The following is a 72,089-nucleotide window of genomic DNA, read 5'->3' as shown; positions in this document are numbered from 1 at the left end:
ACAAATTTAGCAGCCATAATGACATTATCAATCAACTTTGCAAGGTTGGTGCCGCAGAGATTGGGGTTCTTGGTCAGGTTTAGGGTCCAGCAGTAAGGGGGTTCGTTCAGGTATATAGGGCCCAATTTTCCCCAAAGCATTTATTTGGCGTACTTGAAGAGTTACGCCCGATTTTTGGGGGCCCAAGTACGCCAAAAAAAAAGTGTTGTAAGTTTCCCCGTTGGGTCTCTTAATTTTGGCGTGGCCTAACCTGAGGGGGGTGGAGCCTCGATCTGTGCCTAAAAGATCGGGCTGCCATGGTAACCAGGGACACAATGCGAGCTGAGGCTGCAAAGTGAAGCATATAGCCAGCTCCCAACATATTAAAAGAATTAAAAAACACATAGCACCAACTTACCTCCAACCCCGCCCAAAGGCTGTCCCCCCCCCCTCTCTCTCTCTTTCTCTCCCCTCTCCCCTAGTCTCTCTTCCCCCTAGTCTCTCTTACCCCAGTCCTCGCTCCCCCAGTCTCGCTCCCCTGCAGGCTCTCTTTCTTCTCCCCCTCTGCTCCAAAAAAACCAGTGCAAATACTGGAGAAAATTGAGCCCATAGCATTATGGCGTTATACTGGCCATCGCGTGTAGCGGCCAAATCATGTTCACAGCAGTGGGCCCGCTATAAGCAGTGGGGTCTATTGCAACTGTGCCATCGAGTATTAAATAAGCATTGCATATACTGTCTGAATTATTAGTTTACCAGCTGGGCATGGTCTGAATAACAGTTCTCCCTTGATAAGGGATGGAGTATTTAGTTATTAGTGGGAAGAATAGAAAAACAGAATCTTTTTTAAATGGTGAGAGACTTTTAAATGTTGGTGTCCAGAGAGATTTGGGTGTCCGCATGCAAGAAACACAGAAAACTAGCATGTAGGTACAGCTAACAATAAAGGCAAATGGCATGTTGTCCTTTATTGCAAGGAAGTCTTGCTACAATTGTACAGGGCCTTGGTGAGACCACACCTGGAGTACTGTGCACAGTTTTGGTCGTCTTATGTAAGGAAGAATATATTTGCCTTGGAGGCAGTGCAATGAAGGTTCACTGGACTGATTCCTGGGATGAGAGGGCTGTCTTATGATGCGAGATTGTGCAGAATGGGCCTATACTCTCTGGAGTTCAGAAGAATGAGAGGTGATCACATTGAAACATACAAGATTCTGAAGGGATTCACAGGGTTGATGCTGAGAGGTTGTTTCCCCCTGGCTGGAGTGTCTAGAACTAGGGGGCACAGTCTCAGGATAAGAGGTCGGCCATTTAAGACAGAGATGAGGAAGAATTTCTTCACTGAGAGGATTGTGAATTTTTGGAATTCTCTGCCCCAGAGGGCTGTGGATGCTAAATCTCTGAGTATATTCAAGGCTGAGATCGATAGATTTTTGGATTCTAAGGGATGTGGAGTTGAAGTCAATGATCAGCCATGATCTCATTGAATGGCGGAGCAGGCTCGAGGAGCTGAATGGCCAGCTCCTGCTCCTAATTCTTATGTTCTTAACTGCTAAATAAACAGAATTAAATGTTGGCTTTTTTTGAGTTACTTGCTCCTTTATAAACAAGCCTGCCAAAAATCTCAACCAATATTTGAAATGCTGACGTTTTTTCCTGAGTTGCAGGTTAAGTGTGGTTGGCAAGGAATGTGTGGGAAGCTTTGTTCAGTCAGTCAATAGTGTAGGTGGGTGGATGTGTCTGAACAGTCCACTGCTATTCAATCAGTACTTGATGGAGTGGATGGTTGGTTTGATGTGTACGGGGGTTGATTGCTTGGATTACAGTGGATCACACACACATTTATCTTTCCAGACTGAACCTTTTTTTGGATCTAGAGTTTTTCAGCTGCCTTGAGATACTGCTAGTTGCTATGTCTGCAGGTCCAATTTACTGACAGTCTAATGGAGCTAACTCTTGTATTTACAGTGCCAATGCCCACCCAGTTGATAGCAAAATTGACAAATCCATGCATCGAAGGGGCTGCTCGGAATTGGTTTATCTTTAGGTATTTATTTTCCCAATTAAATGATCTAAAATATTACCTGGTGTCGTGTGATTGAGAGGGAGGGAAGCATGTGTGACATAGCAGAAATAAAAACAGAAAATGCTGTAAACCCTCAGCAGGTCAGGCAACAGGGATGGAGAAAGAGTTAATGTTTCAGGTCGATTACCTTTTAATTTGACATTTTTCATTTAAGCAATAAAATCTATTGTGTGAGGCAAAAGAAATAAAATCTGACAACATCCAGTTGAGAAGCCTTTATTCCATAGTTGTGGCATTTTATTGCGTATGAAGGCAGAATATTATCTGAATGGCGGCAGATTAGGAAAAGAGGAGGTGCAACGCGACCTGGGTGTCATGGTACATCAGTCATTGAAAGTTGGCATGCAGGTATAGCAGGCGGTGAAGAAGGAAAATGGAATGTTGGCCTTCATAGCTAGGAGCAGGGAGGTCTTACTGCAGTTGTACAGGGCCTTGGTGAGGCCTCACCTGGAATATTGTGTTCAGTTTTGGTCTCCTAATCTGAGGAAGGAGGTTCTTGCTATTGAGGGAATGCAGTGAAGGTTCACCAGACTGATTCCCGGGATGGCGGGACTGACATATGAGGAGAGACTGGATCGACTGGGCCTGTATTCACTGGAGTTTAGAAGAATGAGAGGGGATCTCATAGAAACATATAAAATTCTGACGGGACTGGACAGGTTAGAGGCAGGAAGAATGTTCCCGATGTTGGGGAAGTCCAGAACCAGGGATCACAGTGTAAGGATAAAGGGTAAGCCATTTAGGACCGAGATGAGAAGAAACTTCTTCACTCAGAAAGTTGTTAATCTCTGGAATTCTCTGCCGCAGAGAGTTGTTGATGCCAGTTCGTTGGATTTATTGAAGAGGGAGTTAGATATGGCCCTGATGGCTAAAGGGATCAAGGGGTATGGAGAGAAAGCAGGAAAGGGGTACTGAGGTGAATGATCAACCATGATCTTTTGAATGGTGGTGCAGGCTCGAAGGGCCGAATGGCCTACTCCACCTATTTTCTATGTTTCTATATTTGTTTTCCCTGCTACTTTTCTGTCCTTTCCCTCCCTCCTCTTGAAGGTGTTGACTCTTACTGGGGTACAAGCCACTGGGGAGAACTCTGCTGTTCGATATAGTACTGTGGAATCTTTTACGTCCAGCTCGGAGAGGGACAGGGCCTCAGTTTAATGTCTCATCTGAAACATGCCACCTCTAACATGTGCAGCACTCCCTCAGTACTGCATTGGGAGTGTCAGCCTAGATTTTTGTGCTCAAGTCTCTGGAGTGGGACTTGAACCCATGGCCTTCTGACTCAAGGGCGAGGGTGCTTCCAACTGAGCCATGGCTGATGCAGGCACGATGGGCCGAATGGCCTCCTTCTGTGTTGTATGATTCTAAGAACATAAGAAATAGGAGCAGGAGTAGGTCTTTTGGCCCCTGGAGCCTGCTCCGCCATTCAATAACATCATGACTGATCTGATCTTGGCCTCAGCTCCACTTTCCTGCCTGCTCCCCATAACCCTTGACTCCCCTATCGTTCAAAAATCTGTCTATCTCCACCTTGAATATATTCAATGACCCAGCCTCCACAGCTCTCTGGGGTAGAGAATTTCAACGATTCACGACCTTCAGAGAAGAAATTCTCCCTCATCTCCATTTTAAATGGGCGACCCCTTATTCTGAAACTCTGGCCCCTAATTCTAGCTTCCCCCAAGAGGGGAAACAGCCTCTCCGCATCTACCCTGTCAAGCCCCCTCAGAATCTTTTATGTTTCAATAAGACATTTTTCTAAACTCCAATGATTATAGGCCCAACCTGCTCAACCTTTCTTCATAAGACAACCCCTTCATCTCAGGAATCAACCTAGTGAACCTTCTCTAAACTGCCTCCAGTGCAAGTATATCCTTCCTTAAATAAGAAGACTAAAACTGTACTCAGTACCCAGGTGTGGTCTCACCAACATCCTGTACAGTTGTAGCAGGATTTCCCTGCTTTTATATTCCATCCCCCTTACAATAATGGGCAACATTCACGGGAGCATATCTCACACAAGTGGCTATTCTTCATGTGTGAGCCTCGGCAGCGAGAGGCTGTTCAACCACGGATAGTAATCAGGAACAGGAACTCTATAGACTGCGAAGTCAGCGGGACCAGCTCTTGGCTTGAGATCATCTAACTCAAACCAGACCAGTAATTGAGCCTGGGACCTTCCTGCTCTCTCTGGCCAATATTTATCCCTCAACCAACATCACTAAAACGCATTATCCTGGTCATTTATCTCATTGCTGTGGGACTTTGCTGTGTTTGAATTGGCTGCTACGTTTCCCTACATTACCACAGTGTTTTCAGTTCAGAAGTACTTCATTGGTTGTAAAGCTCTTTGGGACATCCTGAGGGCGTGAAAGGTGCTGTATAAATGTCGGTCTTTTTCCCTCGTCGAATCTTCCTCTCACATACGCCCATATCTTTCAACAGTAACTGCATTTTTTTTTAAAATAGTGCTTTGTATAAGATAGTCACCAAGAAATCCAATCGGGAATTCAGAAGAAACTTCTTCACCCAGAGAGTGGTGAGAATGTGGAACTCGCTGCCACAGGGAGTGGTTGAGGCGAATAGTATCAATGCATTTATGGGGAGGCTGGACAAGCATATGAGGGAGAAGGGAATAGAGGGTTATGCTGATAGAGTTAGATGAGGAAAGACAGGAGGAGGCTCGAGTGGAGCATAAACACCGGCATGGACTGGTTGGACCGAATGACCTGTTCTGTGCTGTATATCCGATGTAATTCCTGAGGCTGTGAAAGAGGCTATATAAATGCAAATCTTTCTTGTGGCTTATTGCTTCGTTGGCAGTGCTTTTAACTCCGAGGCCATCAGGGAGCTCATATATAATTATCAATTATTTTTCTACAATCCTGTATCTTCAAACTGAAGGGAACAATAACAGATTATAATTCCAATTATGCCACAAATTTGTTATAAATCCCAACAACTGAATAGTGCTCTCTTATTGTAATTGTATTTTAGACTGCACATGGAAGGCACTTTAATACTTCCCACATCTTTAGGTGAAGAGCCTTTCAGAATTTTCAGAAGATTGTGTCCATCATCTCACAACTCCCCTCAGCAAGGATTAAAGCTCAACTGATGAGTTGATACAGTCCTGTTGGTCGTATATATTTTAATAGCTTGTCATGCAGCTGCCTTAGATTTTTGGCTCTCTTGACTTTTTGGCTTCCTAAATATTAACATGAATATAAATAACTGTTATCAGTGCCAGCATGCAACCTGACTGCTAACCACCAGTGACAGAGGCTCCTGCTTCAGCTCTTTCCTGACCTGCCAATTAAAAAATATATTTACAATGTCAGTGAGTCGCAAAGATAGGCATTTACACCAGCACTGTGACAGATTATTAAAATATACTCTCTCCGAAGTATTAACTGATGCAGTTCTGAGGATAAGAGTGGAGCAGAATAAAGTAGCCCTTAATCCAGCACCTTGATACATACGCAAATTATTCAGCATTGAACAAGAAGTACTTGTATCAGGGGTTGCACTGTCCATCTCGCGGTCGAGGATTTCCATTGCTCATCCTTGTACATGCATCAACGGGAGACGCTAGATACTTCAAGCTTCAGCAATTCTATCCCCTTCACTCAAGGGGTTCAGAACATGCGCACTAAACATTAGATGTTGCCTAGCAACCACAGTCCCACCAATCAGCAAAGGAAATAAACTCACCACGTGAAGTAGTCCTCATAGTCACAGCATGGCAGAACCACACAACTAATCACCCTTCTTGCTCATTTAAGTTGAGAGTGCGTTATCTTTGTTGCGATGACATCAGTTATGTTTTCAAGCTGCTACCGGATATTGCTTTCATGCTCAGCCTCAGAGACCACTGTTATAAGCGATCCCTCGCTCCCTTCTCTAACTTTATATGTGCAACATCTGTTGCCCAGGGGTTGAAGAGAAACCCGTGTTGCAGTAATAGCTCACTGAATTTATACAAGCCCTCCTCGTCTTTGGATATTGGAAGAATAAACACTCCCATGTGACCGAGACTTTACGTAATGAATCGGGTTTATTAAATGTGACAGTCAAACAGTCGACGTACAGTAGCTTTCATTTGGGTTGCAGAATTTCGAACTTGTACCTCCTCGAATACAAAAGTAACATAAGACGCAATACCTTGCTAACTCTCTTAATAATAAAAACAAGCAACATAAAATGCATGCATCTTAAAACTTATACATATGGTTTTGCCTAACTGCTAAGGAGTCTTGAGGTATTCACCATCAAGTTAATGAACCCTGGAGAACTCATGAACTGGAGAAAATATGTCCTATTTTGTACTCAGTGGGCTCGGGCTATCAAGTTCTCCATCAATTGGATTTGAAAGCACAAGGGCTCCCTCCCCAGAAACATGTCTGCAGCCAACCAAGAGGCCAAGCTGCCAATTAACCAAATTCACCAGACTGATAATTATATAGTTAGCAAAAAGTCAGATCAACGCAAAATGGCTTTGTATTTAGCGAAGTATCAATGTATCAAGGCTCAGTAGTGTTATCACAGCTCTATCCTTACATAGAAACATAGAAAATAGGTGCAGGAGCAGGCCATTCAGCCCTTCTAGCCTGCACCGCCATTCAATGAGTTCATGGCTGAACATGAAACTTCAGTACCCCCTTCCTGCTTTCTCGCCATAACCCTTGATCCCCCGAGTAGTAAGGACTTCATCTAACTCCCTTTTGAATATATTTAGTGAATTGGCCTCAACTACTTTCTGTGGTAGAGAATTCCACAGGTTCACCACTCTCTGGGTGAAGAAGTTTCTCCTCATCTCGGTCCTAAATGGCTTACCCCTTATCCTCAGACTGTGACCCCTAGTTCTGGACTTCCCCAACATTGGGAACATTCTTTCTGCATCTAACCTGTCTAAACCCGTCAGAATTTTAAACGTTTCTATGAGGTCCCCTCTCATTCTTCTGAACTCCAGTGAATACAAGCCCAGTTGATCCAATCTTTCTTGATAGGTCAGTCCCGCCATCCCGGGAATCAGTCTGGTGAACCTTCGCTGCACTCCCTCAATAGCAAGAATGTCCTTCCTCAAGTTAGGAGACCAAAACTGTACACAATACTCCAGGTGTGGCCTCACCAAGGCCCTGTACAACTGTAGCAACACCTCCCTGCCCCTGTATTCAAATCCCCTCGCTATGAAGGCCAACATGCCATTTGCTTTCTTAACCGCCTGCTGTACCTACATGCTAACCTTCAATGACTGATGTACCATGACACCCAGGTCTCGTTGCACCTTCCCTTTTCCTAATCTGTCACCATTCAGCTAATAGTCTGTCTCTCTGTTTTTACCACCAAAGTGGATAACCTCACATTTATCCACATTATACTTCATCTGCCATGCATTTGCCCACTCACCTAACCTATCCAAGTCACTCTGCAGCCTAATAGCATCCTCCTCGCAGCTCACACTGCCACCCAACTTAGTATCATCCGCAAATTTGGAGATACTGCATTTAATCCCCTCGTCTAAATCATTAATGTACAATGTAAACAGCTGGGGCCCCAGCACAGAACCTTGCGGCACTCCACTAGTCACTGCCTGCCATTCTGAAAAGTACCCGTTTACTCCTACTCTTTGCTATCTGTCTGACAACCAGTTCTCAATCCACGTCAGCACACTACCCCCAATCCCATGTGCTTTAACTTTGCACATTAATCTCTTGTGTGGGACCTTGTCGAAAGCCTTCTGAAAGTCCAAATATACCACATCAACTGGTTCTCCTTTGTCCACTTTACTGGAAACATCCTCAAAAAATTCCAGAAGATTTGTCAAGCATGATTTCCCTTTCACAAATCCATGCTGACTTGGACCTATCATGTCACCATTTTCCAGATGCACTGCTATGACATCCTTAATAATTGATTCCATCATTTTACCCACGACTGAGGTCAGGCTGACCGGTCTATAATTCCCTGTTTTCTCTCTCCCTCCTTTTTTAAAAAGTGGGGTTACATTGGCTACCCTCCACTCCATAGGAACTGATCCAGAGTCAATGGAATGTTGGAAAATGACTGTCAATGCATCCGCTATTTCCAAGGCCACCTCCTTAAGTACTCTAGGATGCAGTCCATCAGGCCCTGGGGATTTATCGGCCTTCAATCCCATCAATTTCCCCAACACAATTTCCCGACTAATAAAGATTTCCCTCAGTTCCCCCTCCTTACTAGACCCTCTGACCCCTTTTATATCCGGAAGGTTGTTTGTATCCTCCTTAGTGAATACCGAACCAAAGTACTTGTTCAATTGGTCTGCCATTTCTTTGTTCCCCGTTATGACTTCCCCTGATTCTGACTGCAGGGGACCTACGTTTGTCTTCACCAACCTTTTTCTCTTTACATACCTATAGAAACTTTTGCAATCCGCCTTAATGTTCCCTGCAAGCTTCTTCTCGTACTCCATTTTCCCTGCCCTAATCAAACCCTTTGTCCTCCTCTGCTGAGTTCTAAATTTCTCCCAGTCCCCAGGTTCGCTGCTATTTCTGGCCAATTTGTATGCCACTTCCTTGGCTTTAATACTATCCCTGATTTCCCTAGATAGCCACGGTTGAGCCACCTTCCCTTTTTTATTTTTACGCCAGACAGGAATGTACAATTGTTGTAATTCATCCATGCGGTCTCTAAATGTCTGCCATTGCCCATCCACAGTCAACCCCCTAAGTATCATTCGCCAATCTATCCTAGCCAATTCACGCCTCATACCTTCAAAGTTACCCTTCTTTAAGTTCTGGACCATGGTCTCTGAAATTACTGTTTCATTCTCCATTCTAATGCAGAATTCCACCATATTATGGTCACTCTTCCCCAAGGGGCCTCGCACAATGAGATTGCTAATTAATCCTCTCTCATTACACAACACCCAGTCTAAGATGGCCTCCCCCCTAGTTGGTTCCTCAACATATTGGTCTAGAAAACCATCCCTTATGCACTCCAGGAAATCCTCCTCCACCGTATTGCTTCCAGTTTGGCTAGCCCAATCTATGTGCATATTAAAGTCACCCATTATAACTGCTACACCTTTATTGCATGCACCCCTAATTTCCTGTTTGATGCCCTCCCCAACATCCCTATTACTGTTTGGAGGTCTGTACACAACTCCTACTAACGTTTTTTGCCCTTTGGTGTTCTGCAGCTCTACCCATATAGATTCCACATCATCCAAGCTAATGTCTTTCCTAACTATTGCATTAATCTCCTCTTTAACCAGCAATGCTACCCCACCTCCTTTTCCTTTTATTCTATCCTTCCTGAATGTTGAATACCCCTGAATGTTGAGTTCCCAGCCCTGATCATCCTGGAGCCACGTCTCCGTAATCCCAATCACATCATATTTGTTAACATCTATTTGCACAATTAATTCATCCACCTTATTGCGGATACTCCTTGCATTAAGACACAAAGCCTTCAGACTTGTTTTATTAACACCCTTTGTCCTTTTAGAATTTTGCTGTACAGTGGCCCTTTTTGTTCTTTGCCTTGGGTTTCTCTGCCCTCCACTTTTCCTCATCTCCTTTCTGTCTTTTGTTTTTGTCTCCTTTTTGTTCCTTGTGTCCAAATCCACAATTACTTCGCCCCTCCCTATCTCTGTAACCTCCGAGTGCTCTGCATTCCTCCAATTCTGGCCTCTTGCGTACACCCATTTCTATCGCCTCTCCATTGGCGGCTGTGCCTTCAGCCGTCTAGCCCCTAAGGTCTAGAACTCCCTCCCTAAACCTCTCCGCCTCTCTCCTGCTCTCTTTCCTCCTTTAAGATGCTCCTTAAAACCTACCTCCTTGACCAAGCTTTCCTGTCGTAATTTCTCCTCGTGGCTCGGTGTCCAATTTTGTCTGATAACACTCCTGTGAAGCGCCTTGGGACGTGTTACTATGTTAAAGGTGCTGTATAAATGCAAATTGTTGTATTCATCTGCACCATCCCTGGGACTAGAGGATGTGGTGTCTGCCTCACCAGAAACACTCATTTAAACTAACGACTCCGAAATCGCAAATAAACTTGCATATTGAATTAGGAAAGAACTTTCCTCAGTCACAAACGCTATATGCCGTTTTACTATTCTCTACCACAGAAAGTTGTTGAGGCCAGTTCGTTAGATATATTCAAAAGGGAGTTAGATGTGGCCCTTATGGCTAAAGGGATCAAGGGGTATTGAGAGAAAGCAGGAATGGGGTACTGAAGTGAATGATCAGCCATGATCTTATTGAATGGTGATGCAGGCTCGAAGGGCCGAATGGCCTACTCCTGAACCTATTTTCTATGTTTCTATAATCCATAATAAGTCTGGTACAATTATTTGGTGGTGGGGGGAAGTGTCCAGTCACAATGCTCTGGCCATCATGGTATGGGGCAGCTTGATGGACCAGCCGTTTTTTTTCCTGCCCATCAATTTCTTAAGTTCGAATTCAGAGGCAGAACTTTTACTTTTGCTCCTTTCCATAGCATAAACAGAGAGGTGGCAGTGACTTGCTCTATGAAGCATTTTATCCAGTGAGTGTATTAATATAATAAACGCGTTCAGTATTCAGTTAGATGCATCTAAGATAATTATGGCATCTAACCAACCTCCAACACGTATCCTTCATTCAGTATTCCCATCCACATGAGTAGTTTAAACCTAGTCTGGTCGATTCCAGACTTTTTCCTTGCATTATTATATGCCTGGAGAACTTATCATGATTTAACCTGTTTCATTTTAATGCTGTATTTCACACTTGGATAAAATAGTCGTAATGAATTTTACAAACTGGGTTGCAGGTTATATAATTGTCAGATGGTAATTGTTGAGGGAAAAAAAAGATATGTTTGTACGCGATACTGTGATGCAGCAAATTGCTGGCACATCTGCTCTTCCACAGTCTTTAATGTGCGAGGAAGAGTGTCCCTTTAAGGGGCGCTCTGATGCCTTTGTGGTGTGGATACTGAAGTTCATCATCATCATCATAGGCAGTCCCCCGAAATCGAGGAAGACTTGCTTCCACTCTAAAAGTGAGTTCTCACGTGACTGAACAGTCCAATACGGGAATTACAGTCTCTGTCACAGGTGGGACAGACAGTCGTTGAAGGAAAGGGTGGGTGGGACTGGTTTGCCGCACGCTCTTTCCGCTGCTTGCGCTTGATTTCTGCATGCTCTCGGCGACGAGACTCTACGTGCTCAGCACCCTCCCAGATGCACTTTCTCCACTGAAGTTATTGATTGTCTGAGGCACTAATTGATGAGTTGGTAAAGGAGGCACAGCTATGGGTGGGAAGCTGAAGGCAGGATGAACTGGGAGGGAAGAATAATAGCTGCGAAGTGTGGCCCTTCCTCTGTGATTAAGTCATTGAGAAGATAAATTACGGCGATAATGAGAGTTTTACCAGAGAATGACCACCTTTCTTGTAAACTGATTTCAGCGTAATTAGATGTATATTGGTTTCTCCATTGTATCGGCTCTGTCTCGTGTTCCACTGAGATGGGATAAAAGAAAGAGAAGGCATTTGTATTTATATAGCACCTTTCACAACCCCAGGACACCCAAAGTGCTTCACAGCCAATTAAGTACTTTTGAGGTGTAGTCACTGTAAGGTAGGAAACACAGCAGCTAAATTGCGCACAGCAATGTCCCACAAACAATAATGAGATAATGATCAGCGATCTGTTTTAGTGATGTTGGTTGAGGGATAAATATTGTCCAGGAAACTGGAGAGAACTCCCCTGCTCTTCTTCGAAACAGTGTCATGGGCACTTTGCGTCCACCTGAGAGGGCAGACGGGACCTCGGTTTAACGTTTCATCCAAAAGACAGCACGTCCAACAGTGCAGCATTCCCTGAGGACTGGTACTGGGAGTGTTGGCCTAGATTTCTGTCCTCAAATCTCCAGAGTGGGACTTGAATCCACGACCTTCTGAGTCAGAGGTGACAGTGCTACCCACTGAGCCACAGCTAGCACATCTGAAGGTTCAGGGTAGCGGGTGACATTCTGTGCGGAACAAGCTTTAACTATGTACACGTAATTAATATGAATGTTAGGAAGGCAAAGAGCTGATAAATGTGCACCTGTTGCAGTAACCTCTCCCATGCAGAAACAGTCGGACAGGGTTAATACTTCAAATGTGAATCTTGCTCCATTTTATGTAAAGAGCAGAAGTCTTTATGAGTCATAGCAATTGAACTTAGAGTGAGTTCCCTAGCTCTGCCAGGTCCGTGGGGCTGAATGCAGGAGGGAGACGAAAGCAAGGTGGCTTACATATGGAAGGGAGTGACTATGGGAGGCTAAGTCAACCTAGGCCACTCATGCACTCTTGTGGCTGTGTTGTGTGACCGGTTACAGAGTTGCACTGGCAGAGGCCGAAAGGGGTCCTTTGGAACATGGAATGACGTGTGGCATAGCAGGGATTGAAAGAAGGGGGACGAAAAACTAAGCAAAGTGTTTTCTCGATGGTGAAGCCAGTGGTTACCTTTGTATTCCAGGATGGTGCTTTTGGCAGAAGAGATTGAGGCCTGATGTGCAGCCAGATCTGGTGTTGCATGGCTAAACCGTTGATGTGCCGATTATGCGCAGGTCTGCTCCCTCACTCTGGATATCTATGTTCATATGAAAATAAATAATATGAAAGTCATCCAAAAAAGTTACAGCAGCTTTGTTTTAATACAGGGTATCTCATTCTAAGAGCAACACTCTCTCTGTACAGCACTGAAGTGTCAGCTTGAGTTATAAGCTCAAACTTGAATGCGGCTTGAACCCATGACCTGCTCGTGCAGAGACAAGACTGCTACAAACTAAGCCAAGTTAATGCAATGTAAGATTTATGGATGGCTAGCTCTGTTGGATCGCTTTCTGCAGTTTTGTTGGTTTGAGAGGATTACAAACATGCACACTGACCTCTTCAGTAAAGTCCAGTTTATTTTGTTATGTATGCCTGTTTCATCAGCTGCCACTTCTCCTTTGGACAAGCGATGTGTCAGACATTGCAGTTACAAAAGGCAAATAAACCACCCCTGGGGGATATTAGTCAGGCATTGATTCCCAGAGCACCGAGTTCCCAATCTCGGCCGTCATTGGGAGATGGCCGAGGCCCTTGCTCACGGGGACCACGAGTTGCCCATGTGGTGAATCATGTACGCCATGTAATGCACAGAGAATAAAAGAAAGACTTGCGTTTATGTAGCACCTTTCACAACCTCAGGACATCCCAAAGCGCTTTACAGCCAATGAAGTACTTTTGACGTTCAGTCACTGTCGTCATCGAGATTGGCTCTGGCATAACCCTGAGTGGCACCAACATTCCTCTCAGTCAAAGAAATGCCTGGGCAGAACTAACAAGATACTCAAACAAGCACGAGGAGAAAACTATACACAATTTCTTTTTTCACGGGCAGGTTTTATAAAATTATTGGCTGACTTGAAAGTATTAATGTTGAATAATATTTGATTTTCAAATAAAATTTGACATTTGACCTGCACAGGCCAATAAACTGGATTCTTTCTCTATATCTGTATAGAGAGCATAATTACGATTTAAATCTGTTATTGCTGGCCAAAGCTGACATTGCTCTTCAGTTTTTGACAGTTTAACATGATTGGCTGCCCCTGCAGACTGGATGTCTAGGTTCAAAGATCCTGTAATGAAGACGGTACATTACAGGGAAAACACAGTGCTGTGCTGACTTATTACTGTCCATTCATCACAGTATAGTTGTCAGGTCATCAGCTACTGCGTTGTTATCAGAATGATAAAACCAGAACTCTTATTTACTGAGTGACACTTTTTTTGCCTGTAGGCCCCGTGAGTCCGATAAGTTAATACAACAAATCTGCTCTTTCAACTATGCAGACCGGGCCAAGTGACAGACATATGTTTTGACTTACTGAGGATAAGAAGAGAGAAGATTTGGGAAAGAATGGGAAAATGACTAATTTTGATATTTTGTCAGTCTTAAAAATAATTACCACTCCATTCGCAAGGTTGTGTCACTGTTGGTCATGATAAATGCCACTCCTAATGTTGACAGCTCTGAGTGTGCTGTCTTATGAATTAGAGCATGTCATCACAATATCAGAATGACCACTGCTGTTTCCTCCAACACTGGAAGTCTCAGGGTTCCGGACCTCAGATAAATAAGCTCACAACAACAAATTGTCATTCATAACTTTCAACACCACCTCCAGTGTGCCAGCGTAGCCTTCGGAAAAGTGTGTTCGAAGATCAGGCCCTCAAATCTGCCACCAAGCTCATGGTCGACAGGGCTGTAGTGATACCCGCCCTCCTGTATGGCTCAGAGACGTGGACCATATACAGTAGACACCTCAAATCGCTACCAATGATGTCTCCGCAAGATCCTGCAAATCCTCTGGGAGGACAGATGCACCAACGTTAGCGTCCTCGAGCAGGCCAACATCCCCAACATCGAGCACTGACCATCCTCGACCAGCTCCGCTGGGCAGGCCACATTGTTCACATACCTGACGCAAGACTCCCAAAGCAAGCGCTCTACTCGGAACTGCTACACGGCAAGCGAGCCCCAGGTAGGCAGAGGAAATGTTTCAAGGACACCCTCAAAGCCTCCCTGATAAAATGCAACATCCCCACCGACACCTGGGAGTCCCTGGCCAAAGACTGTCCTAAGTGGAGGAAGTGCATCCAGGAGGGCGCTGAGCACCTCGAGTCTCATCGCTGAGAGCATGCAAAAACCAAGTGCAGGCAGCGGAAGGAGCATGTGGCAAACTAGTCCCACCCACCCTTTCCTTCAATGACTTCTGTCCCACCTGTGACAGTCCCATATTGGACTGTTCAGTCACCTAAGAACTCATTTTTAGAGTGGAAGCAAGTCTTCCTCGATTTCGAGGGACTGCCTATGATGATGATACCAGCACTATAATACAGAGCAGCACTTTAAAATACTGAATCAAACCTAGGATATAGTTACCACTCTGGGAACAGAGAGATGGGCTTCATCATCATCATCATAGGCAGTCCCTTGGAATCGAGGAAGACTTGCTTCCACTCTTTAAAAAAATAGTTCTTAGGTGGCTGAACAGTCCAATACGAGAACCACAGACTCTGTCACAAGTGGGGCAGATAGTCATTGAGGGAAAGGGTGGGTGGGACAGGTTTGCCGCACGCTCTTTCCTGCCTGCGCTTGGTTTCTGCATGCTCTCGGTGATGCGACTCGAGGTGCTCAGCGCCCTCCTGGATGCACTTCCTCCACTTAGGACGGTCTTTGGCCAGGGACTCCCAGGTGTCAGTGGGGATGTTGCACTTTCTCAGGGAGGCTTTGAGGATGTCCTTGTAATGTTTCCTCTGCCCACCTTTGGCTCGTTTGCCGTGAAGGAGTTCCGAGTAGGGCGCTTGCTTTGGGAGTCTTGTGTCAGGCATGCGAACGATATGGCCTGCCCACTGTGCAGTCGTCTCAATTCTGTTCTAACAAACTGGTGCCAATGTGCACCCTATATAGGCAAATTGTTTACAAGAATCCAGCACACAGTAGTGGTCATGAGATGACTTGGTCATTGACCTCCTAACTCTCATGTCAAATATAATTATCAATTACCTTTTTCTTTACCAAGGTCACCGGGACCCCATAGTTACATGTCCTCTCTTCCATACAATAGAGTTCAAGAGATGCGAGAATACTTGGGAAAAAGATGGCACCTCTGACAGTGCAGCACTCCCTCAGTACAGTACTGCACTAGAGTAACATCCTTGATTTTGTGCTAAATTCTCTGGAGTGGGACTTGAACCCACAATCTTCTGACTCAGAAGCGAGAGTTGTACTACTGAGCCACTGCACTGCCAGACAATACTCAAGATGTTTGTTCATTGAGACATTACACAGTGACTAATTATATCTTCCAATAATATCTCATCTGTCCAGGTTGACCCTGAGGCCTGATGACCATCAGATGTTTGCTAACTCAGCACGAATATCTGCTAATTCTCCTTCGTAAGCAAAAATCATAATGGCATCAAGCTTATTAGCAACCTCAGCAGAGTCTAGTAGACCTACGACCTACAACTGCCTATATATAGAATTGTACTCGGGCTGGAGCATGATCCAGGGCAATAATTGACAGAGTTTGAGATCTCATCACCAACCATAAGAGCAAAGATTGACGATTTTATTCTTTTAAGTGTCAGTTTTAACTTGGCTCGGTGATTGCAATCTCGTCTGAGTCGGAAGAGCATTGTTCAAGTCCACGTAATCGAGGCTGATGCTTCAGTGCAGTACTGAGGAAGTGCTGCATTGTCAGAGGTGCTGTCTTTCAGATGAGACATTAAATGGAGACCCTGATTCCCTGTTCAGGTGGCTGCAAAAAAAAATGGCACTATTGGAAGGGGGAGTCCTCCTCCTGTCCTGGCTAACGTGTGTTTCACAACCAACAACAACAAAACAGATGAAGTAGTCATGTTTCATTGCCTTTGTTGGGACCTTGCTGAGTGAAAATTGGCTCTTGGGTGTGCCTACATAATAACAGTGACTACAATTCAAAATGCAATAGATTGGCTGTGAAGCATTTTGGAACATGTTGATCTGTGACAAGCACTTGATAAGTCACTATATAAATGCAAATTATCTCCTTGGAGTTTTCTTCTGTTTTTGGGAAGCTTTTTTTCGCCAGTGGCAGACGTCACAACAAAAAGACATGACAAGTATCTGCAATCAGAACTGAAGTAGCATTGTCCACAATGATTTAAACTTTGTTTCACTACATGTTGCAGGGAAATGTCATAACCTGTATAGACAATTTTAGTTTTCCTTGCCTTTTTTTTTTAAAAGATACATTTATTGCCTCAACAACCTCCTCTCTCCCGTTGTTTAGGTTTCCATATGCCATTGCTTGTTGAGAAAAAAAGGGCAGATGATCTCAGACCTTTACTCGGAGATGTGCAAGACTGCCTATTGTGATGCTCCATCCATTTTTCTCTCCTTTCCTGGTTCTTAGTGAGATTCCCACTCCCCCCACCCCGCCACCCCCGCTCCCCACTAACAACAATGAATGCCACATTGAAGTAAATGGTACTGTACTCGTGCGTCATCTAAAAGCTACCTTTTTGTTGTTGTTAGACTTTCTCTATAAAAGTAACTTTGACAGTCATCCAAAAAGCTTTCAAGAATGGGGCATGATATAGGGAGTGTGCTAAATAGGATTTTGCGATTAGTGGACTAGCTGTGAAAGATACATCAAACGTTGCCTTTATGCAGAATTGATCGATTTCAGGCCAGTGAAGATGTATATTCTGTTCCAGTCTTGCACAGTTGGATTGCCACTCTACTTACTTTGGTGCCCCAACTTGTGGAGTTGAGTTTCTGGGCTTTGGTTTGGTTTTGGAGATTGTATTAGATTGTGCGTTGGCCCCTTTATGTGGTTGGAAACTTTGGCTCATGGCTGCAGTGCAGCTTTACGAGCTTGGCCTCAAACCACTGTACGGTTGAAAGCTTTTGCCTTGAGCATTGTGGAGGGAAAAGGAAGAATTCTTTTGACTTCAACATTTTGATCTGTGATAAGGCACTTGGTAAGGCACTATATAAATGAAAATGACCTCCTTGGAGTTTTCATTCTGTATTTGGCAAGCTTTCTTTGGCCAGTGACTGATGTCCCAAAGCACTTTACAGCCGATGAAGTACTTTTTTTTTTGAAGTGTAGTCACTGTTGTAATATAGGAAACGTAGCAGCCAATTTACACACAACAACTCCCACAAATAGCAATGTGACAATGTTCAGATAATCAGTTTTTGTTGTATTGATTGAGGGATAAATATTGGCCAGGACACCGGAGATAACTAGCAAGGCCAACAGTTATTGTCCATCCCCAGTTGCTGTTGAGAAGATGGTGGTGAGCCGCCGCCTTGAACCGCTGCAGTTCCAGGATTTTGACGATGAAGGAACGTCCAGTATATGTCCAAATCAGGATGATGCGTGACTTGGAGGTGATGGTGTTCCCATGCACCTGCTACCCTTGTCCTTCTACATGGTGGAGGTTGCGGCTTTGGGATTGACCCAGTTCATACTGAATCAGCTCTTGAAAATACTAGGGGACCGAGGGTCGAGTAGAAGGGGGAACTGAGGGAAATTAAACTGGTCCTTTTCAGAATGGCAGGCAGTGACTAGTGGGGTGCCGCAAGGTTCAGTGCTGGGACCCCAGCTATTTACAATATACATTAATGATTTAGATGAAGGAATTGAATGTAATTATCTCCAAGTTTGCAGATGACACTAAGCTGGGTGGCAGTGCGAGCTGCGAGGAGGATACTAGGAGGCTGCAGGGGGACTTGGACAGGTTAGGTGAATGGGCAAATGTATGGCAGATGCAGTATAATGTGGATAAGTATGAGGTTATCCACTTTGGTGGCAAAAACAGGAAGGCAGATTATTAAATGAATGGTGACAGATTAGTAAAAGGGGAGGTGCAATGAGACCTGGGTGTCATGGTACATCAGTCATTGAAGGTAGACATGCAGGTACAGCAGGCAGTAAAGAAAGCAAATGGCATGCTAGCCTTCATAGCGAGGGGATTTGAGTATAGGAGTAGGGAGGTCTGACTGTAGTTATACAGGGCCTTGGTGAGACCACACCTTGAGTATTGTGTGCAATTTTGGTCTCCTAATCTGAGGAAGGACATTCTTGCTATTGAGGGAGTGCAGCGAAAGTTCACCAGACTGATTCCTGGGATGGCAGGACTGACATATGAAGAAAGACTGGATCGACTAGGTTATATTCACTGGAATTTAGAAGAATGAGGGGATGTCATAGAAACATATAAAAGTCTGATTGGACAGGTTAGATGCAGGAAGAATGTTTCCGATGTTGGGGAAGTCCAGAACCAGGGGACACACTCTAAGGATAAGGGGTAAGCCATTTAGGACCGAGATGAGGAGAAACAAACTTCTTCATCCAGAGAGTGGTGAACCTGTGGAATGCTCTACCACAGAAAGTTGTTGAGGCCAATTCGTTAGTTTTTTTCAAAAGGGAGTTAGATGTGGCCCTTACGGCTAAAGGGATCAAGTGGTATGGAGAGAAAGCAGGAATGGGGTACTGAAGTTGCATGATCAGCCATGATCTTATTGAATGGTGGTGCAGGCGCGAAGTGCCAAATGGCTTACTCCTGCACTTATTTTCTAGGCTCTTCATAATGCGGCAATGAATTTAGCAATTAAGGCTTGTACGGGTACTACTCCCATCTAAACCTGTACAAGTACAGTCACAATTAAATGTTTATTTTAAATCAACCACACCTTGAAGATTCCTATCTTGAGACATTTACACACTCAGCAACTGTCTGGAGGATGAGGTATTCACAACAGATAGAAGAAATGTGAGAGATGGAGAAATGTGAAGTTATCCACTTCAGTAGGAAAAATAGAAAAGCAGAGTATTTTTTAAATAGTGAGAGATTGGGAAATGTTGGTGTTTAGAGGGACCTGGGTGTCCTTGTACACGAATCACAAGAAGTTAACATGCAGGTACAGCAAGCAATTAAGAAAGCAAATGGTATGTTGGCCTTTATTACAAGTGCATTTGAGTATAAGAGTAAAGGAGTTTGATGTTTTTGGGGCGATAATGGTAGCGGGGCGGGAAGGTTAGCGCCTCAATGGGCAAGTTTGGGCAGCTAAGCCCCGACTCAGGGGGCGCAGCACTAAGGGAGGCATGGTACACCTCTCTTGGGCGCTAGCATGGGTAAGTTCCGAGCTGAAGAGCCGGGCCGGGAGCACTCCGAGAGATGCCTGTGGGGGCGGGGGAACGCAATACAGGTACCACAAAAACATTCCCAAAACATAGCCCACGCCACCATAACAGAAACGCAAAAATAAATTAAAAGAAAAAACAATCACACTTACCTCAGGAGTTCATTACTCACCTCTTCGCCACCGGGATGGTTGGACCGCCCTGATTTCCCAGGCGGTCAGTGCGAGCCGTGCTTTCCGGCGAACTGGTCGGGCAATAGCCGCTGCTCTTCCGGATGGTGCTGCTCCGCGCCGCCGTAAAACCGGACTCGAGGATCGCTGCGGGGCGCTGGAAGCTGAGCGCCTGGCCAGAACACCTCACCGCCGCCATTGCCGCCGCTCCGGGGCGAAAAACGGAACGGAGAAGACTCTCAAATCCAGCCCCAGAGGTCTTACTGCAATTATATAGGGCCCTGGTGAGACCACACCTGGAGTATTGTGTACAGTTTTGATCTCCTTACCTAAAGAAGGACATATTTGCCATAGAGGGAGTGCAACAAAGGTTCACCAGACTGATTCCTGTGTTGGGGAGATTGTCCTATGAGGAGAGATGGAGCAAACTAGGCCAATATTCTCTAGAGTTTAGAAGAAGGAGAGGTGATCTCATTGAAAAATACAAAAATTCATACAGGGCTTGACAGGGTAGATGCAGGGAGGATGTTTCTCCTGGCTGGGGTGTCTAGAACCAGGGGTCACAGTCTCAGAATAAGGGGTCGGCCATTTAGGACCTGAGATGAGGAGAAAGTTCTTTACTCAGAAGGTGGTGAATCTTTGGAATTCTCTACCCCAGAGGGCTCAGTCATTGAGTATATTCAAGACAAAAATCGATAGATTTTTGGATATTAAGGAAATCAAGGATATGGGGACAGTGCAGGAAAGTGGAGTTGAGGTAGAAGATCAGCCATAATCTTATTGAATGGCGGAGCAGGCTCGAGGGGCCGAATGGCCAACTCCTGCTCCTAGTTCTTATGTTCTAACTGACGGTAGCTTCCTTGACCGTCGGGGTTGCAGTTCGGGTGACATTGAAGTCGCTCGACCACTAGACCAACTTTCTGATACAAGTCTTGTGCAACTTTTGAGAAACCCGCATTCCTGTTGGTATTGCTGGGTGAGCTATAAATAATTCTATAATTCCAGCAGCTAAGAAGAAACAGGAAAAAAAATTTTTTTTTTTTTTTTTACGAAAGCAATTAAGTATTTTATGCAACTCCATTGTTTCTCGTCTCCTCCATTGGGATTGGGAGTAAGTCATTACTCACCACGCACCTGCAGCTCGGTATTTCTGGTGGAGCGCACAGCAACAAGCATGAGGTCCAGCATAGCAGGCTACACTCAACCAGCCATATTCCTTCATATTAACATCATTTTTATTACTTTTGAATGTTCTTTCAGTATCTGGAACTTATGAATTTGAAGAGTAAGTTTTTGAATGTGGCCATAGGGAAAGGAAGGTTTGTCCAACTTTTTCCAACACCCATGGCCAGCATCAAGCATCCCCAGGCCAGAAACACAGCAACTTCAACAATGCGCCTTAACACCAACCTCAAAAGAGCACCACCAGTTGTACTAGTGGGACATTCTCAGTCTCTGACCAGCCGTCCCTCTGTGCTCTATGGATGGTACTTCGGATGAAATGATAAACCGAGGCCCCGTCTGCCCTATCAGGTGGATGTAAAAGATCCCATGCCGCTATTTCAAAGAAGAGCAGGGGAGTTCTCAGATTACGGTCACGTCATTAAAACCGATTATCTGATCATTACCACATTGCTGTTTGTGGGAGCTTGCTATGTGCAAATTAGGTGCTGTGTTTCCTACATTACAACAGTGACTACACTTCAAAAGTATTTAAATGCTTGTAAAGCGCTTTGGAACGTCCTGACGTGGTGAAAGGCGCTCCAGAAAAGCAAGTTGTTTCTTTCTTTACTGTCAGCTTGCACCTAATTCTGGGTGGCTACATGTTCTGCAGTCGTCGGCTTGAGACTGCCCAAAATCAATTAATTTGCATCCAGCAGAAAGAAGGCATTTTTCAGCCCAGTTATTGGAGGATTTAAGCCAGGCCACCATCTGACGTTTACTCTCTTATCGTGAAAAAGAAGTGAAGCTCGGCCGGGTTTAACGGACAAGGTGACAGGGCACAAAATGTCTGTCATCACTTTTCAGCTGACAGTTGAAGGGGTTAAACATCTGCTGCTGCTTGTGGTTTGGTCTGATGCCTCTGCCTCCCTGCAGTGCAGAATCAAAGCAAGCTGTCTGAAATCCCATGTGTTTTAATTTAAACCTTGCCTTCTTAGTTGTCATGTTTTTCTGTTTGATTTTTTTAGCTGCAGCAACCTATATGGCTCATGAAAGATTTGTGCTCTGCATTAAGTAGGACTAGCTTCAATCTTGCTTTTTTTTTTATTTGTAACTTTAATCTGTTGGCTTCTTCCTTTGTGGGCATGTTCCTCTCCTTCGGCCCTCCCTCTTTCAGTAAGCCCAGAGGCTCGAGCCACCTGTACCCATTAAAAGATGGTAATTAAAAAATATATTTTTCAGATTGTTAATGCTTCAATTGGATTAATTTGTAATATTGTGTCAGCCTAAAGGCTGCACTGCTTGCTTACATATCTTCCTAATTAGTTCAGGATATTATATTTTGATATCGACTACATTTGGTTGTAATGCAGCAACCGTACTGAGCTCTCAATGCAGATGTCACAGATGGCCTAAATGTACATTTCGATTCATTTTTCCATGTCTAATGAGTTTTTCCTCTCATTCTCTGAACTCCCTTGTTCCTCCTAAACTACAGACACACATCCCTATCCCTGTAAGCTTCTTTTCCCACCTACTGCATTCACACTGTGCTGACATCATTGGACCATTACCGACTTCAATTTTATTCTTTCGAAGAATATCAGGTGCACAACTATTTACCTGTTATTTTTTATTCCTCCTACAATGCATTAAACACGAGTTCCTGTTTTAACATATCTTGCCTCTTATTTTCAGCCTTTCTGTGGTGTTGTCCAGTGCTATGGGCCTTGGTTCCTCTCTAACCATGAACAAACAATACAGCACTGGAGAATAATGCAATCTTCAACCAAATAGCTTGACAGTTAATTGAAAGGGCCTTTTTTGAGATCCTTATTTTTTTTTTCAGTAAGGGACAGGATCATTCCGACAAGTATTTGTACAACTTAACAGCCATGTTGAGGTGTGTGGCTTTGTCTTAGTCATAGTACATAAACATAGCTTGTAGACATAGCACGAGATGCTCAAAGAGTTAGGGCACAAAATGTACAAATTTTATTGCATAACATATTTGTACCAAACTCATCAATGTTTGATTTCCAATTTATTCTACCTACACCATTTCCTCACCAAAAGTGACAGTAGGTGCATGACATTCTGGACAATCAGCTGACATTTGCTGCTATAAAATCCAGTTGTGTTCCCACTGGCTAAATGGGTAGTTGCACCACGGGGTGGGGTGTTGAGCCAGACAGGGTAGGAAGGCCCCCAGATTTGATCACTGGTTGATCCGGAGACAGCTAATCCCAGGCAATGGAAGCCCTATGTTGGCTTTAGTGCTACAGGGCTAGGATGGGAAAATCAACCAGCAACCTGACTCCTAGTCCCAGGACCATTCCAGCATTCGTCGATGGGAGAATGTTGTGGAGTGCTGGAAAGAGAATCTACTTACCTGATTGGATATTTGGGGGCATGGGGTGGGGGGGGGGGGTGGGTCTTGTACAATGACTGATTAATTTAAAATAGATTCTCTTCACCTGAGATTATTTTTTTAATTTGGAAGGCCCGGCACACATTGTGGTGATCTCACGGTAATCTATCCACTGCATGTGGTCAGATCTCTGCAGTGTTATATGTTTTTTTTGATGTACGTTTGAGATGCATATCTTGGAAAAGCCAGTTGTACCCCTTGCACGAAAGACTGACTTGAAAATGTTTTAATAAGAGCACCCTAAGAGCTGTAGCAGTAGAGAATTGTGTTTAGGAGCTAGTATTTCCACCACGGCTGGCAGCCACACTGCCCCGCCATCAGTACATGTTCCTAACTGGGCTGCTAGGTGTAACAAATGAGCATTGTACTGAGTCTAACCTGAACTATACAGCCTGCCTTTCTGATCAAAGGGGACAGGAGCTTGTGGTCAGCAGTTCCCATGGAACTGCAGTCCAAAATAATTTGTCAATAAGCACATTGTTAATTCTGCAGCACATTAGCCCATTCACTCATCGCACAAGGTTAAAGTTTTGGATCATAGGTCTGCCTTCAGAAGCTGCTTTTCGACGTAAACATGAACGAGGAGTGTCCGAATTGCAAAACAAACCAAAATTGAAAAAGATTCGATAAATGGAGAAGTAACGGAAGGAAGGGAAGGCTGAGAGAGGTAAGGAGTCTCACAACTGGAGGGTGTGTGAAAGGACAGGTTTGTGAAAAAGAACTGAGGAGTGAAAAAGGAAAAAAGAGAAAAAATAAGTTGCTGCTAACCACCCTGGGATATTATAAAAATCGTTGTTTATCAGTGTCTATGATAAGTGGCTGTGCTACTACAACAACAGCAACTTGTATTTATATAGCGTCTTTAATGCAGTAAAATGTCCCCAGGCACTTCACAGGAGCGTTGTAAGACAAAACAAATAAATTTGACACCGAGCCACATAAAAAGAAATTATGGCAGATGAACTTAAGAACATAAGAAATAGGAACAGGAGTCGGCCATTTGGCCCCTCGAGCCCTGCTCCGCCATTCAATAAGATCATGGCTGATCTGATCTTGGCCTCAACTCCACTTCCCTGCCCGCTCCCCATAACCCTTGACTCCCTTATCATTCAAAAATCCGTCTGTCTCCACCTTAAATATGACCAAAAGCTTGGTCAAAGAGGTTGGTTTTAAGAAGTGTCTTAAAGGAGGAAAAAGGCAGAGCGGTTTAGGGAGGGAGTTCCAGAGCTTGGGGCTCAGGCAACAGACGGCACGGCCGCCAATGGTTGAGCGATTATAATCAGGGATGCTGAAGGGGACAGAATTTGAGGAGTGCAGACATCCTGGGGGGGGGGGTTTGTGGAGCTGGAATAGATTACAGAGATAGGGAGGGGGACGAGGCCATGGAGGAATTTGTAAACCAGGATGAGAATTTTGAAATTGAGGTATTGTTTAACCGGGAGCCAATGTAGGTCAGCGAGCACAGAGGTGATGGGTGAATGGGATTTGGTGTGAGTTAGGACACGGGCTGTTGAGTTTTGGAGTCCACGATCATCCACCAACTGGCCCCACCCAGTGGTCCTGAGAGCAAAAGATCACCCGGAAAAGCTTGCTGAAAGGATAACAATGGGCACTCGCCCTCAGTTCACTGTTGAGTGCCATAGCCCTGCAACCCAAGGAGCACAGGTCAAAGGCTCAGTGGTGTAGACAGCATGACCAAATGTTACAGCAGCCAATTCCCCACCCTGCCTAATGATGCAGCGTTGTAGTTCAAGGAAGAGAACAAAATACTATCTATGCACTCCACACCTGCCCTCACAGGCAAGACACACCTTCTGCCATCAAGCATCCCACAGCTGTATGGCCAGGCTTAAAAACCACGAAAACAAGTTTTAGGCAGAGTCCATCAATAAAATGGATCAGAAAACTCTTTGTTGGGGAAGTTGTTTGCCTCAATTTAATTAAAGGTAACGGCACGTTATTTTAACTTCTCGACAAGCAGCCTGCAGTCTTGCTTTATTAAAACCTTTCTGACTAATTTTCTCAGCAACGGCCAAATGTCATTCGAGTCTGGCAGCTAATGAACACTGCGTTTATGTGTGGAAACCAAACGAGTGTGTTTCGTGACCAGCCGCTCCTCAGCCTCCTGGCTCCGAATTCTCGCACATGAAATTGCCTCTTAACTGAATATCGTGCACCGTTTTTAGAAGCTGTGTTTGTGAAGTTTTTATGTCATTCAGCACATTAAGGCCACTGCAGCTCTTTGCTAGTAGTTCATATTAATTTCTACCATAGACCGACGGATAAGTAAATAATGTTGAGGGGAGAATGGACTCGCTTAAAAATAATTGAACACTTTTTTATAAATATTGTAATTATTTTTGACGAGAGAAATATTTTTCGAACAGAAACTGAGTGCAACTACTAATAGTGAATTATTGGGGAGTTATCTCTCTCCAATCGAGCTTTACTTCTCGCTGTGTGGTGCAGTGTGGTCCTGGGAACTAATAAATTAAGTGGCTGTGTCGGGTCTTGTCTGCCTGTCCTGGCAAGGTCACGTTTAGATTAGCAGTGAAAGTGTGATTAAAGCCTACCTGTTAGTGCAGCCGCCCCTCATTATCACAGCATTGCCTAAAGAATCCCACATTAATTTTTAATCAGATTGAGGCAGCCATAAACCTCCCCTTACCCACAGGAGCCTCGCCAATCATCCACTGACACATGAAGAAGGAATAGAACAGCAGAGAATTCTTAATGTGTATTTGCGAACAGTGTGCGGGGAGAGGTTTAAAAAAAACCTTCTGTTTCTCTGAAAGCAGACTTGTCTTTACATGACAGCTGTAAAGCACGCTGCTGTGCAATTGTGATACAACCCTAAGAGCAAAATACATCCATTTGTATAATATTAGTGCGCTTTTGGTTACGCTGTGTAATTGAAAAATTGTGCTGCGTGGGCTCTCTCTCTCTCACTCGAGCACCAGAGGCAACGGAGTACAGTACACCAGTCTGCCGCGGCATGTGTTGGCGTTTCAAAGAAGGCAGACGCCCTGGCGTACTGTAACAGAGAATGAAAATCGACACTTTTCAGCTGACGGCAAATTGCAACACACCCACACACACACACATTGCATGCCTGCCAGTCATTCGAGTTTGATGAGTTGGGCGGTTCGTAGTCAACATTCGAGGCTTGCAGCACAGGCTGAATGTTAATCTACACTTACGACCAACTCATTTCATGTATTGATCCCCTTGCAAAGGTAACAGGGAGGGAGGGAGGAAGGGGACCATTTTCGCGTGGCTGCAATTCGTCGGACGGGCGGAGTGAGCCACCTGCTGCACACCGGAGCTCGCCAGACACCCGTCGGCTGTGTCTGCGGTCAGTCGAGTGGTGGTTGGGGTTGGGTTGGGTTGGGGGTACGGAATTACAGTTGTCCATAAGCGGAGCCAAGTCAGCAAGTCTCCCTCAAAGGGGAGGGCCTGGGCGACTGGGAGGAGGCGGCAGACTTTCAGGTAACGACTGGTAGGTTTTTTCCAGAGGCACAGGAAGAGCATTTATGCTCCTCCTTCCAGCAGGCCCCCCCCTAAAAGTCCATAACTTTTTTAAAGCCTTGTCTGAGCGGCCTACAGCCATCCGGTTAAGGCGCTCTGGTTTGGCCGCATTCCATTTAGCGCAAGTGGGCGGGGCGAGTGCAAGGCAGGAGCCGCACGTTTGGACATCAAAATTGCACATGTGCATCCTGGCAAGGTAAACCTTCAGTGGACTGGTGCTAATTTAGTGAATGTAATTTCAGTCTTAAAAGGAAATACCTTCACTTATGTCTGTCTGTTGTCTTGTCATTAATGTAAACACAAATTTGGCTAATGTAATAGTTTGGACCGAAGAAAAAAGAAACATGGATAGTTATGTTGCCGTCTCAGTTAAATTTGGACGCCGCTTTTGTCTTTATTCAGGCACATTTCACAGGAAGGCAAAGAAATAATTAGAGCAGAAAAGTGATTCATCTCATAGGCAGTGGGTTCTATTGATTTTTTTTTACCCCTCTTCATCTTTTGACTCAAATAACATCAGACGAATCTTTGTAGTAAAACACTCATTATAGCCTGAGGCGACACTTCCTGGAACAGGGAATCATGTGATCAGATGTGCTATTCTCCAGACTCTGATCTCCAGTGCGCTGTTGTCTTAATGAGCTGCTCACTGCAACAATCTGCAAGTAGCATTCTGCAGCTCTGCCATAATTGTTTATAGGAGGAGGCCATTCAGCCCCTCGAGCCTGTTCTGCCACTCAGTTAGATCATGACCCATCTGTATCTTAACTCCGTTTACCCACCTGGGCTGGACACTCAGGTGGACGTAAAAGATCCCACGGCACTATTTTGAAAAAGAGCAGGGGAGTTATCCCCGGTGTCCTGGCTAATATTTATCCTTCAACCAACATCACTAAAACAGATGACCTGGTCATGATCACATTGCTGATTGTGGGAGCTTGCTGTGCGCTGTTGGCTGCTGCATTTTCCATCATCATCATAGGCAGTCAATCGAAATCGAGGAAGACTTGCTTACACTCTATAAGTGAGTTCTCAGGTAGCTGAACAGTCCAATATGGGAATTACAGTCTCAGGTGGGACAGTGGTTGAAGGAAAGGGTAGGCGGAGAGTCTGGTTTGCCGCACGCTCCTTCCACTGTCTGCGCTTGTTTTCTGCAAGCTCTCGGCGATGAGACTTGAGGCGCTCAGCGCCCTCCTGGATGCTCTTCCTCCACTTAGGGCGGTCTTTGGCCAGGGATTCCCAGGTGCCAGTGGGGATGTTGCACTTTATCAGGGAAGCTTTGAGGGTGTCCTTGAAACGTTTCCTCTGCCCACCTGGGGCTCACTTGCCGTGTAGGAGTCGTGAATAGAGTGCTTGCTTAGGGAGTCTCGTGTCGGGCATGTGGATGATGTGGCCTGCCCAACGGAGCTGGTCATTTCCCATATTACAACACTGACTACACTTTGATTGGCTGTCAAGCACATTGGCACATCCCGCATCTGTGAAAGGCGCTATAGAAATGCCAGTCTCCTAAAAACGTATCAATCTCAGTTTTGACATTTTCAATTGATCCGCAGCCTCAGCAGCTTTTTGAAGGAGAGAGTTCAGGCTTTCCACTACCTTCGGTGTGAACCAAAGCAAAATACTGCGGATGCTGGAATCTGAACTAAAATTAAAAACAGAAAATTGCTGGAAATCTCAGTGGGTCAGGCAGCATCTGTGGAGAGAGAAACAGAGTTAATGTTTCAGGTCTGTGACCATCGACGAGAACCCGAGAGTTCTGACGAAGGGTCATCAACCTCAAACATAAACTCTGTTTCTCTCCACAGATGCTGCCTGACCCGCTGAGATTTGCAGTACTTTCCGTGTGAAGATGTGTTTCCTGACTTTACCCCTGAACGGCCGAGCTCTCATTTTAACATTATACCCCCTTCTTCTGGACTCCTCCACCAGAGGAAATAGTTTTTCTCTATCGACCCTATCAAACCCTTTAATCATCTTAAACACCTCAATTAGATCACTCCTTAATCTGTAAATTTAAAGGAATACAAACCTAGTCTATGCAAACTGTCCTCATAATTTAAAGCTTTTAGCGCCGGTATCATTCTGGTCAATATGTGCTGCACCCCCCTCCCCGGCCAATATATCCTTATGGTGTTACATAAAAGGTTACTGCACAAGATAAAAATTTACGGGGGTGGGGATAATATATTAGCATGGATAGACGATTGGCTAACTAACAGAAAACAGAGAGTCAGGATAAATGGGTCATTTTCCGATTGGCAAATAATGACTAGTGGGGTGCCACAGGGATCGGCCTGGGGCCTCAACTATTTACAATCTATATTAATGACTTGGATGAAGGGACCGAGTGTAATGTAGCCAAGTTTACTGATGATACAAAGATGGGTGGAAAAGCAAATTGTGAGGAGGATGCAAAAAATCTGCAAAGGGAAGTAGACAGGCAAAGTGAGTGGGCAAAAATTTGGCAAATGGAGTGTAATGTGTGAAAATGTGAGGTTATCCACTTTGGCAGAAAAAATAGAAAAGCAAATTACAATTTAAATGGAGAAAAATTGCAAAGTGTTGCAGTACAGAGGGACCTGGGAGTCCTTGTGCATGAAACACAAAAAGTTAGTGTGCAGGTACAGCAAGTAATCAGGAAGGCAAATGGAATATTAGCCTTTATTGCAAGGGGGACAGAGTATAAAAGCAGAGAAGTCCTGCTACAACTGTGCAGGGTATTGGTAAGGCCACACCTAGAGTACTGCGTACAATTTTTGTCTCCTTATTTATAGATATATATATACTTGCATTGGAGTTCAGAAGAATGAGAGGTAATCTTATCAAAACATATAAGATAATCAGGGGCTCGACAAGGTGGATGCAGAGAGGATATTTCCACTCATAGGGGAGACTAGAACTAGAGGACATAGTCTCAGAATAGGGACCGCCCATTTAAAACAAAAGAAGGAGACATTTTTTCTTTCAGAGGGTTATAAATCTGTGGAATTCTCTGCCCCAGAGAGCTGTGGAGGCATTGAATATATTTAAGGCGGAGATAGACAGATTTTTGAGCGATAAGGGAGTAAAGGGTTATGGGGAGCAAGCAGGGAAGTGGAGCTGAGTCCATGATCAGGTCAGCCATGATCTTATTGAGTGGCGGAGCAGGCTCGATGGGCCATATGGCCTACTCCTGCTCCTAATTCTTATGTTCTTATCCCCCAGTTTTTTCAACACCTCTCCCAAAGGTACTGATTCTTACTACAATCCCATTCCATGAGCACTGGCAGCCCTCCAGTATCAGTACCCCTCAACCTAATGGCCATTCTTCAAATGAAGGTAATGTGCAAGTAAGCTATTCCACCACAGAGGAATCACAGTTGAGCCTGATCCTCTCTGCCCTGATGTCTCCATATATATTTTCCAGCAGGAATCACTGAACAGTAATCAGAAATAGAATCCCTGGCTAATTTTTTTCTCTACGATTGCGCCCAAACTGCTGCTCTGTAGAAGATCAGTCCTCTCAGCAAAGCCCAGGGATGAAAACTGGGACCTTCTGGTTTGTATGACCTCATTCAGAGCTATGAGGGAAGAGCAGGGGAGTGGGACTAATTGGATAATTCTTTCAAAGAAGAATGATGGGCCGAATGGCCTCCTTCTGTATTTTATTGTCCTATAATATATCAACCATCGTGCTGTGTGGCACGACTACTATGCTAGATTCAGAACCGATCTAGCAGCTCAAAACTGCGCATCCATGAGGCGCTGTGGGCCATCAGCAGCAACAGAATTGTATTGCATCACAATTTGTAACCTCATGGCCCAGCAAATCCCTCACTCTACCATTACCATCAAGCCAGGGGACCAACCCTGGTTCAATGAAGCATGCAGACGAGCAGGAGCAGCACCAGTCATACCTTTAAAAATGAGGAACCAACCTGGGGAAGCTGCAACACAGGACTACATGCATGCTAAACAGCAGAAGCAGCATGCTATAAATTAAACAAAGCGATCCCACAATCAACGGGACATATCAAAGCTCTGCAGTCCTGCCACACCAGTCGTGAATGATGGTGGAGAGTTAAACAACTAACGGGATGAGGGGGCTCCATGAATATCCCCATCCTCAATGATGGCGGAGCCCAGAATGCAATTGCAAAAGACAAGGCTGAAGCGTTTGTAACCATCTTAGAAACAGGCCATTGGGTCTAATTGATCCATGCCGGTGTTTACGCTCCACATAAGCCTCCCACCCTATTTCATCTCACCCCATCAGTATTTCCTACTATTCCTTTCTCTCTCTTGTATAGAATCATAGAAATTTACGGCACAGCAGGAGGCCATTCAGCCTATTGTGTCTTTTTTAAAAATTTATGCATTCACGGGATGTGGGCGTCGCTGGCAAGGCCAGCATTTATTGCCCATCCCTAATTGACCTTGAGGTGGTGAGCAACCTCCTTGCTGCAGTTCATCGTAGCAGTTTTTTTGATAAGACAGAATGGCTTGCTATGATCATTTCAGAGGGAAGTTAAGAGTCAACCACATTGCTTTGGATCTGGAGTCCGATACAAGCCAGACCAGGTAAGGACAGCAGATTTCCTTCCCTCAGGGTCATTAGTCTGCGCCGGTCGAAAAAGAGCTACCCAGCCTAACCCCACTTTCCAGCTCTTGGTCCATAGTCCTGCAGGTTACGACACTTTAAGTGCACATCCAAGTACTTTTTAAATGTGATGAGGGTTTCTGCCTCTACCACCCTTTCAGGCAGTGAGTTCCAGACCCCCAACACCCTCTGGGTGAAAAAAGTTCTTCTCAACTCCCCTCTAATCCTTCTACCAATTACTTTAAATCTATGCCCCCTGGTTATTGACCACTCGGCTAAGGGAAATAGGTCCATCCTATCAACTCTATCTAGGCCCTTCATAATTTTATACACCTCAATTAAGTCTCCCCTCAGCCTCCTCTGTTCCAAAGAAAACAAACCCAGCCTATCCAGTCTTGTCTAGTTTCCCTTAATTGCATCCATGCATGCGCGTCACCATCTAAGATCAAAGAGATCAAATTTTATTTCAACAGGAGGGCACTCCTTCATTTTGACAGGGAACTATGGATGAAAGGCTGTAGTTTCGAGCAGATGAGAAACAGTTTGAAGGGAGCTGATCTAACAATCTACTTCAAATCACAATTCGGAATCTTGATTTCCTTCCTTAAAGCTAATTAGATTGAAACCAGTAAAGTTAGTGCTAGCCATGGCTCAGTTGCACTAACCCTCTTCTCGATCTTCCTCACTGCAATGCTCCACCTCACACTCAACAAGCTCCCTGCTGAAATGGAACTAAACTATAGAACCACTGGGAACCTGTTCAACCTTCGTCACCTCCAGGCCAGATCCAAGACCGTCCCATCCTGTGTCATCGAATACAGTACGCGGACAAGGCTTGCGTCTGCGCGCATTCAGAGGCTGAACTCCAAGTCATCGTCAACATCTTCACCGAGGCGTACGAAAGCATGGGTCTTGCACTAAAGATCCGTAAGACAAAGGCCCTCCACCAACCTGACCCCGCCACACAGCACTGCTACCTAATCATCAAGATTCACGGCGCGGCCCTGGACAACGTGGACCACTTTCCATATCTCGGGAGCCTATTATCAGCAAGGGCAGACGTCGGTGACGAGTTCCAACACCGCCTCCAGTGCGCCAGCGCAGCCTTCGGCCGCCTAAGGAAGAGAATGTTCAAAGACCAGGTCTTCAAATCTGGCACCAAGCTTATGGTTTACAGGGCTGTAGTGATACCCGCCCTACTGTATGGCTCAGAGACGTGGACCATATACAGTAGACACCTCAAGTCGCTGGAGAAGTACTACCAACGATGTCTCCGCAAGATCCTGCAAATCCCCTGGGAGGACAGATGCACCAACGTCAGTGTTCTCGATCAGGCCAACATCCCCAACATTGAAGCACTGACCACACTCGACCAGCTCCATTGGGCGGGCCACATTATTCGCATGCCCGACACACGATTCCCAAAACAAACGCTCTACTCGGAACTCCTACAAGGCAAGCGAGCCCCAGGTGGGCAGAGGAGACATTTCAAGGATACCTTCAAAACCTCCTTGATTAAGTACAACATCCACACTGACACCTGGGAATCCCTGACCAAAGACCATCTGGGAGGGTGCTGAGCACCTCGAGTCTCCGCCGAGAGCATGCAGAAAACAAGCGCAGGCAGCGGAAGGAGCGTGTGGCAAACCAGGCTCCCCACTCACACCCTTTCTTCCAATGACTGTCTGTCCCACCTGTGACAGAGACTGTAATTCCCGTATTGGACTGTACAGTCACCTGAGAACTCACTTTTAGAGTGGAAGCAAGTCTTCCTCGATCTCGAAGGACTGTTTATGATGATGAGTGGATAGCACCCTCGCCTCTGTGTCAGAATGTTGTGGGTTCAAGTCCCACTCCATGGACGTGAGTACAAAAATCTAGGCTGACAGACTTTCAGATGTGACATTAAATCGACCCGTCTGCTCTCTCAGGTGGATGTAAAAGATCCCATGGCATGATCAGAAGAAGAACAGGGGAGTTTTCCCCGGTGTCCTTGGGCCAATATTTATCCCTCAACCAACATCACTAAAACAGATTATCTGGTCATTATCACATTGCTGTTTGTGGGAACTTGCTGTGTGCAATTTGGCTACCACATATCCTTCAATACAACAGTGACCACACTTCAAAAGTACTTCTTTTGTAAAGCACTTTGGAGCGTCCAGTGGTCGCTATATAAATGCAAATCTTTTGTTTTTTCTTTTATATGTTCAACAATAACACCGTGCATTTATATAGTGCCTTTAACATAGTAACAACATTCCAAAGTGCTTCAGAGGAGCGTTATCAAACAACATTTGACACCGAGCCACATAGAGATATTGGGGCAGTTGATCAAAAACTTGATTTTTAGAAACGTCCTAAAGGAGAAGAGATAGGTTTAGGAAGGGAGTTCCAAAGCTTAGGGCCAGGCAGCTGAAGGCACGGCCACGAATGGTGGAGCTCTAAAAATTGGGGATGCGCAAAAGGCCCGAATTGGAGGAGTGCAGATATCTCTGAGGGTTGTAGAGCTGGAGGAGGTGACAGAGATTGGGAGGGTCAGGTCTTGAAGGGATTTGAAAACCAGGATGATAATTTACAATACAAGTGGTAATTTAATTGGTAACTTGTCAGTGCAAAGGCTTGTTTACGGCAAGGGGCTGTCGATAAATCCAGTAAGAATACGAGTATAGTTTTGCTTGAAGAATAAAACATTCATTTATCTAATGAGTATTCTGATGGGATTTGTCTTCCCAATAGCGAAGTGCAACTGCTCTGAAACGGATGCCATCGCAGGAAGCTCATGCTGCGCCGTGAACTTTATCAGTGTGGTTAGTTTTTTTTTAAAAGAACAGACATTTCCTGATGGCTCAGTGAGTTTGTCCAGTGACTGGCTGAGCCGTACAAATCCGCAGAGCTCCCGTGTGTGATGGTCAATCTGCTTGTTTGGCTGATTTCATTCAGGCAGTACGGGTACGTCTCGAATCCAGCTGTCCGAAAACCGGAATTGTCCAAAAACCAGACACTTTTGAGGCGGCCAAGATGGCGACATCGGGCGGCAAGGGATGAAGAAACGGGTTAAATCCTGTATTTAAAAAAAAATTTAAACCGCAGCGCCGGGGGGCCATGGGCGACGTGGATCAGCCGGAGGCGAAGAGCGTCGGGAATAGGCGGGCGGCTGGAATCGGCGAGGAGCCGAGGATCGACTGGGGGGGCGAGGAGCGCTGGATCGGCGGGGGTGCGGAGGATCGGCAAGGAGCGGAGGATCGGCGAGGAGTGGAGGATCGGCGGGAGGGGGCGAGGAGCGGAGGATCGGCGGGGGGGGGCGAGGAGCGGAGGATCGGCAGGGGGCGAGGAGTGGAGGATCAGCGGGGGGCGAGGAGTGGAGGATCGGCGGGGGGCGAGGAGTGGAGGATCGGCGGGGGGGCGAGGAGTGGAGGATCGGCGGGGGGGCGAGGAGTGGAGGATCGGCGGGGGGCGAGGAGTGGAGGATCGGCGGGGGGGCGAGGAGTGGAGGATCGGCGGGGGGCGAGGAGTGGAGGATCGGCGGGGGGCGAGGAGCGGAGGATCAGCGGGGGGCGAGGAGTGGAGGATCGGCGGGGGGCGAGGAGTGGAGGATCGGCGGGGGGGCGAGGAGTGGAGGATCGGTGGGGGGCGAGGAGTGGAGGATCGGCGGGGGGCGAGGAGTGGAGGATCGGCGGGGGGGGGGGAGGAGCGGCGAGGAGCGGAGGATTGGCGGGGGGGGGGGCGAGGAGTGGAGGATCGGTGGGGGGCGAGGAGTGGAGGATCGGCGAGGAGCGGAGGATTGGCGGGGGGGGGAGGGGAGGATCGGCGAGGAGCGGAGGATCGGCGGGGGGGGGGGGCGAGGAGTGGAGGATCGGCGGGGGGCGAGGAGTGGAGGATCGGTGGGGGGCGAGGAGTGGAGGATCGGCGGGGGGCGAGGAGTGGAGGATCGGCGGGGGGGGGGGGGAGGAGCGGAGGATCGGTGGCGGGGGGGCGAGGAGTGGAGGATCGGTGGGGGGCGAGGAGTGGAGGATCGGCGGGGGGCGAGGAGCGGAGGATCGGTGGCGGGGGGGCGAGGAGTGGAGGATCGGCGAGGAGCGGAGGATTGGCGGGGGGGCGAGGAGCGGAGGATCGGCGGGGGGGGCGAGGAGCGGCGGATCGGTGGGGGGGGGGCGAGGAGCGGCGGATCGGTGGGGGGGGGGCGAGGAGTGGAGGATCGGTGGGGGGGGGGCGAGGAGCGGCGGATCGGTGGGGGGGGGCGAGGAGCGGAGGATCGGTGGCGGGGGGGCGAGGAGCGGAGGATCGGTGGGGGGGGGGCGAGGAGCGGCGGATCGGTGGGGGGGGGGCGAGGAGTGGAGGATCGGTGGGGGGGGGGCGAGGAGCGGAGGATCGGTGGGGGGGGGGCGAGGAGCGGAGGATCGGCGGGTGGTGAGGAGCTCCAACAGCGAGGTTCGAAATCTGGCAAAATCCAAAAACCGGCACAGTCTCGGTCCCGAAGTTGCTGGATTTCAGACGTTGTGACTAGTAGGAATGCAACAATCGGCTGAGGTAAACCTGGACTGCGGAGGAGTGGAGGCAGGGGGAAGGTTTGGCCATGGTTCCTGCTCCTGGCTGCTAATGGAAATGCAGATGAGTCAACATCCGGTGAGGGCAGAGTCAGCTCAACGATGCATCCGCCCACAGTCAGTCATCTCCCCACATTCCACGTCAACACTGGCACATGAACAATGGGCACTTAGGCGAGATACTGAGGGCCAATGAATTATCGCCCATGATTCATAATGTCTTTGCAGCCAATAGGATCCCTGCAAAGTACTGCATTTAATTGCTCTAAAATATACAGAAACTGACCACTTATGACTCTGGCCATAAGTGTGAGAGGGTCACTAATAAATCCAGTAAGGAATTCAGGAGAGTGGTGAGAATGTGGAACTCGCTGCCACAGAGGCAAATAGTATCGATGGATTTAAGAAGAAACATAGAAACAGAGAAAATAGGTGCAGGAGTCGGCCATTCGGCTCTTCTAGCCTGCACCGCCATTCAATGAGTTCATGGCTGAACATGCAACTTCAGTACCCCATTCCTGTTTTCTCACCATACCCCTTGATCCCCCTAGTAGTAAGGACTACATCTAACTCCTTTTTGAATATATTTACTGAATTGGCCTCAACAACTTTCTGTGGTAGAGAATTCCACAGGTTCACCACTCTCTGGGTGAAGAAGTTTCTCCTCATCTCGGTCCTAAATGGCTTACCCCTTATCCTTAGACTGTGACTCCTGGTTCTGGACTTCCCCAACATTGGGAACATTCTTCCTGCATCTAACCTGTCTAAACCCGTCAGAATTTTAAACGTTTCTATGAGATCCCCTCTCATTCTTCTGAACTCCAGTGAATTCAAGCCCAGTTGATCCAGTCTTTCTTGATAGGTCAGTCCCACCATCCCGGGAATCAGTCTGGTGAACCTTCGCTGCACTCCCTCAATAGCAAGAATGTCCTTTCTCAAGTTAGGAGACCAAAACTGTACACAATACTCCAGGTGTGGCCTCACCAAGGCCCTGTACAACTGTAGCAACACCTCCCTGCCCCTGTACTCAAATCCCCTCGCTGTGAAGGCCAACATGCCATTTGCTTTCTTAACCGCCTGCTGTACCTGCATGCCAACCATCAATGACTGATGTACCATGACACCCGGGTCTCGTTGCACCTCCCCTTTTCCTAATCTGTCACCATTCAGATAATAGTCTGTCTCTCTGTTTTTACCACCAAAGTGGATAACCTCACATTTATCATAGAAACATAGAAAATAGGTGCAGGAGTAGGCCATTCGGCCCTTCTAGCCTGCACCGCCATTCAATGAGTTCATGGCTGAACATGCAACTTCAGTACCCCATTCCTGCTTTCTCACCATACCACATTATACTTCATCTGCCATGCATTTGCTCACTCACCTAACCTATCCAAGTCCCTCTGCAGCCTCATAGCATCCTCCTCGCAGCTCACACTGCCACCCAACTTAGTGTCATCTGCAAATTTGGAGATACAACATTTAATCCCCTCGTCTAAATCATTAATGTACAATGTAAACAGCTGGGGCCCCAGCACAGAACCTTGCGATACCCCACTAGTCACTGCCTGCCATTCTGAAAAGTACCCATTTACTCCTACTCTTTGCTTCCTGTCTGCCAACTAGTTCTCAATCCACGTCAGCACACTACCCCCAATCCCATGTGCTTTAACTTTGTACATTAATCTCTTGTGTGGGACCTTGTCGAAAGCCTTCTGAAAGTCCAAATACACCACATTAACTGGTTCTCCCTTGTCCACTCTATTGGAAACATCCTCAAAAAATTCCAGAAGATTTGTCAAGCATGATTTCCCTTTCACAAATCCATGCTGACTTGGACCTATCATGTCACCTCTTTCCAAATGCGCTGCTATGACATCCTTAATAATTGATTCCATCATTTTACCCACTACCGATGTCAGGCTGACCAGTCTATAATTCCCTGTTTTCTCTCTCCCTCCTTTTTTAAAAAGTGGGGCTACATTGGCTACCCTCCACTCCATAGGAACTGATCCAGAGTCTATGGAATGTTGGAAAATGACTGTCAATGCATCTGCTATTTCCAAGGCCATCTCCTTAAGTACTCTGGGATGCAGTCCATCAGGCCCCGAGGATTTATCGGCCTTCAATCCCATCAATTTCCCCAACACAATTTCCCGACTAATAAGGATTTCCCTCAGTTCCTCCTTCTTACTAGATCCTCTGACCCCTTTTATATCCGGAAGGTTGTTTGTTTCCTCCTTAGTGAATACCGAACCAAAGTACTTGTTCAATTGGTCTGCCATTTCTTTGTTCCCCGTTATGACTTCCCCTGATTCTGACTGCAGGGGACCTACGTTTGTCTTTACTAACCTTTTTCTCTTTACATATCTATAGAAGCTTTTGCAGTCCGTCTTAATGTTTCCTGCAAGCTTCCTCTCGTACTCTATTTTCCCTGCCCTAATCAACTCCTTTGTCCTCCTTTGCTGAGTTCTAAATTTCTCCCAGTCCCCAGGTTCGCTGCTATTTCTGGCCAATTTGTATGCCACTTCCTTTGCTTTAATACTATCCCTGATCTCCCTTGATAGCCACGGTTGAGCCACCTTCCTTTTTTTTATTTTTACGCCAGACAGGGATGTACAGTTGTTGTAGTTCATCCATGCGGTCTCTAAATGTCTGCCATTGCCCATCCACTGTCAACCCCTTAAGTATCATTCGCCAATCTATCCTAGCCAATTCACGCCTCATCCCTTCAAAGTTACCCTTCTTTAAGTTCTGGACCATGGTCTCTGAATTAACTGTTTCATTCTCCATCCTAATGTAGAATTCCACCATGTTATGGTCACTCTTCCCCAAGGGGCCTCGCACAACGAGATTGCTAATTAATCCTCTCTCATTACACAGCACCCAGTCTAAGATGGCATCCCCCCTAGTTGGTTCTTCGACATATTGGTCTAGAAAACCATCCCTTATGCACTCCAGGAAATCCTCCACCGTATTGCATATATGCATATTAAAGTCACCCATGATAACTGCTGCACCTTTATTGCATGCACCCCTAATTTCCTGTTTGATACCCTCCCCAACATCATTACTACTGTTTGGAGGTCTGTACACAACTCCCACTAACGTTTTTTGCCCTTTGGTGTTCTGCAGCTCTACCCATATAGATTCCACATCATCCAAGCTAATGTCCTTCCTAACTGTTGCATTAATCTCCTCTTTAACCAGCAATGCTACCCCACCTCCTTTTCCTTTTATTCTATCCTTCCTGAATGTTGAATACCCCTGGATGTTGAGTTCCCAGCCCTGATCATCGTGGAGCCACGTCTCTGTAATCCCAATCACATCATATCTGTTAACATCTACTTGCACAGTTAATTCATCCACTTATTACGGATACTCCTTGCATTAAGACACAAAGCCTTCAGGCCTGTTTTTTTAACACCCTTTGTCCTTTTAGAATTATGATGTAGTGTGGCCCTTTTTGTTTCTTGCCTTTGTTTATTCGGCTTGGATAAACACATGAGGGAGAAAGGAGTAGAAGATTATGCTGATAGGGTGTGAGGATGCTTGTGTGGAGCATGAACACCGGCATAGGTCGAACGGCGTGTCTCTGTGCTGTAAACTCTATGTATCCTGCTGTCCGATATGATGTTGGAGTCTCTTGGATCCACACAGTTTATTGGGCTGGATTTTCGGATCCTCTGCGCTCCGTTTTTCGCCCCGGATCGGCGGCAATGGCTGGGGTGAGATGTTCTGGGCGGGCGCTCAACCTCCAGCGCCCCGCGGCGATCCTCGGGTCCAGTTTAGCGGCGGCGTGAAGCAGCACCACCTGGGAAGGGTTGTGCCCGGTGTGCAACGCCCCCGGTTGCGACATCGGCACGAGTTTGAACTTCAGCCCGACCCGTCCGTCCCCCAATGACCGCCTGGGAAATTAGGCAGTCCAACCATCCCGGCAGCAAAGAGGTATGTAATGGACTCCTAGGGTAAATGTGATTGTTTTTTTCTTTTAATTCTTTTCGCAATTTGTGTTGTGGCGTGGGCAATGTTTTGGGAATGTTTTTGTGGTATTTTCTTTGGGGGGGGGGGTGTTTCTCCCCCCAGGCGTCTCTCGGAGCGCTCCCAGCCCGGCTCATTAGCTTGGGAGTTTCCCATCCGAATGCCCTAAGAGAGGTGCACAACGCCTCCCTTAGCGCTGCGCTCCCTGACTCAGGGCCCAGCTGCCCAGGCGCTAACTTTCTGCGGCGCTAACTTTCCCGCCCCACCGCCATTATCGCCCCAAAAAGCTCAAAGTAGAACATCCAGACCATTATGTTTTGTTCCCCACCACCGAATCTGACCCATTCCTCTACATTGCATTCACACTGAGCTGAATCCTGCCAGAAGGCGGAAGAGTTGGCTTGATTGCCAGAAGCACTGTGGTTAGTTGTCTTTGATGTGGAAATGCAAAGATTGTCAACTACTTTGATATTTAAATAGCTTCTTTATGGAGTATGTTGTACATGTAAATTGTTGTCAGGGCTAAAGGAGAAATAGACCCAACTCACGAAGTGCTGTACATCAGGATCTATCTGAATGGGACTGTCAGACAAGTAATTCGTTTCTAGTCCCCAGTTAGCATCAAATTGCAGCCAGGCAGTTTTGTGAAAAACTTTTTTTTCCAGTAATTTTCCAGTGCCTGCTTCTGAGGGATGTTCTTCACATCAGATCGCGGCATTGGCTGCACGGTGTCGGGGCAGACTGAGCTGTCTGTCGCACGCAGTGGTGCTGAGTGGAGGAGACAAGCTGCTAGCTGTCATAACGCTGCTTTTGCTCCAGGAGTCATCTTTGAAAGCTCTATCCTCCGACTGGAAATATGTGATGGCCAGTCCACGGAAAACAACAGGGACTTAATAAACTGATATATATATACACGTATGTGTGGGTGTGTGGACGCGTGTGTGGGTGTGTGGACGCATGAGTGTGTGTGTGCACGTGTGTGTGTGTGTGTGTGTGTGTGTATGGGGGTGTATATATACCCGTGTGGGGGTGTATGTATACACGTGTGTGTGGGTGTGTATGTGTGTGTGGGTGTGTGTGGACGCATGAGTGTGGGTGTGTGTGGACGCATGAGTATGGGTGTGTGTATGTGTGTATGGACGCATGAGTGAGTGTGTGTGTGTGTGTATGGGGGTGTATATATACCCGTGTGGAGGTGTATGTATACACGTGTGTGTGGGTGTGTATGTGCGTTTCCACAGAGATCGAAGAAGGATGAAGGCTGTAATACATCTTATCAGCAAATGTCGTCACTTTCCATTAGTTTTCATCAGTGAAAGGTGGCCTCCACCTTTTAAATCTTTTAAAGCCTCCTGTTCCCTTTGAAGCTGTTGATGGGAACAGTGAACAAATGTCTCACGAGCAAGTAGAAAATTTAACTTTTTAACTGTAAGCTTCCCTGACTAGTCAGAGTCATGTATTGCAATAATAATAATACTTGTATTTAAATAACACCACAGCTGGCAGTTAAAATGTTTCAAATTGCTTCACACAGTGAGCCACTCCTGGAGTGTACTGACTGCTGTCAGGCAGCCAGATCCTGTTTGTATGTAACGTGCTTTAACCATGTGGCATCATCTTATAATGCATAGCGGACAATAAAATTTCACTGCAAACAAGTGCAGATTATTTCACTGCACACCTGCAGTGTTCACATCAGGACTGTTAATCATCTGACACAGACGTCAGTACACATTAAAGACTTGAAGCAGCTCTCACAACTCTTTAGGAATGAGTCCAGAAACTTGAGCACACAGTCTAGGCTGACACTCCCAATGCAGTACTGAGGGAGCGCTGCACTGTCGGAGGGGCAGTACTGAGGGAGCGCTGCACTGTCGGAGGGGCAGTACTGAGGGAGCGCTGCACTGTCGGAGGGGCAGTACTGAGGGAGCGCTGCACTGTCGGATGAGACGTTAAACCGAGACGTCTGCCCTCTTGGCTGGATGTAAATGACCCCAATGCATTGTTTTGAAGAAGAGCAGGGTTAGTTCTCCCCGGTGTCCTGGCCAACATCGTTCCCTCAACCAACATCACTAAAACAGATTATCTGATCATTATCTTATTACTGTTTGTGGGATTGTGCTGTGTGCAAAATTGACTGACGCGTTTCATTCATTACAACAGTAACTACACTTCAAAAGTACTTCATTGGCTGTAAAGCGCTTTGGGACATCCTGAAGTTGTGAAAGGCGCTATAGATATTACATCAGATATACGACACAGAAACAGGCCATTCAGCCCAACCAGTCCATACCGGTGTTTATGTTCCACTCGAGCCTCCTCCTGTCTTTCCTCATCTAAATCTATCAGCATAACCCTCTATTCCCTTCTCCCTCATATGCTTATCTAGCCTCCCCTTAAATGCATCTATGCTATTTGCTTCAACCACTCCCTGTGGTAGCGAGTTCCACATTCTCACCACTCTCTGGGCAAAGAAGTTTCTTCTGAATTACCTATTTGATTTCTTGGTGACTATCTTATATTGATGGCCTCTAGTTGTGCTCTTCCCCACAAGTGGAAACATTCTCTCTGTATCCACTCTATCAAAACATTTTATAATTTTGAAGACCTCTATTAGGTCACCCCTCAGCCTCCTCCTCCTTTCCTGATGGGTGTACCCTCGCATTTCTGGCATCCTTCTTGTTGCAGGTCTTTTGACCTGAGAGCGGGTGATCCTGAAACTGGGTACCAAAAAAGTGGAAACGTTCCAATTGCTCCAGCACCAACTGTGGGGAGTGCAAAATATGGATAAAAAATGTTGTGCATAAGTTCCTAAATTGTGGAACCGTCTGTATTTGGAATATTATTGATTTTCACAGTTTCCAAAAATCTTCTGGTTCTCGAAGGGTTAACGAGAACCATTACTTTTTAAGGGGAAAGGCTCGAGACCGAGTAGATTCCTAATAATAGAGGGATGTGGGATCAATGATGCATCTTCCATAAGAACATAAGAAAGAGGAGCAGGAGTAGGCCATTTGGCCCCTCGAGCCTGCTCCGTCATTCAATAAGATCATGGCTGATCTGATCATGGACTCAACTCCACTTCCCTGCCCGCTCCCCATAACCCTTTACTCCCGCATTGCTCAAAAATCTGTCTATCTCTCCCTTAAATATATTCAATGACCCAGCCTCCACAGCTCTCTGGGGCAGAGAATTCCACAGATTTATAAACCTCTGAGAGAAAAAATTCCTCCTTATCTCAGTTTTAAATGGGCGGTGCCTTATTCAGAGACCATGGGCCCAAGTTTCGAGCCGCGCCTAGAACGGCGCAGTCCCGACCACAAAGTGCGCCTAAAAAAAACCTCCGTATTCTCCACCTCCATGCAGGTCCTCTGGCCCTCGGCGCGGCGCAGCAGGAGCTGTAGGGGGCGGAGCCAGGTCCCTGCGCTGAAAACAGCGCCGGAACCTCTGCACATGCGCGCTACAGTGGGCACACAAGTGCAGTAGCTCCAGGCGCCCGAAACTGTGTGGGAGGGGCCCAAAGCACGCAGCCCCTAGCCCTGGCCGAATGGCCTCACTGGGGCTGCGTGAATAAGGCTCCTCCCACGGCCAGCTCTTGCTTCCTCCCGACCTGACTCGACTCCCACTCCCCCCCCCCCCCCCCCCCCGGACCCGACCCGACTCCCGCTCCCCCCCGACCCGACTCCCGCTCCCGCTCCCCCCCGACTGGACCCGACCCGACTCCCGCATCTGCTCCGCCCCCCCCCCCCCCCCCGGACTGGACCCGACCCGACTCCCGCTCCCCCCCGACTGGACCCAACCCGACTCCCGCTCCCGCACACCCCCGACTGGACCTGACCCGACTCCCGCCCCCGGACTGGATCCGACCTGACCTCCCTCTCCCCGACCTGACCTCCCTCCCTCTCCCCCTCCCGCCCTCCCTCTCCCCCTCCCTCCCTCCCTCTCCCCCTCCCTCCCTCTCCCCCTCCCTCCCTCCCTCTCCCTCTCCCTCCCTCCCTCCCTCCCCCCCCCCCCCCGACCCGAACCGAACCGAACCTCCCCGTCCCGTCCCAACGCCACCTACCTGTAAATCTGGTGCTGGGGACGGGCCCTGCCCGAAGTCTCGGGCCCGGCCCGTTCAGCCTTCGGTCCCGACGGCAAACCGCTGCCTGAAAGGCCTGCCTGAAGCACTTTTACACAGGTAGGAACATGGTTTATTTAATCTTTTCTTTGCTTATAAATTTTTATTCAGGTTGGATTTATTTGTATAATATTTGTATAAGTATAACTGAGGATTTATTGTCGAATTTAATGACTTCCCTTCCCCCCCCCCCTCGTTCCCGACGCCTAATTTGTAACCTGCGCCTGATTTTTTAATGTGTAGACAAGGTTTATTCAAGCGTACAAAAATCTTCTCTTACTCCATTCTAAGTTAGTTTGGAGTAAGTTTTCACTGTGGAAACTTTGAAATCAGGCATCAGTGGCCGGACACGCCCCCTTTTGGAAAAAAAAATTCTGTTCCAAAGTGAAACTGTTCTACCTGACTAGAACTGCAGAAAACTAAATGTGGAGAATTCCGATTTCTAAGATACTCCGTTCTACACCAGTTGCTCTTAAAAATCAGGAGCAAATCATGTGGAAACTTGGGGCCTATGTCCCCTTGTTTTAGTTTCCACTATGAGTGTAAATTTTCGTTCTGCATTCACCTTGTCAAGCCCCCTCATTATCTTATATGTTTCGATAAGATCACCTCTCGTTCTTCTGAACTCCAATGGGTATCGACTCAACCTATCTTCATAACTCAGCACCTTCATCTCCGGAATCAACCTAGTGAACCTTCTCTGAACAGCCTCCAATGCAAGTATATATATCCTTCCTTAAACACGGAGACCAAAACTGTACGCAGTACTCCAGGTGTGGCCTTACCAATAGCCTGTACAGTTGTAGCAGGACTTCTCTGCTTTTATACTCTATTCCCCTTGCAATAAAGGCCAACATTCCATTTGCTTTCCTGATTACTTGCTGCACCTGCATACTAACTTTTTGTGTTTCATGCACAAGGACCCCCAGGTCCCTCTGTACTGCAGCACTGCAATTTTTCTCCATTTAAATTGTAATTTGCTTTGCTATTTTTTCTGCCAAAGTGGATAACGTCACATTTTCCCACATTATACTCCATCTGCCAGATTTTTGCCCACACACTTAGCCTGTATATATCCCTTTGCAGATTTTTTCTGTCCTCCTCACATTACACTTGGTCTCTTCAACCAAGTAATTAATATAGATTGTAAATAGTTGAGGACCCAGCACCAACTCCTGCGGCATCCCACTAGTTACTGTTTGCTAACCAGAAAGTGACCCATTTATCCTGACTCTCTGTTTTCTGTTCGTTAGCCAATCCTCTATCCATACAAATATACTATCCCAACCCCGTGAACTTTTATCTTGTGCAGTAACCTTTTATGTGGCACCTTATCGAATGTCTTCTGGAAATACGAATACACCACATCCACTGGTTCCCCCTTATCCACTCTGCTCGTTACATCCTCAAAGAACTCCAGCAAATTTGTCAAACATGATTTCCCTTTCATAAAACTATGCTGACTCTGCTTGATTGAATTATGCTTTTTCAAATGTCCCACTACTGCTTCCTGAATAATGGACTCCAGCATTTTCCCAATGACAGATGTTAGGCTAACAGGTCTATAGTTTCCTGCTTTTTATCTGCCTCCTTTTTTAAATGGGGCCGTTACATTTGCGGTTTTCCAATCCGCTGGGACCGCCCCAGAACCCAGGGAATTTTGGTAGATTACAACCAATGCATCCACTATCTCTGCAGCCACCTCTTTTAAGACCCTAGGATGTAAGCCATCAGGCCCAGGGGACTTGTCTGCCTTTAGTCCCATTATTTTACCTAGTACTACTTCATTAGTTCCTCCCTCCCGATAGCCCCTTGATTATCCACTATTGGGATGTTTTTAGTGTCTTCTACCTTGACGACCGATACAAAATATTTGTTCAACGTCTCTACCATTTCCCTGTTCTCCATTATTAATTCCCCAGTTTCATCCTCCAGGGGACCAACATTTACTTAAGTCACTCTTTTCCTTTTTATGTACCTGTAGAAACTCTTATCTGTTTTTATGTTTTGTACTAATTTACTCTCAATCTATCTTCTCTCTGTTTATCATTTTTTTAGTTCTTTGCTGGCTTTTAAATTTTCCCAATCCTCTGGCATTCCACTAGTCCTGGCCACATTGTATGTCCTTGTTTTCAATTTGATATCATCCCTTATTTCCTTAGTTCGCCACGGATGGTTATCCCTTCTCTTACAGTCTTTCCTTCTCATTGGGATATATTTTTGTTGCGAGTTATGAAATATCTCCTTAAATGTCTGCCACTGCTCATCCCAATCTATTTTCCCAGTCTACTTTAGCCAACTCTGCCCTCATACCTTTGTAGTCTCTTTTATTTAAGCTTAGAACCCTGGTTTGAGAACCAACTTTCTCACCCTCCAACTGAATTTGAAAGTCAACCATGTTATGGTCACTCATTCCTAGAGGATCCTTTACTACGAGATCATTTATTAATCCTGTCTCATTACACAGTACCAGATCTAAGGTGGCCTGCTCCCTGGTTGGTTCCGCAACATACTGTTCAAGGAACTCTTCCTCAAGGCTACCCTGGCCAATTTGCTTTGTCCAATCAATATGAAGATTAAAATCTCCCATGATTATTGCCGTTCCTTTACTACAAGCATCCATTAAATCTTGATTTATACTCTGTCCAACAGTGTAGCTACTGTTCGGGGGCCTATAGACTACGTCCACCAGAGACTTTTTTCCCTTATTATTCCTTACTTCCACCCAAACTGATTCAGCATCTTGATCCTCTGAGCCAATATCGTTTCTCACTAATGCACTGATCTCATCCTTTATTAACAGTGCTACCCCGCCTCCTTTTTCTTTCTATCTCTCCTTTCGTATTGTCAAATACCCCTGAATATTTAGTTCCCAGTCCTGGTCACGTTGTAACCACGTCTCTGTAATGGCTATCAGATCATACCCATTTGTATCTATTTGTGCCGTCAATTCACCTATTTTCTTATGAATGCTGCGTGGATTCAGATAAAGAGCTTTTAAATTTGATTTTTCACCATTTTTTTCCTGCTTTGACCCCACTCTCTGGTTCACCTTTATGTTTATACACTCTGTCCCTTCCTGGCACGCTCTGGTTTTTATTTCCCCCAGTGCTACCCTGATCTATTGCCTTCTCCTTGTTCTTTGACTTTTTAAATTTTCGCTCAGCTGAATCCTTCACCCACCCCACTATTTAGTTTAAGGCCCTCTCTACAGCTCTAGTTACTGATTCCCCAGGACCCTAGTCCCAGCACGGTCTAAGTGGAGCCTGTCCTAATGGAACAGCTCCCTCTTACCCCAGTACTGGTGCCAGTGTCCCACCAACCAAAACCCATTGCTCCCACACCAGTCCTTGAGCCACGTGTTTAACTCTCTGATCTTATTTACCCTTTGCAAATTTGCTCCATTCCATCAAAGCGTCCCAGTGAGCAAGCTTAAACTTTATCCTCACTCCTATTGTATTTAAGGGCTTAATTCCAAATGTGTGCAGTGAGTCTAACTTTATAATCAGTGTGTATAATCAGTCTAGTCTCAACTGGTGGCTGAGAACATCACCGAGCTAGATTACTATTCAATGCTATTAATAATTTATCGGCAGAGTCTCTCCTGTTGCTTAATTTGCATTTTATTGCAATCATGTGAGCCCGTGTTATTGAAAGGAACTGATCCAATGTTTTGTGTATGTGCCATTTTATTTGAGTTAGCTTTCTGAAAAGTGAGACGAATATTTGTCTTAAGTGCCCAGTATAATGGTTAACTGAGGGCAGGTTAAAGGGCTCTCCTCCAGTCAAGAGAACATTTTATTAATTCATTCTTGGGATATGTGGGTGCCCATCCCTAGTTGCCCCTTGAGGAGATGGTGGTGGGCTGCCCTTTGAGCAACTGCTGTCCATGGGACATTGCATGCCCCAAACAGTGGACAAGTGTACACTCGCATTAGATTTTTGTCATTCTGTGTGAGAAGGCACCGATTTACTGGTGCACATCACTGCAGCTGTCATCTGTGAATGCAGTTTCTGTTAGTTCTGAAGTCGACTCGGGAGTATTGCTATTTTCTCTCCGTCTCTCCGGATTCTTCCCCCTTTTCCTCGCCTCATCTCCCAATTCTTGCCAGTCTATGGTTCTATAGGCTCAGGCAGCCCCAAAGATCATTCTTCATGTTCTAACCTGGGCGATATCAAATCAGTACACCACGCCCCATTTACCCTTCCATTGACTTTGAGCGGGATGTGTAATGGGCAGCTCACTCAATATCGCCCAAAGTTAAATTAACCCCACCACGTGTGGAAATAAATTTGTCTTGTAATCCAGTTTTTAACCTTTCCTTCTCTGTTTGTTGCTCCATGGTTTGTTTCCCTTGCTCTCCATTTACTGGTTGTTTCCACGAGCTGCTTGAGCAGGGGAGTCAGCGAGCTCCACTCTTGTGTCTTGCCAGTGTAGGCTGGAGCACAAGGCTGCTGTTGTGACATCACTCCAGCTGCTGCTTCATTGCTGTTTTAGGAAGACCTGAACCAGAAATGGCCCAGAGAAGCCAAAATCAATAGCAGTATTTTCTTTTCCATTAGCTCCTATATTGCAGTACACAGAGGATGACTGCGACTGAAGGGAGCTACCCAGGCAATGGTGCAGGTGATGTTATAAACCTTGCGGATCGATGGCGGAGTTTGTAAATAGGCTGTGCAGTGATGGCTTAAGTCAGGAACAAATCAGTTTTAATGGTACTTGCCTCTCTGCATCGTAGAATTATACAGCACGGCAAGAGGCCATTCGACCCCATGCCGGCTCTTTCAGAGAGCTCACATTTCCAGCAGGGTTTGCTTGATGTTGATCAGGAGTGGGGTTATTCCGGCTGAGATCCCACGTGCCCTCAGTCATGCCCTCACCCCAACACACAGTGCAAACCGAGATCCAGCATGAACCCAAAGAGCTGGTCATTGTTTTCATGTTGTTTTCCCCTCATTACCACCCACTTCTTCTCTAAACCTGCGCTCTGGTACCTCTGCCAAGTGACCATTCACAATGTGGGAGCCTTGATGGTGAGTATCAATAGACTGTCCAACCACAGTGGGCATGACATTCTACTTGTTCCCGCTCTGACCCGGTGTCCAGACAAGAATTTTCCAGCAAGCGTTACCAGTTAGTCATCAGGAGCAGGAACACAGGCTCATTTTTCTTCTCCTGAGGCCAGTTCTCTGCCCTGGCTAGGATCGGCGAGGTCAGTGCACAATCTGGGCAGAGCCTGGGACCTGTCTGGCGGGTTGAGTGGCAGACACTCGGTATTCCCACCACTGACATCACTCCAGAGTAAAACCGTGTGGAGCTGATCCAGGTGCCCAGTTTTTCTTTGAGGTCGGAGGCCTGGAAACGACAACCTCATTCCACGGGGTACTGGAGACACGAAAGGGTAAGTAGGAAACTGAGAGTGATGCTTGATCACAAGTCTTTGCTTGAGCACCACTATCCCAGAGCCTCAGCAGCAAACAATATGTTCCCATAGGCTTAGTTCCACACAGGCACACGTTTCAATGGAGCATAGCTGATCATTTCTATGGATTGTCTGCTTCAGGAAACCTGATAAAGTCAATATACCTGTTGGTGAGCTTGTTACCCTTTCTAATGTTCCAGACGTGGCTCAGTGGGTAGCAATCTCGCCTCTGGGTCAGAAGGTTGTGAGTTTAAGCCCCACTCCAGAGACTTGAGCACAAAATCTAGGCTGACACTCCAGTGCTGTACTGAGAAAGTTATTCATTCACAGAATGTGGGCGTCACTGACAAGGCCACCATTTATTGGCCATCCCCAATTGCCCTCGATGAGGTGGTGGTGAACTGCTTTCTTGAACCGCTGCAGTTTTTTCTCATGGTTTGATACAACTGAGTGTCTCGCTGGGCCATTTCAGAAGGGCAGTTAAGAGTCAACCACATTGCTGTGGGTCTGGAGTCACATATAGGCCAGATTTCCTTCCCTAAAGGACATTAATGAACCAGATGGGTTTTTACAACAATGAGTAGGTTTACGTAGTTTAATGGTCACCATTACTGACACTAGCTTTTTATTCCAGATTTATTTAATTAACTGAATTTAAATTCCCTAGCAGCCGTGATGGGATTTGAACTTGGGTCTCCAGATCATTAGTCCAGGCCTCAGGATTACTAGTCCAGTAATATGACCACGATGCTACCGTTCCCATGATCTGGTCATTTGTCACATTGCTGTTTGTGGGACCTTGCTGAGTGAAAATTAGCTACTGCTTTTTCTCCATCGCAACAGCGACTGCACTGGAAAAGTACTCTATTGGCCATAAAGCATTTTGGAATATCCTGAGATCCTGAAAGGTATCATATATATAGCTCCACCCAGTGGACTACTGTGGTAACGCAGCCATTGCTGTTTACAACAATAAAAAGGAATAGATCACCTGCCAGGTTCCTGAAGTTATCAGCCAACTTAGAGCCTGTGTTTGTGAGGATGTACAGAAGATATCACAGAAGGCACTATATAAATGCAGGTCTTTTAATGCAAAGGCACTGCTTCTTTGCGAGGTTATTTGGTTCCCATCTGTAGACATTCTGGGCACCACTGTGTAACACAGAGAGCCAGAGTGCAAATGCACTCTCCTGGAGCAAGTGGTCATCATGATCCAACAATAGATTCACATCTTTGAAGCTCTATGATGCCATCTGTTCCGAGCAGGACTGCAGCAAACAGTGGGCGAACCGCACATCTGCTATCCGCCACATCACTATAACGAGAGGACGCTGAGCACCTCGAGTCTCAACGCCGAGAGCGTGCAGAAATCAAGCACAGGCAACAGAAAGAGCGTGCGGCAAACCAGTCCCACCCACCCCTTCCCTCAACGACTGTCTGTCCCACCTGTGACAGGGTCTGTGGCTCTCGTATTGGACTGTTCAACCACCAAAGAACTCACTTCAGGAGTAGAAGCAAGTCTTCCTCGATTCCGAGGGACTGTCTATGATGATGATGAATAGCAACTCAACAATGTCCCTTAACAAGAGGGATGTTGCTGTATAGTGAGTTGTGGCAATTAGCTTTGAGAAGAATGCTTACATCCTGCCTCCATTAATGTGAAGTGGGCTGTCTGCCAATTAGTAGTGGGAGAGAAATAAAAGCAAGAGAGAAAGTCCAAAATCAATGTTTGAAGAGAAAGATGAAAAGATAAGTGGAGCAAGTCCACCTGCTTGGTACCAGTGCTAACTCTGCTAAAGGATTAACAGGGTTTTAACAATCCTTCAGTCCTCTGGCACCACTCCTATATCCAAGGAGGATTGAAAGATTGCGGTTAGAGCTTTTGCTGTCTCCACCTCAAAGGAACTCCATTGTAATTCCCGGTCCTAGACATTACTGTGAATTAATGTCTGCTCATGGCTTTACAAGGCCAGCCCACACTGCGATATAAAAGGATAGAATAAAAGGAAAAGGAGGTGGGGTAGCATTGCTGGTTAAAGAGGAGATTAATGCAATAGTTAGGAAAGACATTAGCTTGGATGATGTGGAATCTATATGGGTAGAGCTGCAGAACACCAAAGGGCAAAAAACGTTAGTGGGAGTTGTGTACAGACCTCCAAACAGTAGTAGTGATGTTGGGGAGGGCATCAAACAGGAAATTAGGGGTGCATGCAATAAAGGTGCAGCAGTTATCATGGGTGACTTTAATATGCACATAGATTGGGCTAGCCAAACTGGAAGCAATACGGTGGAGGAAGATTTCCTGGAGTGCATAAGGGATGATTTTCTAGACCAATATGTCGAGGAACCAACTAGGGGGGAGGCCATCTTAGACTGGGTGTTGTGTAATGAGAGAGGATTAATTAGCAATCTCATTGTGCGAGGCCCCTTGGGGAAGAGTGACCATAATATGGTGGAATTCTGCATTAGGATGGAGAATGATACAGTTAATTCAGAGACCATGGTCCAGAACTTAAAGAAGGGTAACTTTGAAGGTATGAGGCGTGAATTGGCTAGGATAGATTGGCGAATGATACTTAAGGGATTGACTGTGGATGGGCAATGGCAGACATTTAGAGACCGCATGGATGAATTACAACAATTGTACATTCCTGTCTGGCGTAAAAATAAAAAAGGGAAGGTGGTTCAACCGTGGCTATCTAGGGAAATCAGGAATAGTATTAAAGCCAAGGAAGTGGCATACAAATGGGCCAGAAATAGCAGCGAACCTGGAGACTGGGAGAAATTTAGAACTCAGCAGAGGAGGACAAAGGGTTTGATTAGGGCAGGGAAAAAGGTGTACGAGAAGAAGCTTGCAGGGAACATTAAGGCGGATTGCAAAAGTTTCTATAGGTATGTCAAGAGAAAAAGGTTAGTAAAGACAAACGTAGGTCCCCTGCAGTCAGAATCAGGGGAAGTCATAACGCAGAACAAAGAAATGGCAGACCAATTGAACAAGTACTTTGGTTCAGTATTCACTAAGGAGGACACAAACAACCTTCCGGATATAAAAGGGGTCAGAGGGTCTAGTAGGGAGGAGGAACTGAGGGAAATCTTTATTAGTCGGGAAATTGTGTTGGGAAATTGATGGGATTGAAGGCCGATAAATCCCCAGGGCCTGATGGACTGCATCCCAGAGTACTTAAGAAGGTGGCCGTGGAAATAGCGGATGCATTGACAGTCATTTTCCAACATTCCATTGACTCTGGATCAGTTCCTATCGAGTGGAGGGTAGCCAATGTAACCCCACTTTTTAAAAAAAAAAGGAGGGATAGAGAAAAGAGGGAATTATAGACCGGTCAGCCTGACCTCAGTCGTGGGTAAAATGATGGAATCAATTATTAAGGATGTCATAGCAGCGCATTTGGAAAATGGTGACATGATAGGTCCAAGTCAGCATGGATTTGTGAAGGGGAAATCATGCTTGACAAATCTTCTGGAATTTTTTGAGGATGTTTCCAGTAAAGTGGACAAAGGAGAACCAGTTGATGTGGTATATTTGGACTTTCAGAAGGCTTTCGACAAGGTCCCACACAAGAGATTAATGTGCAAAGTTAAAGCACATGGGATTGGGGGTAGTGTGCTGACGTGGATTGAGAACTGGTTGTCAGACAGGAAGCAAAGAGTAGGAGTAAATGGGTACTTTTCAGAATGGCAGACAGTGACTAGTGGGGTACCGCAAGGTTCTGTGCTGGGGCCCCAGCTGTTTACATTGTATATTAATGATTTAGACGAGGGGATTAAATGTAGTATCTCCAAATTTGCGGATGACACTAAGTTGGGTGGCAGTGTGAGCTGCAAGGAGGATGCTATGAGGCTGCAGAGGGACTTGGATAGGTTAGGTGAGTGAGCAAATGCATGGCAGATGAAGTATAATGTGGATAAATGTGAGGTTATCCACTTTGGTGGTAAAAACAGAGAGACAGACTATTATCTGAATGGTGACAGATTAGGAAAAGGGAAGGTGCAACGAGACCTGGATGTCATGGTACATCAGTCATTGAAGGTTGGCATGCAGGTACAGCAGGCGGTTAAGAAAGCAAATGGAATGTTGGCCTTCATAGCGAGGGGATTTGAGTACAGGGGCAGGGAGGTGTTGCTACAGTTGTACAGGGCCTTGGTGAGGCCACACCTGGAGTATTGTGTACAATTTTGGTTTCCTAACTTGAGGAAGGACATTCGTGCTATTGAGGGAGTGCAGCGAAGATTCACCATACTGATTCCCGGGATGGTGGGACTGATCTATCAAGAAAGACTGGATCAACTGGGCTTGTATTCACTGGAGTTCAGAAGAATGAGAGGGGACCTCATAGAAACGTTTAAAATTCTGAAGGGTTTAGACAGGTTAGATGCAGGAAGAATGTTCCCAATGTTGGGGAAGTCCAGAACCAGGGGTCACAGTCTAAGGATAAGGGGTAAGCCATTTAGGACCGAGATGAGGAGAAACTTCTTCACCCAGAGAGTGGTGAACCTGTGGAATTCTCTGCCACAGAAAGTGGTTGGGGCCAATTCACTAAATATATTCAAAAGGGAGTTAGATGAAGTCCTTACTACTCGGGGGATCAAGGGGTATGGCGAGAAAGCAGGAAGGGGGTACTGAAGTTTCATGTTCAGCCATGAACTCATTGAATGGCGGTGCAGGCTAGAAGGGCTGAATGTCCTGCTCCTGCACCTATTTTCTATGTTTCTATGATATGTGTGCGCACTAGGTCTGTGCAGCAGAGCTGTTCTCCACTCATCTTGGTTAATCCTTGCCACTGGACCAAGCTCAAGCTCTGTCAAGCCCGTGTGGTGGCTGATGTGCAATGGCCAACACACGTTAAAATAAATCCATGCACAGGCATCTTCCACCGCTCAATTTGTAGTTCGGGACCTAGAATATTAGGTGCTTCATTGAAAGATCTGTGAACTCATTGAACTCATTCCTTTTTGGTGTGGAAGCAAGTCATCCTCGATTCGAAGGACCGCCTAAGAAGAAGAAGAAGAAGAAGAAGAATGTACATCACCTCAGGAAAGGATTACAGCGTTGCTATACCAGCAGAAGTGTGTCAATGCGAGAGGCGAACCGCTTCGTAGTCACTGTGGTATTCGAATACGGACGAATGGAGCTATCCACAGAAAGTTGCTTTAGCTCTCTGAGGCAGTCACCCTCTGCTGCAAGATATTGAATTGGATTTTTAAATGGCCGCTATTGGCACCTAATTAATCAGAAAAAGTTGTAGTACCAGAGCGATGAATAATTAAAAACACTGTAATAAAGTTGTAATTACTGTAATCAGTTAACAAACACTAGGGGTATAAAAACTGCTGCAACAACAGTGCTGCACTAATCAATTAGGAACCTTTTACAGTCTCCGTGCAAAATGGGCATGATTTCAATATGCTTTTTGCCATCACTTACTCACACACAAGAGAACTCAAGGCAGCAACGCACAAGGTATCCTAGTGTTTACTTAGAGTTCCAAACTGAATTTAACGGTAAAGATAGAAAAAGGGCTCATGGTTTGAGTGATATCCAGGCCCATCCAGGTTTTCTGTCAATACCATAGGTGTAAACATGAGCACCACTATTAGAGATCTCCCTTGGCGTTGTTTACAGGTAGCCCAAGGTATGGGCTTGGGCACGGACTAATCAGGGTAGGAATGTAATTGGGTGCCAAACAGTGGGCATAGTAGGGCATCGAGGCCAAGGTGGGGCAGGGTCATTTTCCAGGTATCTGGCAACTGAAGGTTCTGGGCCTGAGGTGGGGAGTGAAAGTATTCCTAGGAATGGAGGCTGATGAGAGAGGCAGGGCCAGCTCTCTATAAATTAAAACAGAAAATGCTGGGACTACTCAGCAGGTCAGCAGCTGTGGAAGCTGGGTCATTGAATATATTTAAGGCGGCGAGAGACAGATTTTTGAGCGATAAGGGAATAAAGGGTTATGGGGAGCGGGCAGGGAAGTGGAGCCGAGTCCATAATCAGATCAGCCATGATCTTATTAAATGGCGGAGCAGGCTCGAGGGGTCAAATGGCCGACTCCTGCTCCTATTTCTTATGTGAGGCAGAATCTGTGGAGAGTGAAACAGAGTTAACCTTTCATCACACTGGGTTCATCGACCTGAAACATGAACTTTGTTTCTCTCTCCACAGATGCTGCTGACCACCTGAATTTTTCCAGCATTTTATGTTTTTATTTCAGATGTCCAGCTCTGTATTTTTGCTCAGTAAAACATCTTTGCACCATTATTTATTTAATCTATTACTAGCCTTGTGTATGGTTGGCCGCATTGTTTTCCCTGTTAAAGTTACCTGCGATAAAATTAAAAACTCATGCTTGACTGCTTTGTAAAAATTTCCACAGTTAGCATCAAGTATTCATGGGTGGACCTACTAATGGCTGCCCCGGGGTTCAGTGCAGTCCAATCTTTGCTATCATTGGATGGGGAATGGGTGCAGCTTACATCAAGTCGCGGCATACTCCCTGAATGGCCAGACATTAAAAATATTCTGGCATTTTATTTTCCCCCTCCTCTGCTATGCAATGTGCTGGGTGGTCAGTGATCTCAGTGAGGCAGGCATAAGCTGCATTCTGGGAGTTGTAGTCTGGCGTTGCATTGGTGCATTCTGGGACTTGTAGTCTGGATGGCATTGGGGCATTCTTGGGGTTGCAGACAAATGACACTGGTGCACTCTGGGAGTTGTCTGGTATGTCACTGGTGCATTCTGGGAGTTGTAGTTTGTCCCGCCCGCACTGGTGCATTCTCGAAGTTGTAGTCTGGCCTGGCACTGGTGCATTCTGGGAGTTGTCGTCTGGTCTGACACTGGTGCAATCTGGGAGTTATAGTGTGGTCTGACACTGGTGCATTCTGAGTGTAGACTGCCACCTGCTTGAGTCCCTTCAGTCAGCTCACACCAAGGTAGTTGTGTAAGCCCCCATTAACTCAAGTCGCAACATTCCTAACAACGGTCTAGGTCAGTGGAAAGATATGTTGGAGAAATTTTAAACACAGAAGTGACGACTCTATCGGTAAAAATCAGATCCTGTCTCAGATGTTCTGCACTTGAGCCTGTCTTGTCTGCGAGGGATCTGTAGGGAATTTGCCTGGTTTCTGTTTGACAGCGCAGGAGAGGTAAGCACCTCGGTGTGTGGGAAGAATGTTCAACTAATGCTATGAGGGACAGAATTAAATTGTGAGGAAAAATGGACCATCTATTTTGAAAACCAATGTTTGAGGTCCGATTTCAATTTTAGAAATTTCAGTATGAAACTTAGCATCCTCAGTTCATAATGCTACCTCGATATTTTGTGCAAAATGGCCCTTGGAAAGGTTTAGGAGAGAAAGAGATGTACCAATACATGTTATGTTCTTATTTCAATAGGGTTTTCCTAATATTCAGTCTTAAACTGTCACGCAGCTTACATCATTTAAAATATTATATATTCTGTAGCATTACATAGTATTAACAGCACTGAAACAGGCCTTTTGGCCCAACTGGTCCATGCCGGTGTTAATGCCCCACACGAGCCTCCTCCCACCCCTCTTTGTCGAACCCATTTCCTCCAGCTTCGTCTTAAATAAATCTATGCGAGTCACCTCAACTGCTCCTTATGGCAGCGAGTTTCACATTCTAAGCACTCTCTGGGTAAAGACGTTTCTCCTGAATTCCCTGTTGGATTTAATATTTATGGCCCCTAGTTTTGGACTCCCCCACAATTCTAAATTTGTTTTAGTTATTACAGTTCTCTTCTGCCAGTCTTCAGTGTTACATTGTTAACGCCAGTTCTTCATACCGAGCTACAGAGGAGATTTCTCGATGCGAGTGCTTAATATCCCTTATCATTGTTCAAGTGCTGCTCTGTGTCCAGATTGATATGGCGGAAAGAAACCAAGGCAATTCTCCAAGGTCTGGCTTAGCATTCAAGTCCTTAAAGCAAGCTGAGAATGGTGTTAGCAACTGATAACTGCTCCTTTTGTATAATGTTTCAACTAAAAAAAATAATGTTCTAAAGAAAGCTCTATCCCTTTATCATTCCTTTTCTTTGTTCAAGTACATCCTGTTCGAGTAGAATTATGAATTCTTTTCAGTTATGTGTCACCGAGGACTGTGGTCTGGAGATAGGTTTTTTTTTGCTCTCCAAAAGTGACCGTCTCAGTGTTTGCGAGCTTCGACTTTGTACAGGCAAACCCGGGAGGCACAGAAAAGGGCTTTGAACTGGACCGTCCTTCTGTTGGTGTTCTAACTAGAAATTTGTAAAATGTAAATCAGGCCACCAGATGTCGGTTAATGACAGAGAAGCTTATTTCCCTCTTCTGTCCCACACAATGTGCACTAGTTATTAAGATTATCGATGAATTTGCAAAAACTGCAAAGCAAAGATCACGCTAAGTGCCAGCCAATGTTCCTTCTCATTTTTTTTTGCTGTATATGTGCGGTTTTTGTATTGGAAAACCGGCTGGGCAGGATGTCCCCAGGAGCGCTGGGCGGGGATCGCTGGGGGCCCTGGGTGTGATCAACGGGGCCCTGGGCGGGATGTCCCCGGGGGGCGTTGGGCGGGATGTCCCCGGGGGGCGCTGGGCGGGATGGCTCTGGGAGCGCTGGGCGGGATGTCCCGGGGGGGGCACTGGGCGGGTGGTCCCCGGGCGACGCTGGGCGGGATGTCCCCGGGGGGCGCTGGGCGGGATGTCCCCGGGGGGCAGTGGGCGGGATGTCTCTGGGAGCGCTGGGCGGGATGTCCCCGGGGAGCGCTGGGCGGAATGTCCTGGGGGGCAGTGCTGGGCGGGATGTCCCCGGGGGGCGCTGGGCGGGTGGTCCCCGGGAGCCCTGGGCGAGATGTCCCCAGAGGGCGTTGGGCGGGATGTCCCCGGGGGGCGTTGGGCGGGATGTCCCCGGGGGGCGCTGGGCGGGATGTCCCGGGGGCAGTGGGTGGGATGTCCCGGGGGGCGCTGGGCGGGATGTCCCCAGGGGGGCGCTGGGTGGGTGGTCCCCGGGAGCCCTGGGCGGGATGTTTCCAGGGGGTTGCTGGGTGGGTGGTCCCCGGGAGCCCTGGGCGGGATGTCCCCAGGGGGGCGCTGGGCGGGTGGTCCCCGGGAGCCCTGGGCGGGATGTTCCCAGGGGGGTGCTGGGCTGTATCTTTAACCAAAAAACAGATTTGCTTGTCACTTATCTCGTTGCTGTTTGTGGGATCTTGCTGTGTGTAAATTGGTTGCTGCATTTGCCCTCGTCTGATTACATTTCAAAAGTAATTCATAGGCTGTGAAGCTTCAAGACATCTTGACAGCATAAAAGATGCCATATTACTGCAAATTCTTTCCTTCATTCTTACTGTAATTCAATGCCCCCGCCCCACCTGTCTTGTCCTATCTGGATTTGGACATAAAAGAAAAGAAAGACTTGCGTTTATATAGCGTCTTTCACGACCACCTGACGTCGCAAAGCGTTTTACAGCTAATGAAGTACTTACAGCTTGACGGTACCTGGCACACCCCCCCTTGCCGCCTGCACAGTAAGCCTGGTGGCACTGAGGTCAATCGGTCTGGTCCGCTGGTTATACCCACCTGAGTACCGAGGACGGGCAGCTAGTCGCAATCCACAGGGATTAAAGAGCAAATCAACATGCAAAGCTCATACACCGTCTCCAGGATGGCTTTACTCTAACTTCCAACAACCAGATAGATTACCAGGTCTGGTAACACCTTTTCAGTAGGAGAGAGAGGGGGAGGGTGCTTAAAAGATTAGGAAAAAGCACTTTACAGAGGAAAGAAAATGTTATTTTCTTACTTTTTAAATCCCTGAAAACTCGATAATCATACCATGATTCACCCTTGCTTTCAGCCACTTCTATCATCAAATGATTTCAGAACGTGGCAGTAGGTTAAGAACTCTCCCAAGATTGGTCACGGCTTGGTGATATTTTAGTTTCTTTAAAGAAACATGTTTGTCGTGTGGCAGCATCTTACACAGCTTGGAAATGTGCTGACAAGCCAAACGCTGGGAATGAAATGTTGTGCAGGTGGAAGAGAGGACATCAGCAAGGAAGCCTCATGCATAGCACAGCAGCTCTTGTATTTACTAGTCCAGGCCAGGACCTACAGTCAGGGTGGCGATCCCATTAAGACTCAAGTTGTCACCCTTCCAGTTTTGGATTTTTCGTTTTCCGTTCTGTCCAAAAATGTCTAACCTGTAAACCGGCCACCAAACGTCTGTTGGTTACACAGCCTTCAATTAGTTTCCATTGTCTGATGGTGTCGAGTCATTACTTCTTAAGATTTCCAATCGATTTTCATTGTCAGCAAAGCAAACAAATCCACCGCCTTACCCTCTACCCCATGCCTATTCTGGCCAGTTTTGGATTTGAAACAGTCAAGTCACAGAAAGACATTCCAATTAAAGACCCACCAGGTGGGACAGAATGGACACTTCCTTGCAGATGTTCAGACTTGACAGTAACGAGAAACCCCATCCCTGCACAGTAAGCCTGGTGGCATTGAGGACAATAGGACTGCTCCCCTGATTTTATCCATGAAGGCACAGGCAGCTAGTAGCAATCCACAGGGATTAAAGAAAGAAAGACTTGGATTTATATAGCGCCTTTCACGACCACCGGATGTCCCAAAGCGCTTCACAGCAAATGAAGTACTTTTTGGAGTGTAGTCACTGTTGTAATGTGGGAAACGCAGCAGCCATATTGCGCACAGCAAGCTCCCACAAACAGCAATGTGATAACTACATAATCTGTTTTTATTATGTTGATTGAGAGATAAATATTGGTCAGGACACTAGTGATAACTCCCCTGCTCTTCTTCGAAATAGTGCCGTGGGATCTTTTACGTCCACCTGAGAGAGCAGATGTAACGTCAGTTTAACGTCTCATCCTAAAGACGGCACCTCCGACAGTGCAGCATTCCCTCAGCACTGCACTGGAGTGTCAGCCTAGATTTATGTGCTCAAGTCCCTAGGGTGGGACCTGAACCCACAACCTTCTGACTCAGAGGCGAGAGTGCCACCCACTGAGCCACACCTGACACTTAAAGAGCAAATTAACAAGCAAGGCTCATACTCCAGTCTCTCCATACGTCCCCAGGACTGCTTTAGTGCACCTTCTCTTAACCATCAAAGACTAAATACTGGAGATGGTAAAACGTGTGAGCTTGCTTCCACCTCTGCAGTAAAACAAGACGGTGAAGGAGGAGCAGGGTGGCACAGAGCACTTTAGAGCACCATGCGATATACTACAATTGCCCACGTGTCATTCCCCCATCTGAGTTCCATCTGAGTTGTGCCCTTGGTAGTTGGAGATGGAAAAGAACATGCACCAGTCTCGCCACCACCCCTGGGCAAGGGAGTCAACCTGCGCCCCTCACTTTCATGCACCTCCTTGAGGCCACAGGGCATGGCATTTGGGAGGAGAGTTGTCTCGGAGCAGATCTGATGAATGTTCTTTACCAAGGTGGTTATTGGTGCAGGGCCAACTTGGCATTTCATGGAGCCAATAAAGAGACATTAGCAGAACCACCACACCCACAACAGTTCCAAATCAAAGTTAATAGCAGATATTTATCATTTTAATTGCTTACCTAAAGGGGCATTAAGCAGAACAAGTGACAAGGAACTGTGTGATATGAGCCACCCTCAATTCTGACCACAACTCACTTGTGCCTTTGTTGGGTGTGAGTCTCTTGTATATAAGCCCCAGGACAGGCCACCATATAACCTCAAATTCTCCTGCTATTAACAGAGACAAATGGGCGAACTCTAATTCATCATCATAGGCAGTCCCTCGAAACGAGGATGACTTGCTTCCACACCAAAAAGGGATGAGTTCACAGGTGTTTCAATGAAGGGCCTAATATACGTCCCGAACTATATGTTGAAGGATGGAAGATGCCTGTGCGGGGATTTTTTTTAACGTGGGGTGGCCGTTGCACACCAGCCACCACACAGGCTTGACAGAGCTAGGTCTTGGTCCAGTGACAAGGATTGACCAAGACGACTGGAGACCAGCTCTGCTGCACGGACCTAGTGCGCGCACACATCGCAGTGTGGGCTGGCACGTGCTGTCCCTGGGCCCTCGCCTCTTCGAGGAATTGCACCTCTTCTGAACATATTTTTAGTATTAATGTGTGGCATCTGAGAGAAGAAAGATTTGCATTTATTTCACGCCTTTCAAGGCCACCGGATGTCTCAAAGCACTTTACAGCCAGTGAAGCACCTTTGGAGTGTAGTCACTGTTGTAATGCAGGAAACACAGCAGTCAATTTGCGCACAGCAAGCTCCCACAAATAACAATGTGTTAACGACCAGATAAACTGTTTGTTATGTTGATTGAGGGATAAATATTGGCCAGACAGACCCCAAAACAAGAGGGGACGACAAGTAAATGAAGCAGGGAAAGGAAATGTTTTGAACTAGATGGCGCCGTCACTGTGCCGATGACTGAATCGTGTTACTTCTCTGTTCCCTGCAGGCCGCCAGCAGCCTGGGAGCCAAGATGCAGCTCCTGGAGACGGATTTCTCCAAGTCCCTCACTGAGCTGATCAACCTTCACCTACACCATCAGAACAGCATCCCAGCATTCCTCAGTGCCATCACCCTCGACCTCTTCAGCCGTCAGACATGTGCATAGCCAAAGTGGAAAGGAGCTTGCTTTATGCGATTGAAGGAACCGTTTTACGTTTTGTGTTACGCTCCGTTGAAGCTTATTTTAGAACTGTATCAATTAAGCACCTGATTCAACATTTAGTTAGGTTTGTGGTGGGGGGGTTTGCTTAATATGTTTTCTAAGCATTTGTTTTTTGCTTTAGTTGTAATTTTAATTAATTTGTTCGCCTTCATTCATCTCCTGGCAGCTGGAAAGGGGAGTGAGCAGAGCGTGAACTGCGCAGCTGCTGTTACCAGCGTTGCCTTGAGGGGGTCTCCTTTCCACGCAGGGAGCGAGACAGATGCTGGCTTTTCAGATGGAGGGACTTCAGAGCGAAGGACATGATTAAGAAATGATGAAACTCTTCTCACCAGTTGTCACAGAACGCAAGTGCTTAACTACTGTGTTGCCAAGCTATCCTGCTGTACTTGGCAAAAGTCCCTGTGCAAATCAGGGCGCCCTGTTGTTGGTATAACTCCTCATCCACAAAACATCCATCAGGGCATACTTGGTGCGATCCCTCGTATAATGAAACGTGCCGCCTCCTTCTCCTCTGTGTTTCTCTCTCTTGCGTAACAGGGCAAAGGCACACCACTACACTTGCCAACAGCCCAGTAAGGCATGACTGAGGCGTAGGGGAACCATGCATAATCCAGCCACTGTGCATGTCTGAGAGATTTGGCTGGTGCAATGGATGAGCAGGATTTGAATGTAACCCGAGCTGATGGGCGTCCACTGCCTGATGGCGGTCAGAGTTCGACCTGAAATGAGTCCCCGTCCAGTTCCGAGTGGACACACTTCCCTGATGCGGAACTCCCACAGGCCACAATGATGGCTGGTGTGAAGAGTAAACTGCACGCTGTTGCAGTTACGGGTGCTGGGTCGAGGTTGGGGGCGAAGGCACATTGGGGTGGGGTGGGGGGGGGAGACTTGAACTTCGTAGCTGCACTAAAGCTCTGACGCTGCTTGAGCAAAATGCGCAAAATGTTTTGGCCTCGCTGACAATATTTCAGCTAAAGATAAATGTGCCGAACTTTGTGGGGAGGGGAGTGGGGAAGGTGAGAACATTGTCAGCCCTGGTTCTACATTTTAGAAATCCAGGTTCACCATTCGCAGTGTCAATAAGCCCGAGTGATTTTATTAACTTTGTTTCTTAAAATTAAACACTCAATGTGTGATTACATTGTTCAATAAACCACTGCTCTCCTTTCTTGGCGGGTTGACCAATTGCAAATAAAAGATGCGGAATATTGAAATGTTGAACGTCTCTTTTATTTAAATAGAGCAACACAGTTGAAAGATGACACGTGCATGGGTTATTACCTTTTTAATTAAAAGAACTGAGCAGATTATTAACTTCCACAGATGGTCTAATGGCCTGGCTTCCCTTCCACAATGCATCCACTGTTACAGGCGAGTGGCTCGTGTTTCCTTTTCTATAATGAAGCCCTTCCAGTCACCTGTTTTGTTTTTCTAAGAATGATTTGGCACAGTCAGATCATCTTAAACTGTCTGACTTGTCTTGTTTCTAGTCGCCAAGTAAACTCGTTTTTTGGCAACATTTGATAGCAGCCTGGTTTAGAAAATACTTCCCAAAGAGGCGGTGCAGCTCCAGTAGATTACCCGCGGACCACGAGTTCACTCTCAGCATCTTCCTCACGTCCCGTTCCCCCCCCCCCCCCCCCCCACCCCGCATGTGTTCCAATGGCAATCGCATCATTGTGGGAAAGGGCAGACCAGTAGCTAGGCACTCCCAGTGTCGGCCATGGCTCAGTGGTAGCACTCTCGCTTACGAGTCAGATGGTCGTGGGTTCAAGCCCCACTCCAGGGCCGACATTCTCAGTGCAGTGCTGAGGGAGCGCCGTCGTTCGGATGAGACGTTAAATCAAGGCCCCGTCTGCTCTCTCAGGAAATGATCCCACGGCCACTATTCCGAAGAAGAACAGGGAAGTTCTCCCCAGTGTCCGGACCAACATTTATCCCTCAACCGACATCACTTAAGAAAAAGATTATCTGGTCATTATTATGTTGCTGTTTGTGGGAGCTTGCTGTGCACAAATTGGCTGTCACGTTTGTTATATTACAACGGAGACCACACTTCCAAAAAAAAGTACTTCATTAGCTGTAAAGCGCTGTGGGATGTCCTGTGGTTGTGAAAGGTGCTACCTGTAATAGAAACGCAAGCTCGCTCTTTTCCCCGCATTGATGGAGCAAAACTCTCGTCTTCAGGCTCTGCAGCTGAGCAGCCGGCTTCGAGGTGGTCCTGGCAGCGGCCTGTGAACAGATTGTGTGCCTCCCTCCCCACGCCCGCAGCCAGGGAAGTTACATGGTGTAAGGAGAACTCACGGCAGGAGGAGAGGCAATAAGTGTAAAAGCAAACGGGAGCCTTACCAATTTCAGCAACGAAGGGATCTATACTGAACGGGTTTCCAGCTGATACTTTGCCTTGCTTATTTTACACACTGGCAATTGGCTAACTTCTGATTATTCTGCTGATCACCCAGAATCAGGAGTGTAGATGTATGTCTACTCCATGTTCTGTTGAAGTTTTTTTTTACTATTACATCGAATTTACAGACACAAACAGGTCATTCTGCCCAACTGGTCCATGCCGGTGTTTATGCTCCACACGAGCCACTTGCGTTACAACAGTGACCACACTTTAAAAAGTACTAAAGCGCTTTGGTACGTCCTGATGTGGTGAAAAGCGCTATAGAAATGTAAGTCTTCCATTTCTTTCCTTTAGACGACACTTTATTTGACTGAGGAATGTATCAAAGACACGGCCCAGTGCTATCCTGACGACATCTACACAGACAGTTTTCAGGAGCAGTCACAGAATTACATCGAATGTACAGCGCAGGACCAGGCCATTCGGTTCAACAGGTCTGTGCCACAAGCTTCCTCCAACCCTACTTCATCGAACTCGAGCAGCATATCCTTCTAATCCTTTCTCTCTCATGTACTTATCGCACTGCCCCTTCAATGCATCGAATCTATTCGCTTCAACCACTCCTTGTAGTAGCAAGTTCCACATTCTAACCAATCTCTGGTTAAAGAAGTTTCTCCTGAATTCAGTATTGGATTTGTTAATGACTCCTCTTCTTAGGCAGTCCCTCGGAGTCGAGGACCTTCAAAAAGACCCTTATCAGTTCAACTCTCAATCTTCTCTTTACTAGAGAATATTTTAAAGATATTTTCCTCCTGTGTCATCTGCACTGGGTACTTCAACCTCACTGACAAAATAGCTGCTGGAAGAGAGAAGCACTCTTAAGTGTTGATATCAAAGAGATTAAGGGTGTACTGATAATGAAAGCGAACAGACATCAACTGTAAGCTCATCTACACGACAGAGCAGTGGGCAAGATTTATTTACACCAGCAGACGAGTAGGAGTAAGTGAGTATGATTAGTTGACTTTTATTTAGACGAGACTAACCTGCTGTATGTAATAGGTGTGCACTGTATTCTCAAAGAAGGCCATGTACAGAGGTTGGTGCTGCTCCCTACATTTTTCTTGGATTTTTCGCGTGGTGAAGATCATGTCCGTTATGCCCCTTAGTGGGCAGAATCCGCATTGCGGCTCTGGGGGGAGCTCTTCAGCCACGGGGAAGAGGCGATTGAGGAGGATTCTTGCGCTGGTTTTCCCTGCGGCAGACAACAGGGAAACACCTCTGTAATTGCCGCAGTCGGACTTGTCCCCTTTCTTGAAGAAGGTCACGATTACGGCGTCTCTGAGATCTCCTGTATTCGACGATATACAAAAGTGACAGCAGAAAAAGACCAGTTGGTTCATCAAGCCTTTCCCGTACCATGATGCCCGGTGCATCCTGACTAAACACTTCCTACACCCACTCCACCTCCTGCCCACCATTGAAACTTCTGCATTGCCCCCTTCCTTTGTGAAAACAGACGCAAAGTATTCATTAAGAACCATACCCTCATCTTCTGCCTCCACACACAGATTACCCTCATGGTCTCTAATAGGTCCTACCCTTTCTTTAGTTATCCTCTTGCTCTAAATATATTTATAGAACATCTTTGGTTTTCCTTGATTTTACTTGCCAAGAATTTTTCATGCTCTTGCTTAGCATTCCTAATATCTTTTTTAATTTCACCTCTGAACTTTCTATATTCCTCCAGAGATTCTACAGTATTTAGCCGTCGGTATATGACATAAGCTTCCCTTTTTTTCTTTATCCTCCCCTGTAAGTCCCTCAACATCCAGGGGGCTCTAGAATTGTTAGTCCCACCCTTTTTCTTTAAGGGTACATATTTGGCCTGAACCCTCCGGATCCCCTCCTTGAATGCCTCCCACTGTTCCGAGGTCCCGTTCTTTCCCTAAATCTCTCCGCCTCTCGCTTCGCTTTTAAGACGCTCTTTAAAACCGACCTCTTTTGGTCACCTGTACTAAATATCTCCTTATGTGGCTCAGTGTCAAATTTTGTTTGATAACGCTTCTGTGAAGCACCTTGGGACATATTACCAGCATTTTCTGCTTTTGTTACCATGTTAAATGCATTACATAAATGCAAGTTGTTGTATAGTAAAAATTAATCATTCGGAAAATCACGGGACATTTAAAATATGTGTACAGTAACGGTTAGTGAGAGGTGACGTATAGATGGGTTCGCTAATCCCGCAGGGGGAGTCTCTGAGGCGGTCAACCAGCTCGTTCTTGATGGCAAAACCAACTCCATGGAGGCAGCGTTCTACTGGTTTGCCTTTCCAGAAGAAGATGTAACCTCCACCTTGTTCTTTGAGCTGGCCTTCCCCTGCCCACCGGTTCTCGCTTAGGGCGGCGATGTCGACATCGAAGCGTCTTAAGTTCCCGGGTACTGATGGCGGTGCAGCGTTCCAGACTGTGATGACTTTCATGGCTCACCCTATCCCGGAACCAGTGCGTCACAGTTATCAGTGCATACGCCCCAACACTCGACGCAACAGATGAGACCAGAGAGGAATTCTACTCCAGCCTCGAACAATCCCTGTCCCGCGTCCCTACGGACAACAAACTGATCCTCCTCGGTGACTTCAACACTAGAGTCAGTGAGGACGCGTGATCGGCAGAGAGGGGGTAGGGAAAACCAACTCCAGCGATACCCTGCTCCTGACAAAATGCCTAGAACACAACCTTGTCGTCACCAACACCTTGTTCCGCCAGAGGGACAAGTACAAGGTATTGTGGCAACCCCCTCGCTCCAAGCACTGGCACCTGCTCGACTACGTCATCGTTTGAGTGAGGGATCGCAAGGACGTGCACATCACCCGCGCCATGACAGGAGCCGACAGCTGCTGGACGGACCATCACCTAATCTGTTTGGTCATCAACATTAATATAGCCCCAAAGCAACGACAGCAACAGAAGCAGTGCTGCAGAAAAATAAACGCCGGGGCACTCAAAGACCCAGCTAAGAGAGCCCTATATAGCCAGTGCCTCACTGCCAACCTGCCAACCCTCGATGACCCCGAGACGCAGAGTGCCCCCAGTGCCTGGTCTACCCTCAAGGCCACCATAACCAGCGTCTGCGAAGAGACGCTCGGTCACTCAACCAGGAAACACCAAGACTGGTTTGACGAGAATGACCAGGAGATCCAGGAGCTAATAAGCCACAAGCGCAAGGTATTTCGGAACTTAAAGCAGCAACCCAATTCGGGAGCAGCAAAGAAGCATTATAGGCGGCTGAAGGCTGAGGTCCAACTTAAAACCCGCGACCTAAAGCATAGATGGTGGGTGAAGAAAGCACAAGAGACCCAGCAGTTGGCCGACAGCCATGACGTGCGAGGATTCTTCACTGCAGTTAAGACCACCTATGGCCCAAGGCCCCACCCCACTGCTGGCCAAGAACGGGGAGACACTCATCAAGGACACTGAGGCAGTCAGGACCCGCTGGAAGGAACACGTCAAAGATCTCCTTAATCGAGACTTTGCCTTTGACATGAGTGTTCTCGACTCCATTCCGCAGCATGCTACCCTCCACCATCTCAGCAAAACACCAGCCCTGCACGAGGTAGAAAAAGCCATCCATCAGCTCAAGAACGACAAGGCATCAGGAGCAGATGGAATCCCCGCTGAGGCATTAAAGTATAATGGAGAGACACTATTGGCTCGAATGCATGACCTCATCTCTCTCATCTGAAAGGAGGAGTGTATGCCTGGAGATCTCAGCGATGCCGTAATCGTGACCATCTTTAAAAAAGGGTACAAGTTCGACTGTGGCAACTACAGAGGAATCTCCCTGTTGTCGGTCACTGGGAAAGTTATCACAAGAATCGACGACAAGATCCAATACCGCCTCCAGTGTGCTAGCGCAGTCTTCGGTCGCCTGAGGAAGAGAAGGATCAGGCCCTCAAATCTGGCACCAAGCTTATGGTCTACAGGGCTATAGTGATACCTGCCCTCCTGTGTCGCTCAGAGACATGGACCATATACAACAGACACCTCAAATCGCTGGAGAAATACCAAGAACGATGTCTCTGCAAGATCCTGCAAATCCCCTGGGAGGATAGACGCACCAATGTCAGTGTTCTCGATCAGGCTAACATCCCCAGCATTGAAGCACTGACCACACTCGACCAGTTCCATTGGTCGGGCCACATTGTCCGCATGCCTGACATGAGACTCCCAAAGCAAGCGCTCTACTCGGAACTCCGACACGGCAAGCGAACCCCAGGTGGGCAGAGGAAACGGTACAAGGACACCCTCTAAGCCTCCTTGATAAAGTGCAACATCCCCACCGACACCTGGGAATCCCTGGCCCAAGACATCCCCAAGTGGAGGAAGAGCATCCGGGAGGGCGTTGAGTACCTCGAGTCTCGTCATCGAGAGCATGCAGAAATCAAGCGTAGACAGCGGAAAGAGCGTGCGGCAAACCAGACTCCCCACCCACCCTTTCCTTCAACCACTGTCTGTCCCACCTGCGACAGAGACTGTAATTCCCGCATTGGACAGTACAGCCACCTGAGAACTCACTTTTAGAGTGGAATCAAGTCTTCCTCGGTTTTGAGGGACGACCTGTGATGATGATAACAGAAATGTGTGTGTCTTTGGCTGATATGCAGGTGCACCTGCAATGAGGTTCCATCCGTCTCTACCCCAAGCTAAATCATTTTTGACTGGTACATCATCATTTTCTACATTATATACTACAACAACAACTTGTATTTATATAGCGCCTTTAACGTAGTGAAACATCCCAAGGTGCTTCACAGGAGTATTATGAGATTAAAAATTTGACACCGAGCCGCATAAGTAGAAATTAGGACAGGTGACCAAAAGCTTGGTCAAAGAGGTAGGTTTTAAGGACCGTCTTAAAGGAGGAAACATAGAAACATAGAAAATAGGTGCAGGAGCAGGCCATTCAGCCCTTCTAGCCTGCACCGCCATTCAATGAGTTCATGGTTCATGGCTGAACATGAAACTTCAGTATCCCCTTCCTGCTTTCTCGCCATAACCCTTGATCCCCCGAGTAGTAAGGACTTCATCTAACTCCCTTTTGAATATATTTAGTGAATTGACCTCTACTTTCTGTGGTAGAGAATTCCACAGGTTCACCACTCTCTGGGTGAAGAAGTTTCTCCTCATCTCGGTCCTAAATGGCTTACCCCTTATCCTCAGACTGTGACCCCTGGTTCTGGACTTCCCCAACATTGGGAACATTCTTCCTGCATCTAACCTGTCTAAACCCGTCAGAATTTTAAACGTTTCCATGAGGTCCCCTCTCATTCTTCTGAACTCCAGTGAATACAAGCCCAGTTGATCCAGTCTTTCTTGATAGGTCAGTCCCGCCATCCCGGGAATCAGTCTGGTGAATCTTCGCTGCACTCCCTCAATAGCAAGAATGTCCTTCCTCAAGTTAGGAGACCAAAACTGTACACAATACTCCAGGTGTGGCCTCACCAAGGCCCTGTACAACTGTAGCAACACCTCCCTGCCCCTGTATTCAAATCCCCTCGCTATGAAGGCCAACATGCCATTTGCTTTCTTAACCGCCTGCTGTACCTGCATGCTAACCTTCAATGACTGATGTACCATGACACCCAGGTCTCGTTGCACCTTCCCTTTTCCTAATCTGTCACCATTCAGATAATAGTCTGTCTCTCTGTTTTTACCACCAAAGTGGATAACCTCACATTTATCCACATTATACTTCATCTGCCATGCATTTGCCCACTCACCTAACCTATCCAAGTCACTCTGCAGCCTAATAGCATCCTCCTCGCAGCTCACACAGCCACCCAACTTAGTGTCATCCGCAAATTTGGAGATACTGCATTAAATCCCCTCGTCTAAATCATTAATGTACAATGTAAACAGCTGGGGCCCCAGCACAGAACCTTGCGGCACCCCACTAGTCACTGCCTGCCATTCTGAAAAGTACCCGTTTACTCCTACTCTTTGCTTCCTGTCTGACAACCAGTTCTCAATCCACGTCAGCACACTACCCCCAATCCCATGTGCTTTAACTTTGCACATTAATCTCTTGTGTGGGACCTTGTCGAAAGCCTTCTGAAAGTCCAAATATACCACATCAACTGGTTCTCCTTTGTCCACTTTACTGGAAACATCCTCAAAAAATTCCAGAAGATTTGTCAAGCATGATTTCCCTTTCACAAATCCATGCTGACTTGGACCTATCATGTCACCATTTTCCAGATGCACTGCTATGACATCCTTAATAATTGATTCCATCATTTTACCCACTACTGAGGTCAGGCTGACCGGTCTATAATTCCCTGTTTTCTCTCTCCCTCCTTTTTTAAAAAGTGGGGTTACATTGGCTACCCTCCACTCCATAGGAACTGATCCAGAGTCAATGAAATGTTGGAAAATGACTGTCAATGCATCTGCTATTTCCAAGGCCACCTCCTTAAGTACTCTGGGATGCAGTCCATCAGGCCCTGGGGATTTATCGGCCTTAAATCCCATCAATTTCCCCAACACAATTTCCCGACTAATAAAGATTTCCCTCAGTTCCCCCTCCTTACTAGACCCTCTGACCCCTTTTATATCCGGAAGGTTGTTTGTATCCTCCTTCGTGAATACCGAACCAAAGTACTTGTTCAATTAGTCTGCCATTTCTTTGTTCCCCGTTATGACTTCCCCTGATTCTGACTGCAGGGGACCTACGTTTGTCTTTACTAACCTTTTTCTCTTTACATACCTATAGAAACTTTTGCAATCCGCCTTAATGTTCCCTGCAAGCTTCTTCTCGTACTCCATTTTCCCTGCCCTAATCAAACCCTTTGTCCTCCTCTGCTGAGTTCTAAATTTCTCCCAGTCCCCAGGTTCGCTGCTATTTCTGGCCAATTTGTATGCCACTTCCTTGGCTTTAATACTATTCCTGATTTCCCTAGATAGCCACGGTTGAGCCACCTTCCCTTTTTTATTTTTACGCCAGACAGGAATGTACAATTGTTGTAATTCATCCATGCGGTCTCTAAATGTCTGCCATTGCCCATCCACAGTCAACCCCCTAAGTATCATTCGCCAATCTATCCTAGCCAATTCACGCCTCATACCTTCAAAGTTACCCTTCTTTAAGTTCTGGACCATGGTCTCTGAAATTACTGTTTCATTCTCCATCCTAATGCAGAATTCCACCATATTATGGTCACTCTTCCCCAAGGGGCCTCGCACAATGAGATTGCTAATTAATCCTCTCTCATTACACAACACCCAGTCTAAGATGGCCTCCCCCCTAGT

At 46.5% G+C, this 72,089-nt stretch overlaps 1 long non-coding RNA gene across 2 annotated transcripts; it reads left to right on the top strand.

Moving 5' to 3' along the window:
* The first annotated feature begins 27,187 nt into the window (after nt 1-27,187).
* On the top strand, nt 27,188-63,640 carry LOC139281264 (uncharacterized). Of its 2 annotated transcripts, none has more exons than XR_011596855.1 (2): nt 27,188-27,265; nt 62,211-63,640. It is a non-coding gene; the product is annotated as an uncharacterized lncRNA (long non-coding RNA). The 2 variants fall into 2 exon arrangements; XR_011596854.1 differs by lacking the exon at nt 27,188-27,265 and adding an exon at nt 56,563-56,874.
* The last annotated feature ends 8,449 nt before the right edge of the window (nt 63,641-72,089 follow it).

The sequence above is a fragment of the Pristiophorus japonicus genome, chromosome 15, assembly GCF_044704955.1.
Source record: "Pristiophorus japonicus isolate sPriJap1 chromosome 15, sPriJap1.hap1, whole genome shotgun sequence".
NCBI lineage: Eukaryota > Metazoa > Chordata > Chondrichthyes > Pristiophoridae > Pristiophorus > Pristiophorus japonicus.
Note: the sequence above shows the minus strand (reverse complement) of the source record. Positions and strands in the feature narration are given on the sequence as shown.